This window comes from Cynocephalus volans, chromosome 1, assembly GCF_027409185.1.
Source record: "Cynocephalus volans isolate mCynVol1 chromosome 1, mCynVol1.pri, whole genome shotgun sequence".
Lineage (NCBI taxonomy): Eukaryota > Metazoa > Chordata > Mammalia > Dermoptera > Cynocephalidae > Cynocephalus > Cynocephalus volans.
The window spans coordinates 2,396,489-2,462,979 of NC_084460.1; the positions used below are offsets into that span (position 1 = coordinate 2,396,489).

Here is a 66,491-nt window from a genome sequence, read left to right on the forward strand (position 1 = left end):
CCCTATAGTTTTCTGCTAGCCTCAAATGGCCCCTGCTTTAGTTCAGCGTCTTACCATTTCTCATCCAGAATGTTTCAGAAAGTTTCTCACTGGTCTCCCTGCGTGTAGTTTTGTTCCCCTCAGATTCACTCACCACGTTGTAGGCTGCCAGACTCATTGTTCCGAAACACAAATGAAATCCCTGTGTAGCTCCCTGCTCAGAACTTCCAGGTGTCCCCATAGGCTAAAGGTTATAATCTAAATTCCTTTGTATGTCATACACATCCACTTCTAATCCAACTCCACCCACCCCTTCCCCCTGATTTTCCAATGCTTCACCTCTCCTTTTGCACTGTGGTTCCACTGCAGTTCTTACCGCTCTCCAAGGATTTCATGTTCTGTCATGGCCTGTGCTTCTCCACATGTGCTATCCCCTTTAAAATACTCTCCCCTATATCACACCTTGCCCACTTGGCTGATACTTGTTCCTTCAAAACCCAGCTCAGCTGTCAACCCTTCTGTGAAGCCCAATGTTACCTCCCTGGCCAGTTTAGAGACTGCCCTGCTGGGCTCCCAGCGCCCTATGAACACACCTCGTTAATGGCACAGAGCAGTCATCTCTTTAGCAGCTGTGCCGCCCACTACATGATGAGCCCCTTCAAGTCAATGGCAATGTCTTTTCACCCATGTAGCCCTGAATTTCACATAGCATCTGGTGTATATTAGACACTCAACAAATCATCAGTGAATATTTGAATAAATATTAAGTTTACCTCACTTTGAAAGACCTTTATGGGGTAGAAATAGAAATATAGTATGAATGTGTACACACGTTTTAGAGACGTTTTGGTGCTTTGGGGGCATATAAGTGATGAAAGGAAACACTGGGTACCTACCCTGGGCCAGGTACCTTGCATATGAGGTAGATACCAAACCACATTTCATTCATGTTAAATAAGCTCAGAGAGACCAGGTGACAGCCAGTAAGAGGGTAAACAGAGTTTGGAACCCCCAGACCTATCAGACATGAAGCTGGAGCTCCCACCCCTGTGACCTATCAGAAGAGCCCTGGTATGTGTCACCTTCAGGATGCCCCAGCTGTAAAGAAAAAAAAAAAAAAAAAAGCATTGGAGAACTGGGTACAACTCATTGTCGCTGAGACCTTGAGTCCATCAGCCACTGTTTTTAGGTCTCAGTGTCCTCATCTGTAAAATGAGGGTAACGACTACGGTCTTCCTTCCCTCACAGAGTTGTGAAGTTCGAGCAAGATCACGTGGCTTGCTTGGAAAGGGAGTGGAAGGTGCCTACGTGGTTGCCGTAAAGTTATAGTGAATGGAAGAACTTCCCAAAAAATAGAAGGATACCACTAAAGGAAAAGAACGTGTGCCACGTGGTGATGCCTCTGTACAGGGAGCACGGGGCGGTGGCGGGAACGAGGTGCTGCTGGGTTTGGGTGAGGTAGGTCTGGGGCGTCCTTTGTGAGGCGCGTGGGCTCAGTTCCAGAAGAAGGGAGCCCTGTGTTTCCAGGGACAGAAGGGAAAAGGAGGAAGCGACTGTGGCACAGCTGAGGCAGACCTTGGCGCTGGTGGGACACGGCAGTGTGAAAGGCAGACAGAGCAGATACAAGTTCCTGGAGTGGGAACTGTGGCGTGGGAAATACTTGGCGATGAAGAACACTCCCGTGGTTTGCAGCGCGGTGCCACACCTGTGCTCACGGAGCCAGGAAGGAGAGCGGCAGGAGACACCGCCCTCAGGCCACCAAGGGGGGACGGGAGGACACTGAGAATGCACTGGCTCGGTCATGTCACAGCACCAGCCAAGTGGCGCAGCTGGGCTGTGAACCTCCATGTTCTTCCCATCCTATCACACTAAGGGAAAAATTTATTCTTTCATTCGATGAGTACTTGACAAGCACCTAAAGTGTGCCTGGCATCAGAGATAACTCTGCAAATCACTGACTCTGAAAGTCGCCCGTGAGGAATTCTGGGGGGTGAGAGCCATGTAGGAACTGCCTGAAGTTGTGATAGGAGGTTGGGGTTTAGAAAAGGGACAATAGGAACGACAAAAAAAAGAAAAAAAGAAAAGAAATTACGATAAACATTTACCATATACCGAGCAGATCTATGTGGCCACTTTACATGAGATCAAGGACCACATATGTCATTTTATTAAATTCTGTCAACAATATAAAGAGGCAGGTACAATTCTTCTTTCCGTTTTTACAGATGAGGAAACTGAGGCACAGACAGGGGAAGTAGCTTGACAAAGATGCCGTGCCTGGTGTGGGGCACAGCTTGGCTTCTGACCCAGGGCCTGCGCTCAGCCACAGGCTGTCACCGAAGGCTGGGTCCGTGAAGGGGAGGGCTGCGCAGGGTCAGGGTGCAGAGAACTGCCTCGGGGCACACCCAGCTCCTCCCGACCGTGCGGCAGGAGCATCCTGTCTGTCCCCACCCCCACGCCTCAGCAGCCCTGACCTCCAGCAGGCTGGGGGATGCCTGCCTCCGGAAGCCCCGACATCCTGCACTCTGCCGAACCCACAACGTGTCGGGCCGCCCGTCCCAGCCGCAGCACACAGGCGGCCTGAGCTGACACGCCGGGGCTGAGTGACCGGCCCCTCAGCTAGAAATAGCCCTCTGAGAAGTGTGTGGTGGCTACGTGTCCGCAGGGAGGGGAGGAGGCAGGGCAGGGGAGCCAAGGAGTCCCAGGATCCCGAGATAACACGAGTCCGGATGTGCAGAGTCCCAAACACGGTGCGCTGGCCTGGGTCACAGGCTCCAAAGAGGTGAGTGGGAACCAGGATGTCTGCTCCGCGACGTGGGCTGCGTGACAAGCCCCAGGCACCCTGAGAAGGCGGGCTGGGTCCTGCTGGGCAGCCTTCGAGCACCAGTCAGATCAGGCAGCCTGTGTGGACACACACACACAGAAACACACACACACGCACACGCACGCACGCACGCACGCACATGCACACACATGCACGCACACACATACACACGCACGCACACACACATACACACGCACACACATGCACGCACACACACGCACATGCACGCACACACACGCACATGCACGCACGCACACACACGCACACATGCACATGCACGCACGCACACGCACACATGCACGCACGCACGCACACACGCACACGCACATGCATGCACACACGCACACACATGCACACACGCACACGCACACATGCACGCACGCACGCACACACACGCACACGCACATGCATGCACACACGCACACGCACACGCACACACACACATGCACACACACACACACACACTCACGCACACACACGCACACGCACACACACATGCACGCACGCACACATGCACGCACGCATGCACACATACACACACGCACACGCACGCACACACATGCACACACACACGGCTCCTCTGCCGTCCAGAATTTCTACTGTTCCTTCCTTGGGCAGAATCCCAGCTTTGAAAGCATGACTGTCCTCCCTCTGGGTTTGGCCAAAGAAACAGAGTGGGACAACAGGAGTAGAGAGCAGCCTGGCAGCCCTGAAGGCAGAGTAAGCAAGGGCTCTAGCCAATGCCCGTTCCTCCCCTGCCCAGAAAAGAAATATCCAAAGCTCAGCCTGAAGAGAGCTTGTTCCAGTGCACCAAATCCTCTCCCTCTCCCCTTCATCGCCCTCTGTCCACTATGTTCCCATACTGCGGCTTTGGTCCTAAAGATAAATTCTTGCAAAGAGGGACTTTCACATAAGAGGTAAACATGGTATTTTGACAGAGCTCTGACTTCAGAGTAAGATCTGGATTTGTCTCCCAGTTCTGCTACATACTAGCTGTGTGACCTTGGGCAAGTCACAGATTGATCCTCAGTTTCTTCATCTGAAAGATGAGGATTCTTAATGTCTCAGGGGGTGTTGGGAAGATCAAATAGAATGCATGTGAGGATGCTCTGTAACAAGCACATGTCAGGAAGGTTCTTTGTAGATGTAAGGGATGATGTCTGTCATTATGAGACTTGTGGGGCAAGGTCTAGCCCCAGTCTTAATTACAAATCATCTTGGGCATGTCACTGAAACATCACATGTTATGACACCACCCTGGCCTCCTTCATGGGGCTGTAAGTGGCCCAGAGTATGTCTGAGGAAGCACTTTGCCATTGTGGTAGTTATTTACCTGTAGCTTGTGTGTTGACCTTTGAGCAAGGCTTTCCAACCTTTTCACAGCATGGCTCACATAGAAAATGATAATATTTTTATGGCACATGACACTGGTGCCTCCAGGGGCAATCAACCCAGAGAATCCAGCCACTGTAGGATAAGAGAATCAATGCCTCTAGCCCTGGGGACTTTGAGGACACACAGTTCAAGAAGCTCTACCTTATAATTATAAAAATACAACAACAATAAAAATAATTTTTTTTTTCCTCAGAAAAAAGGGAGATTAGTTGGTGAATAATGGAGCTCTCTCAAGACCTTTGCGATGCTTCAACTCAAGACCCAAGTTCTTAGAAATTTGTAAAGAAGGCAGTAGCTTTTGAATTTTAGCAGCCAGGTTTCCAGGTATGGAGATTCCAGAGCTGAGGGAGTGGTGGAACCACCGTGACGGTGACCGTGACCGCAGGAGCACAGGTGTCAGAGCTGGAGGTGTCCCAAGGAGCGCCTCGGCTAGCTGAATCTCTTTATTCGGCAAAAGACTGAGATGAGATTCCTGAAGACCAAGATGAGCCTCCAGAGGTGGCTTGCAGGAGTCCTGCCTCCAGGGTCTGCACTTTCCACTGCATGCACTGGTAAGGGTAAGATCAGGGTTGGAGACAAAACAATCACGCGAGGAGTGGTTCCAAAGCCTTCAGTGCAGGCACTGAAGGGAGTGGATGTCTCTGAGGTAGGGAGAGTGAAGCCATGGGAAACAAACCTTCTGACCCCTGGCCGGTGCCAGAACTACAGGAGCATGAATGGAGCTGTGTGCAGAGGACTCTTCCTATGCCCATAGGTGACTCCCCTTGTCTCCACAGCAGCCCATATTCCATGTGGCACAAATGAGGTGGGAGATGCCTGTACAAAGCAGATGAAAAGAGTCGCCTCGCTAGTCATGACGCAGGTGCAGACCCTAAGTGGCCTGATTCCCTCCCAGTGAATCTGTTCTGGTGAGTAAATGGATGTGATGTGTTGGGAGGGACTCCGAGCTGAGGGTCAGAAGCCTGATTCAATACTAAGCCCTGCCACTTACTTCACCACGTGACCTCGTGCATATCACCCCGGGGCCTCAGTTTCCTCATTATGAAAGCAACCAGCATGATTTCCATTTCAGGAGTCTCCCAAATTCCAAAGCCTCCGGGTGGGGCTCTGATTTGGAAGGGCACAGCGAGGACGTGGGGCGCGCTGGGTGGAATAACTGTTTGGGGATGTGCCCCTCCAAGCAGACCACCTCTCAGGAACAGTGAGTGACCACCATGAAAGTACTCTGAAAAGGTAGAAGCCCTATTCAAACACAAAATAAAAACATATTTCTCCTGCAGAGTAAACAGTGAGGAAGAGAAAGAAAAGAGAGTCAGGGAGAACCTGGGAGGGAAAATACATGCAGAGCTTGGGGGGAGGATGTGTATGAACAAATTTTACTCTAAAAAACTTAATTCAAAAGCTGCATCCCGCCCCCTACCCCCAAATCTGACCTAAAGCCTTGGCTTTGCTCTGAGTGGACAAACAAGCCTGTTCTTATCACCCAAAGTGAACCTTTTCTGATATGGCTCACACAGCTTGGCCTCCCCGCCCGTGGGCCACGTGTCACCTTATCTCTGCAGAGGTGGAGGCTAGGACTGGTTTCCAGTAAGGAGAAGGGTTAGCGGAAGAGGAGGGGGCGAGGGAAGAGACAGAGGGAAAGGGAGGTGGGGCCGCGGCTACTGACCTGCGCTGGGCTTCTCCTACATCCTTGCTCTCAAGCTCTTCTATGACCTTCAGTTTACCAGGGATCCCCACCCGCACCAGGCATCTGCGGTTTCTCGTTTGCTTTTTTTTTTTTTTTTTACACTTAAACATATTTAATAGAAATATTAAAATAATCATTACATTTCCTCTCATTGCTGTAACCATGAAACAATATGCTTTTTGTAATCAAAGTAGTAATTTTTTTATCATGCACTAAAGGTACTTTTTATTATATTCATAAGTAGAGACTATAATTCACAAGTTTATATAGACTTCGAAAGGCCTAGACTTAAAGAGGTGAAATTTATGTAAATACTATTACAGTTACCTTGTATGCTGCTGGCATACTCGTATTCAGTTTATAAAGTAAAAATAATTTTTTAAAGTCAGCTTTGAAATAGATGCTTTTTCGTTAATACATTCACTAGTTAGGTCTGTTCTTCTACGACAGGAAAAAAGACATTTTTAAAGAACAAACTCAACATGTCAGCAGCAAATTTCAGCTACAACTAAATTGGAAACCAATGTTCTGAGTAACCCAAATACAAAGTCAGTTCCCCAGCTGAGCCTGCAAATTAGAGTGTCAGCCGCAAGGCTTAGGAGAACTTCAGAGGGCACACTGTGCAGTGATTTATGAACAAATATTAAAAATAGAGTTCTCAAATACATGATTTTCTTAAGAACACAATTTTGATCTAGTCAATAAAATACATTCAGAGGCATCAAAGGCAAGTAACACGACCATCTAGGGTTATCCACAAGAACTGTGAACGTGTAGCACTGATGCACAAGGTGGCTTTCTAAAATCCCTTCTGATGAAAAGTTAACGGAAGGACATTATCTGCTGGAAGCACCAGTCTCACATTTAGATACGATGCAGTCACTGTTCTGACAGTTTTTCACTTGGGGAGATGGACAGAATTCTCAAGACACATGGCTTGTGAGCAGAGGTGCCATAGCAAGAGCCTGGAGAGACACCGCGCGATCGTTCCAACTAAGGTGGTGTCACAGCAGCCAGGACTGGGGGGTGGGGGGGGAGACAGAGAGAGAGAGAGAGAGAAAAGAACAGTTCATTTTAAAGCAAATAACTAAATAGTTTAAAGAAAACAACTAAATAAATTGTGTTTCAGCTTAGCCTCATAATCAACTGCGTATTCACTTCATAGTCCCGTAATAAACACATCGACTTTACCAAGAAAACATCTCCCCTTCATATTTTAATTACCAAATTTTCTCAACAATTTATAACCAATAACAATCTGTCTGCGGTTCTGATGTTGCATTTGAGGTTCTTAAACCCCTTTTGGTCCTGGCGAAATAAGCCTCTGGCATGGGCAGCAAAGACAAGAGAGTGGTAGCTGGATTTCGTAATATTACAGAAGTCTTTGGTATTTCGTTTGGAATGTATGATGAGGGTTCTATTAGCATATTTAGATTTACTTTTGAGTAAATCTGTTGGACTGAGACTGATAGTAGAGGAACCTATATATGAAATTCTAAACATACATAATAATAATAATATATAACATTAAATATTAGATGAAAGGAACCTGCCTCTCTGTAGCTTATCCCAAATCCAGCGTGAACATTTTAAACAAGGCACTGGGGGAGAAAGAAATCCACCAGCAGGGAATTTAACACTTCCAGTCACCATCCTCAAGGTGGGGAACTCAATGCAGATGATCCAGTGCAGCAAGTGATCAAGCAAACAAGCTGGGGGCTGGGAGACAAGACAGAGGAACTACCTCCAGAGGGACTCCCAGAGTGCAACAACTGAGAGGATCTTTAGAGGTTATTCCATCCACACATCCCACCCCCCCGTTTACAGCTGGAGAAACAGGTGCAGAGAGAGGCAGCGATGAGCCTAAGGTTGCACACTCAGAGTTAGAAGGGAAGTTGACCCGTGTCACAGGGGTGGGTGAGAGGTTGACCTGTGTCTTATTTTAAAGGAATGAAAGGTAACTAGCTGTGCACAGTGAAATATATATGCTGTTTTAGCACATTTCACTTATCTGATCCTGGAATGAGTCATACCAGGTAGTGACTAAATGCTGACATCTTTTGAGGTAAACACCATTGCTGAGTTTTTCTCTCACTTTTAAGTAGGCTTTATTTTTTAGAGTAATTACGGGTTTACAGAAACACTGAGGAGAATGTGCAGAGCATTCCCATGTACCCCCTCCCCACCCTGCACACAATCTCCACATTAGCATCGTGTATTAGTGCGGTGCATTTGTTGTAACTGGTGAAGCACTATGATGCATTATTATTAACTAAAGTCCACAGTGTACATTAGGGTGCACCCTTCATGTTGTACAGTTCTCTGGGTTTTGACAAATGCAAAGTATCATGTACCCACCATTACAGTATCATACAGAATAGTTCCACTGTCCTAAAAATCCCCCGTGCTTCAGTCCTTGGCTTGTGTGCCTTCCCTCTACTCAGCTCTGGGACAATGCACAAGTGATACCTGCCCACAAATGACAGCATACAGTGTTTCGATGGGACAAGTGCAGCTCCAGCCCCTAACATCTTGCAGAGTTGGGCTCACTGTGCAGAGCATTTGCCAAGTGATGCTCTTCGTTGTGATTATGTCATTGGCTGACTTAATTAGCTCTTGGTTGACTTATCTGCACCTGCTAGTGCTTAGTCCTATGGTTTCCCTGCTCTTGTTTCTACTGTTCTTTCTGCAGCATTCTCACATCAGTTCCTTTTCAGTCACCCTCTGTCAGATCTCCCTTCCAATGTTCTTGAGAATTCTTATACTCAGTACAGCTGTTTATACACTTGAGAACTTTAAAAATCTAAGTAAACAAGCACTCAGCTATGCATATATTTTATTAAATACTCTGGAACATTTGCATTCTTATAAAAGCATTTGTAGTCTATATTAAGTTCAAAATACATGGCAAAGTTTAATGCTACACATTTGGAAATGGAAGCATATTTTCAAAAGGGTTAAGTAAACAGCACTCAGATGTCTATCCTGCTCATCAATAGTCAACACTGACTCTCAGTGTCGATATTTATAAATTAACAAGTATGGTGTTTACAAGGTCACTGGAAGCTTGGGAGTTCACTGGCAGGAGTGGCAGGAGCAAAAACCATTCTCAGCTGAACCGTGGAGAAGTACCTCCATGTTGGATGTGAAGGTGAACCTCTTCCAGGCCTGGATGTCCCGCTCTGCTTGAGTTCCAGGCTCCCTTGTCCACGATGTAGACAAGCCCTCCCATGGGCTTCATTTTGGAAAGGCTGCCATGACAAAAATAATCTGGAAATTAGAACATCGCATCAGGAGGGAAAGAGGGGAAGTGGAGGAGGTGGACTCCATGGGAGGTATCGGCTCTAGACTACGAGGTGAGAAGTTCCTGAAGTGGCAGAGAACTGTGGAGGCCCAGCCACCAGGCCCGCCCTGTGTGGGACCGATACTAGGTACGCATGTGTGTGTACATGTATGAGGGGACTTCAGAAAGGTCACGGAAAAATAGAATTGAAAGATAATATGAATCTTCCCATGAACTTATTAAAGGCCCCTCGTATGTATTTGTTATGTGTGTACATACATATGCATGGGTATATGTGTGTATACATATGAAGTCCTGTGGCATTGGAACCACCCCAAAAATCTCTGAGTTATAGCTTGGGAGGGAGGAAATGAGTCTCCCAGAAGAGCTGATTCCTCTCGAATGGGATAAGACAGAATGGAATGTAACTATTAAAAAGAATGAGGTGGGCCGGCCCGTGGCTCACTCGGGAGAGTGCGGTGCTAATAAAAAGAATGAGGTAGAGATACACATACCAATCTGAAAAGATGTTCAAAATAGACTTTGGCATGGACCAAGTGGGTTTATACTATACATAGCATGCCCTCAATTTTGGCTTTTCAAAGTGCGTGTGTGTGTGTGTGTGTGTGTGTGTGTATCCCAAACCAATAATATTTTACCTGTGATAACATTTTACCCCTAGGGGGTGGAAACCGTAAGAGATGTTCACTTTCTATTTCATACGTTTCTGCTTTGATTTGCTTTTTAATAAATACAGATTTAAAACATAATGCTTTCCTTTAAATTCCTACCGTGCAGAACGTGTATATCAGAAGCCAAGATGCTCTCTGGAAAGTCGTCCCAAACACTTCCCAGTCCAGTTCACAGGACTGTTTTAAGCATCAAAGGAGACTAGATGTGAATGGACATTGTAGGTTGTGAAGCACTGGACCCGTGCAATGTGTATTCTGCCCAGTAAATCATAAGATCCAGGAAAATAAGGACTGTATTTTTTCACTCTTAGGCTTCTGTAAAGATTATCTATCTACAAGGTACAACAGGCTTTTGATGAATAGTTACGTATTGATCAAGTAGATACATTAAAGCAAGAGAGAATCTGTTTGGGGACAAGAAAGCACATTTTAACTGTCAAGACAACAACACACAGGGATGGCATTTTGCATTTTTAGGAAGGTGGTAGTTCTCCCTGGAGAACTTTGAGAGGACCAGGAGCAACCGTTTGTCCTGGGTGGCCAAGCTGAGCATCTGCCTGGACCTGCACTGGCCAAGGCAACCCCTGGAGGAGGCAAGAGGATGGCGGCCCCATGCCTGGAACGGAGATGGAGTCACGAGAAGGGAGGTCCCGCCACCAGCGGGTGGAGCCTGCAGACAGAGCCGCAAAAAAACAAACCTGGGAGCCATCCTGAGACCACCTTCTCTCTTATCCCCTAGTTTTTCTTTCAACTTGATTTCCTCCACATTTTCTCCTCATTGCCAAAGGACAATCAAGCCAATGTTATTTTTTGAGAATTGTTGTCAAGTAAGTCTCTGCATTGAGAGAATATGATCTGGGGGGATAATCCTCAATACCGTCTCAGAGAGGATTCTGAGAGAAAGAAGTCAAGAGATGAAGGAAAGTAATGATCTGGTGGGAACACAGATCCATATAGTCCCCAGTCCCTATTTAGAGCTTTGATTCTATGAGTGTGTGTGCAGGGAATGCACCAGAGGCCTCCACACAGCTCCCAGGGTGAATTCTCCCCAGGCCAGAGCAGGGGCTTCCAGGGCAGGCTGGAGAAAAGCAGGTTTCTACCTCTGCCACGGGACCAGCAGCCACCTGGGAACCAAGGACAGTGACATTCAAAAAGCACAAACCAGCAGCCTCCTCCCTGGGCTTCCTGCTGGCATCTGGTATCTGTGACTCAATTGGCTCCTAATGTCACACTAGTTCCCAGATCCTCTGACCTGTGACAGAGGAATGCCCTCTAGGTGCAAAGAACGGGCACCGACACGCCTCTGCCTGCACTTGCCCTGAAGCTTCAGAGGCGACACCGCACACCAGGCTCAAGGCAAAGACTGCTTCTGGGCAGTGCGCTGATTGAGCATTAAGTACTGAAGTTCCTTAGAAAGGTCCATTTACATATTAACCTGCAGTTAGGCTGGAAATCCTAGAAGGGAGGGGAAATTGAGCAGGCCGCTGAAGGGCCTTGGTCTCTGTGCACTAATTCCAGCATTTGGTTGGGACTCAAAGCCTGTCTATTGAATACGTACTTTAGTATCAGCAATGTTTAATGAGGTGAATTAGAATCTCCTAGGTGGCTTTGAAAAGAAGCACCAATAGTTGGGCTTCGCCCCTGCAGATTCAGCAGGTCTAAGATTTGTCCTGCGGTAGTAACAGCCTTAAAGCTTCTCAGGTGATTCTAACGGGCAGCCAGGTGTGGAGCCCACTGGCAGGAAGTTCAGCCAGGCGCTGGAAGTTTTGCAGTCTCTGCATGCTAATGGGCAAATGCTCATTTCCGTTCTCAATTTTTCCGTATCTCAATGAGAGGAATTACTCTGAGGTTCTTGCACCTTCCTTTACTCCCTCCGAGTAGGAAAGAGCTTCTGCCCCTCTTGCCCTCAGAAATCACCCTCCTTCCCCAGGCTGTACTCCCTGCAGATCCAGCTGCTAAGCATTCAGGGCTTCTTCCTGGACAGAAGTCTTTGGAAGCGGAGTAAATAGGCGCATCGATTTTCTTTCCTAATAAGACAATCTGAAGCGACCAGGGAGGTGTCCTCTCAGTCCCTCCAAGAACTTAGGGAACAACTGTGGATTAATCCCAAGACACCCGCATGCCCTCCCCACTGTGCCTCAGCACGTGCTGGAAACACCCTTCCCTCTCCATCCTGGACAGCTCCCTCAGTTCTGCCCTTCCCTCGAGGCCTCTTTGACCACAGCATCCCCACATCCGCCCTCAGCATTCCTCACTCCTCACACTGTGCCTGCTCCGAACGAAGTTCTCACCTCAGTCGTGTTGAAAGCCCCTGGGGGCAATGGTTATTCCGTTTTTATTCCTGTAACCCTCTCCCTCCCATCTCTCTGGCACAGAGAAGGGCCTCGACAGCTGCTGGCTGCTTCACAGGTACTCTCCATCTTTGCACCATTGCAGCCGGAACAGGAAATGCAGGGTTATCAACTGGCAAATGTTCCTGGGTGATTTGCATTTCCATTCTGAAGGCTAGCTATTTCTTCAATGAGCTAAGATGTGGCACTACATTTAGGAACCATTCTGTGGCCGTTATTAAAGAAGACCATTTTATACAGAAGCATTTAAGTGTCGTACATCTCCCATCCAAGCCTGGAAGGACAAGCACCACACATCCTAGAGGCACACCTGGGTTACCAGAGCAGTGCCGAGGAGCGTGTGGCCTCGTTGCTGTGTGCACTTTCTTACCAACCTCTCGCTCCCGCAGCTTTAGCTCTAACATGCTATGTGAGTTTGTACATCTTGCAAAGTGCTTAGGAGGTCTGGAGTCAGACCTGGATGCAAATCTGACTCCTTCCACACGCTATCTGTCTGTCTTTGGGCAAGTTACCTAAACTGTGCGTATAAGTTTGCTCACTTATATAAAGGAAATAACAACACCTCCTCAAAGGGTTATTCTGAAAAGTAAATGACTCACTACAAGTAAAACACTTAGGACAGTAAGAAAAACAGTAAGTTAACAGGTATGAGTTGTCACAGTCATTCTTATTGGAGTGCAGCCCAGGGAATCAGAAGACCTTGTCCTAGCTCTGCCATTTATTTGCTTTGTGGCTTTGGACATACAAACCCCACAATCTCCACGTATAATATTAAAATATCGATAATGCCTGCTGTGCTTATCTCACAGAGTTGCAGTGAGGTTCAAATGAGCTAAAACAAGTGAAAATACTTCGTAAACTATAAAAACCCATACAAATGTAGGGTACTGAGTGCCATCTCTTTTTGCTGGCACCTGTTTGATTGTACATGCTTTGTGTTCTGGTTACTTATTTTTATCTGCCTCCTCCATTAGGTGTGCTCTCTTTGAGGCAGGAATTACATCTTGCTCTGTCCTGTGTCAGCCCCAATGTCTCTAGCTTGCTGCCTGTACATGGTCTGTACTCAGCAAATAGGAAATTGGAAGAGTAGCCATCTCCTTGTGTGTATGTTTTTCTAGTATGTGTACCAGCAGCTCGGTCCCCCTCAGACTGTATGTGCTAGAACTATGCCCCCAACATCAGATGCAGCTTCCCAGAGGATACACCTGTGAGCAGCATCTGCAGAGCTGGGCACCCATGTGTAGGCACTGTGAGGACACCTGTGCCCCCACTCTACTCTGGGGACCCTTCCTGCACTCTGATCCCCAATGCTCAGCCAGCAACCTTTCCATTCTCATGAGGTCCCTGAGTTAGCCTCCTCACTATTGGAGAGACCGTAATTACCAGTTTAGTTGCCCTGAGCTAGGGAAACTGGGAAATTGAACCTTGGTGTTTTCAGTGACCTCATGACCTTCTTTTCTTCCCATTTTGAAATCTTCCCAAGATGGCAACTTTGGTTTTGTGTCCATGCTCCCAGCTCCCATATCTTTTGTGGGGGCAAGGGGGTCTCAGAGGATGCCATTTGCCTGATGGTGTCATAGATCTCTATACCCTTCAAGATATCCACCTAATGCTGCAAACAGAGAAAGCACTGGATACACACTTACTGATTGGAATTCAAAGGACTGAGCAAACCAAAATGAGCAGACTCGATGGGAGATTAACTGCCCAGGAGTCAGTTGACTGCATGAGCAAAACTGGATTTTTTCAGAACTGCTGGCTGCCTTCACATTTCCTGGTGGAAGTGGGACAGGTCAACAGACAACCCAGAGTCGCAGATAACTTTTGCCCACACATCATTCACTTTTTGGAGCGTTGGCTTGAAATTGAGGGGTGTGTGTGTGTGTGTGTGTGTGTGTGTGTGTGTGTGTGTGTGTGTGTGTGTGTGTGTGTGTGTGTGTGTGTGTGTGTGTGTGTGTGTGTGTGTCTGGAACTGACGTGCCTTCCGTGAGCCTCAGAGTTCTCTGCAGTTTCTTCAGATGGGCTGATTACAACACAGAGGATGTGGACAGTGGAGTTTTTCCTGTTTGATGTCATACTGCTACCCTTTAAAAGTCCGAGGGAGAAAAGAAGGGAATCCAGCCTAGGATCCTCACACCAGCTACTTGCAAGGAAGAGGAGGAGAAAGAGGCAAGTGAGGCAGGACCAGCAGAGTCCCAGAGGGAGTGTCAGGTTTCCAACTCAGCACCAGCCATTCGGAGACCTGCGCGATGTCGGGGGCCCACCTCAGGCTCTTGGTCTGTGCCCTGGGCAGCGTGTGCAGCGTGTGCATCGTCAGAGCTTATCCCAACACCTCCCCGCTGCTCAGCTCCAGCTGGGGTGGCCTGACCCACCTGTACACGGCCACAGCCAGGAACAGCTACCACCTGCAGATCCACAAGGATGGCCACGTGGATGGCACACCCCATCAGACCATCTACAGTGAGTAGGGCTTCAGGTTGGGGAGAAAGGGGAGCACTCCTGTCCTCCACCTTCGGGGGGCTCAGGATGCATTGGGCTAGACCAGAGGGCTAATTCAGCCTCATTGCTTCTTGCCCAGGAACCACTCGGAGTGTGCGTATGTGTGTCTGTGTGTGTGTGTGTTTAAACCTTGGGGGAAGATTCTGCCACTTCCATAATTAGTATTTTCCATAATTACTGGTTTCTCTCAGAACAAATAACTTCTGTCTTAACTAAAACCCCTCTTTCCCTTTTCCCTATCCAAGGATTCAAAAAATGTACAGAAAGAAAGGCAAGAAGTCTAAGAGGACAAGAAGCCAGATAGATCAATAAACGCTGAGTTTTAGCTCATGAACTTTGGACTGGGTTAAATAGGGAGGTTGTAAAGAAGATTCCTGTATCATACCAAGGATTGGAATAGATGAACTCAGGGGCTCTTTCTAACTCTGAGCTTCTAGTATTCTGACCTTATAAAAATTCCCAGGAAAAACATACTAAAGCCAGAGTGTCCAGGTATGTTGTCTTGAGTCTAACCAAGTGCACAGTCCATCCACGTGCTCACCTATCCACACATCCATCCATCCGTCCATCACAGGTTTGCTGGGTGCTTCAGAGGGGCCCAGTATGAGATGATGGTTCTCCTCTGGAGCTGAAAGGTGTCCAGTCAGTAGCCAGCTGAGCAAGTCAGGAGCTCATTGCCAACATGAGAACACTGTACTGTTTTTAAAGATTAGGTTTGGGAAAAGTTGAATCCCAATCCCCAAGTCAATCAACTAGCTATGATTCATACGAGAGCTCCTTTGTGTGCACCTACATAAGGGATAATGCGGAGAGAGGGGGGACGGGCATTGAAGAAGATAGGGTCTTCTATGTTAGGAGAATGTGTAAAAATTACTCTACAGATAAGAAAAAATGCAAACCGATGGAGATGAAATTAAGGCATGAAAGAGGAATCACAGTCTCTATTTAACTGAAAACTTCTTACAGGAATTATGAGTCCCCCTTTATTGCTGTAATAATTCATCAGTTATTTTGCTCTGGCCTTGCTGTGTGCAAGATATTCATTCTGCTAGGAATCAAAGATCCTCAGACGTGATAGTAAGATACGTGCACGTGGAAATCTAACGGTTGAAACCTCAAGTGCTCAGTGGGTGTGCATAGGAGGTAAAAGGAGGGAGAAAATTTCTCTCCAAATACCAGACAGGTTCCAGAACTCAAGTGAGGTGGTAGGACTCAGAAGTCAGCATCTTGGAAGCCAAGTTTGTGTCTCATGGCAAAAATCTGAAATAAACTTGGATGGAGCCACAGTGCTGCTCATTTTATTCAGTGCATGCTTACCGGGACCTACAGTGTGTCTCGCATTATACAAAGCTCAGTGACTGGAAAGGAAGGCACAGCTCTTCAAAGGCCTCATAGTCTGTCATCCCTGCTCATCTCCTAGCTCATTATCAGACTCTTAGGAAATACATTTTTGCACCCCTCAATTTCTACTGCAAGATTATATGTGATTTAAAATGTGGGATAGGGATGTGGGTAATTATTTAGATTCCTATAGATTGAAAGGGCTGCATATAAGTAGAATATGCTTATAAAACTTGTCGAGAATCACGGAATCCCTTTGCTGAAAGGAAATTCCCAAAGACGTGCCTTCCTGGACAAGAAATTGTGTCGAACAGTCCAGGCTGGTGGTCATGGGAAATGAGCGTAAGTTGCTGAAACTCTCGAGCTGGTGGCCCAAATGCAGAGCTTTTCCCGCAAATGCCCACTGGCGTCAACATGGGGGACACACTGAGCTCCAGCTGCACCAAATGAAAGTGACTGAGAGGAAGTGAAATGAATTGAACTGACTTCAGGCTTTTTTTTTTTTTTTTTTTTTTTTGAAATAGAAATAGGATTTTGTTTTGTCAGATATAGGCACTAGCTAAGCATTGTGTCTTTGGAAAGATAAACACTAACCCGGGGAGGGGAGCTCAGGGTCAGGGTGTTGGGAAGGAGACCTATTTTTCCTAGTTTATATAACCTTTTGCATTGTTCAACTAGTTGTCATGTGTATTACAAAAAAAAAAGGAAAAAAAGTATACTTTAAGATAAAAAGTTACCAAAAATGAAAGGGTAAACACTGATGCTTGCAGATAGGTCGCACTACTAATTAACAGTCTGGTGAAGGACTGCAATGTGAAGCAAGCTTTTACACTGATAGAAAAGTGTGAGGGTTTTTTTTTTTTCCCTAATTAACTATACATTTCTAGTGAAATCTGGTTCATTTGATTCTTTTGCTTTAGTAGATTTTTGATCAAGAGTTGAGTCCTCAACGTATCTTTGGGTCATCGGTCTTGACAAAATGAAATTATCTGCCTAGAGGTTTTGCAGCCTTGAGACTCCCAACCGCTGGGGTCGGTCAGGCAGCCCCTTTAGTGTCCATATCACCTGCTCTAACGTGAACAAGGCTGTCCTCTCACTCCCCACTACCCTCATTTTGTGCAAACAGCAGAAAAGAGAAGCTTATCACCCCGGTTAATACCACATCCTAGACCTTGATATTCTCCCTCCCTCCACCTTCCCCACTGGAACTTTACAAACTGGAAGCCCAATGACTCTTGGGCTCTTTGACCCTTCATACTATCTTTCTTTTGAGGAGCTGGAGCACCTAGAATCTATCATCTTATGTCTTATTTATTATTTACTAGCCAGGAGAACAGAAGAGAAAAGATCATTTTTCTTTTTTAGCAGAGGTTGAGGCAAAGTTATCATGTGAAATTTACTTGCTTTCACAAAATGCTTTACAGCAGATGAAAACATTATCTCATTACATCCTCAAGATGACCAAATGAGGTAAATGTTTCTACTATCCACAGTTTACATATGAAAACACAAAGATCAAAGAACTGAAATAACTGACTCAAGGTCACACAGGTAGTAAATGACCTAGCAGACACCTTGACCCCAAATCCCATGCATCATGACCCCTCCATCACTGAAGGAAAAGTCCGTTAAGCCTGCCTGGCTCCAACAGGTGCAGCAGGAAGCTCCAGCAGCCAGAGTGATTTGTTCCTTCCTTCTGCCAAATTCTCCCCCTGAATCTATGCAGACTGAGAAAACATGCCTTCTGAAACTGCAAAGGGAAGGAAATCTGCCTCTTACATATTCTAAACTTCTAGACTGGCTTGTGCTGGTTTGACTCGAGTCCGGGCACCCTCCACAGCGGCTGCTCACTGTCCCCCACAGGCTGTCTTCTTCCAGAACTGGCCCCGGAGACCAGGAGCGCATGTCCACACGTGCTGCCCACACTGACCCCACGCGTGGGCTTGGCACGCATGGCAGGTCAGCACATAGCCCACGATGCCTTCCATTTGCGCATCATTGTCTAGTAGCTTTTACAACCATCATCCCATTTGGTTCTCATCATAACCCTGTGATGAAGCCAGGACAGCTATTATTGTCCTCATTTCACAGTTGAGGACACCTGGGCTAGCGCACTGACTTGCCCAAGGCTACAAGGTTAGTAAGTGGCAGAATTGGGACCAGAATCCAAGTTCCCTAGTCCCTGGTTCCTGCCTCTTCCCTGGTCTCCTCGGGGCGGGCACTCCAACTCGGTGTCCTCATGGCCTGCAGCACCTTAGACTCGATTTTGTCTTCTCATATTTGCAAAGATTTCCATAGGAGCCAGAAGCTGCAGGGAAGCAGGAAGATGTCACTGACCTGAGCCTGAATCCTGCCTTAGTTTCCTTATCACTTAAATTGAGCTGCTGCTGCTGCTACTATGTACAATATGACAGCTGTTTTTCAGAATTCAAAATATGCAAAGTAGTTAGAGTATAACCACTCAAAAACAGCTACTAAACGTAATTTTTTCCCCAATTAGACTGAAAAGTCATCAGGACAGAAACTATTTCTTATACATTCCTTATGCTTCTCTCAAAGTTTACCACAAAATTAACCATACATTTGAAACACACGGACTCCATTTGGAGGAATTTAAGTATCCTCTACACCTCCCATACCCCAACCCACTTTCTAGAAGCTTCCCTCAAGGGTTAATCCTCAGCCAAACTTTGAAACAAACTAATGCTTTGGCCTTCCTCCGCTCTCTTCTTCCTGGGCCTGCCTCCATCCTCATTCCTCCGCCTCACATCATTATGATCTGTACTCAGCTAGCGTCTAATTATTGCCTGCCTACTCTTCTCAGAGGTCTTTATACTGAGCCTACATGGATAGGAGAGAAGACCTGCTTCTAAATCACCCCATGGGATTCCATCACTTGCTAGGCACACATGTTGGGCCTTGACAACGCCCCAAGCTACATTTGCAGAGGGGGGTTAGAACTCCTGCCTGGGCCAGCTCCCTGCAGGCTGGGAGGGCAAAGGAGATGCATGTGGAAATTCCATGGTGGGCAAGCGTAAGTAGCCCCAAAGACCTAAAGAAATGATATTTCACAGAAAATGTCAGGTAATTATGAACAGCACCTGGGGCAGAAGTCTCTGAATTATCACTCATATCACACTACTGTATGGTTTAATTGTACCCTTGCCACAAAAGCAGAAATCACACTTAAACTGTTATCATTTAAAGTGTAGGTGATAACAGTTTAAGTGTGATTTCTGTTTTGTATGAATGGGTTTCAGGCCCTTGTCGGAGACAAGTTTTTGAGAGAGGACATTGAAAGACCATGAGGGACTCTGCACCTGGAAGGGGCACCACCAAGTGACAAACAATCGAACCTGAGAAGAGCCCGAAAAGAAAATCTCATCCACCCCTGGCGTCTACTCACCATGAACAGATACACCCTCTGCTCCTAAGTAGCTCACCCTAGGGAAGGCACAGATATGTAAACTTAGAGCAAGGAGAGAGGACACATGCTGTGGTAGAGGTGCAGGCCTTGTGCTGAGGGAGCTGAGAAGGAAGGACAATCAATTCTGATTTGGGAGACAAGGAAAGTCTTCACAGAGAGAGTGGCATCTGAGCTTGAACTTGAGGGATGAGTGACTTCAGTACACAGAGAAGGGAGAGAGAGAGATCAACTCTAACACAGCTCTGGATACATAATGAGTGTTGACTGCTGTATCAGACTACTACACAGATATCTAGATAGAGAACCAGACTATCGGACAAGCTGGATCTTTGAAAAACATCTTGGTATAGATTTAAAAATCACAAAAGCAGAAGGCTTGGAAGAATAATGTGATCACCAGCACAAACATTAAAATGTATTAGCAAGGCAAAGAGAAAAATAAACACAGTCCAGGCAGAGAGAAAACCATGTGTACAGCACAGGGGAAAGAATGCCTGGAGTTCGGAGTACCCCGTACGGGCAAGACGGTGAAGCAAGAGGCGAATGAGTGTGAGTGCTGGGGGCCGGCAGAAATGAGGTTGGACGAGGAGAAAGAGAGGGTTGTGTGATGTCGTCACCACCCTTAGAATCAATCCAGGGAAGCTTCATGAAGGTGTGTTTTCAAGAAGTGCTGGAACGTGGGAATTGCATGTGCGGTCTTTTATCCACATGGTTTTGTCCATAGGTGCCCTGATGATCAGATCAGAGGATGCTGGCTTCGTGGTGATAACAGGTGTGATGAGCAGGAGATACCTCTGTATGGATTTCAGAGGCAACATTTTTGGATCGGTGAGTTTCTTTTGTGTTGGTCACCATTCACAAACAATTATCTAATTTTCTAGCTTAAAGATTTCATCGGCAGCATACTTGGGGACCTGTTTTCACAGAGGACTTTGCTCAGTCTAAGTATTAAATGCTCAGGATTTCATAGCTGGGGTTTGAACCTAGGCAGTTTGGTTCTAGAACCTGGGATCCTGGCCTCCAGTCTGTAGCGTCCATCGGTACCCATTTTTGTACCTAGCACAGCTCCTTGTAAGTAGTCGTAAGTCCTCGAGTCATGTGAATTCATGCTGTAAAGTACATTAGAAAGGGTGAAAAAGCCATTGGTGTCATCTTGGTTCTGTCACTGGCTGTGACCTTGGGCAAGTCCCCTCACCTCTCCAAATTTCAGTTTCTTCAGTGGATCTCCCTCCAGTTAAAGATCCCTAATTAATGACCTCTGCCTCAATTGTGATAGCTGGTCATTCAGATCGGTAAGCAATCGGTTTCCCAAACTAAAGGCTGCCAAAACATTGCAGAGGATGTTGAGATCGTGGAATAGAAGGACCACTTATCCCCGGAGTCTCTTACTGGCAGACATACCCACTAGGATCAGGGACTTCCTGTTTTGTTTGCTGCTGGTCCCAGCACCTACAGCAGTATCTGGCTAGAGTAGATAAATACCTGTTGAACAAATACAGACATATTTGTTATGGTAACTAATGATAGTTAACTCCATATCTATCAACCGTGACAGGCAGCTAACTAACTACATGAATATCTGGTGAGCACGTCTAGGCACACAGGTGGACCGTCTTGATCTGTAAAATACTTTGTGGAGTTTCAGGATGAAATGAAGCAATCCGCAAAGGCCTTAGCAGGCACTCCATAAAGCCCAGTACTGGTGACCGAGTGAGGCCTCGAAGCCAGCTCATCCGTTATCGAGGCTCGTGTCCCTAATCCCCAGACTATTCCACCTCGGGGAGGTCAGCGCCCTCATTTAGGTCTGACCCTGCAAGCTCCAGCCCACCCTTTTCTCCAGGTACAGAGAAAAGCCCAAGCCAACTTCCAGCCAGGTAGAGAGGGAGGCAGGGCGCCAGGCGCCTCGGGCTCCGTCCGTGCCGTGGGGAGTGCGCTCAGGGCGCGGGCAGGGTCCCCGCCCGGGGCGAGGGTCGCGGGAGCGGCGGCCGCCCGCGTGCCCGCCTCACGGTGTCGCGCCCCGCAGCTCTCCTTCAGCCCCGACGGCTGCCGCTTCCGACAGCGCACGCTGGAAAACGGCTTCGACGTGTACCAGTCGCCGCAGCACCTCTTCCTGGTCAGCCTGGGCCGCGCCAAGAGGGCCTTCGTGCCCGGCGTGAACCCGCCGCCCTACTCCCAGTTCCTGTCGCGGAGGAACGAGGTCCCGCTGCTGCGCTTCCACACGCCCGCGCCGCGGCGCCACACCCGCAGCGCCGACGACGAGCTGCAGCGCGACCCGCTGAGCGTGCTGAAGCCCCGGCCGCGCATGACCCCGGCCCCCGCGTCCTGCTCGCAGGAGCTCCCGAGCGCCGAGGACGACGGCCTGGCGGCCAGCGACCCTCTGGGAGTGGTCAGGGGCCACCGGGTGAACACGCACGCGGGGCGCACGGGCGCCGAGAGGTGCCGCCCCTTCCCCAGGTTTATCTAGGGACACGCCAGAGCGTTCCTTCTTATCCAGTCTCTCGGCAAACGAAACCGTTTCTAGGGACCAGGCCCCTCTCCACTCCAAGGAGGGGAAAGTGGGGGCGACGTGCGGAATTAGCTGCTTCCGTCCGTCCCCCTCCCCAGCAGGCCCCTCGGGAATCGACCTTTGAGGCCGAGCGACAGGGTTGCCGCCCCCGCTGCCCCACATACACCAGCTTTCCGAATAAGAACCCCAGCAGGTAAACTAGGAACGCCCACTTCATTAAGGGGGAGAAGGGATCCCCGTCCCATATGTCTCTTCCCTATGCATCGCCCCTTGATCAATTTAGCATTAAGAAAACACAATGGCTTAGTGACTTCGCCACTTGGAAGGTGTGGGGAAGGGGCGATACCGGCAGCTTCTCCACCGCTGTGTGCTTGCTTATGTCACGGGCTGGATCCTGCTGGCATCCGAGTACACAAACCTACACATGAACAGCTGCACTGGGCAAGTTGAAAACACTAACTTCGAGCCTCTCTTCTTCCTTGGGCATCTCTGGGGAAGAGCTGTCAAAGATTGGTGGTAGGCTGGCCAAAACGACTAGAACGCTCGAGGAACGGACGCAGATGTCTTGCTGGAAAGCTCGGCCTCCCCACAGTGGGGTACTCTTTGATCACCCTCCCTGCATGCTGCCAGACCCAGAGGGCCCCGAATGACCTCCGCTCCGTTCCCGAGTGGCTCATGATACGTACCCTTGCCTCTTGGCCCCATCTTTGGCTTTAGTTTATTTGGCCTGAGGAACAGCTCTAGTCTCAGCCCATGAAAATCTGTCCTGCCAGGATTTGCTCTTCAAAATGGAATTCAAACTCTCCTAAGAGGCATTAATTAAGCCTCTGCTTCCAGGTTGAGTAGTAATCCATTCCGGATAAATTACAAAAATGTACCTGTGGATGGGCCTTGAGACACTGGGACTGCCCTGGGTTAGGTTTTCTGTGGACTGAAAAATTGTGTCCTTTTCTTGAAGGGAAGTGTCATCAGGACTCAGGGGGAAAAGAAGTCCCATAGCCATCGGAGCAAGTTCTGGGAGTTGGGAAAAGACAGCACTGTCAGGCTCTTGGCCATGACCTCTTTAGCACTCTGCAGCCGTGGCTACAGGATTAGTTAAGACACATTTGGGTCTCAATCCCCTTGGAAAGTCTTGGGGGATTAATGAAGACAGGTTCTGGTCCCAGGGGCCCCAATGCTATCCCAAGGAAAACAAAGCCTCATGTAGGAACAGCGAGGACTGCCAGACAGGTGGGACTGACAGATGCTCAGCCCTCATCCTGGTCTAACCCCATAACTTAGATTCTTTCTACAAGGGTGTCCCATTTTCCTACCTCGATTTAATGGCCACCTAAAGAGCAGAATATTAACAAGCAAAGTAGATTCAAACAGCTTCCTCCCACTGTTTTTAACTGCCACCATGTACCCCACCTTAGAAATGTATCCATTCTTGTCACTTAACAGAGAAACATTGGACAGCTGTTTTTACCTGATGGTTTTAAGCTAAATTTGAAGGACCACTTCCTATTCTGAAACACTAAAACTATGTGTAGTAGTATATATAGCCTGTTCATGGCAAGTACTTTAATAGTTTTCATTTCCTGTTGGGGATATTATTCTGCATAATAGCTATTGGAAGCTTCCCAAAACTGATAAGTAGATGGAAATCCCACAAGGACTTTGGCAGAAAACAGGTTGAAATCTCACAAACTCAACACCACCATCAGGGATTTTCTTTTTGACAGAGCCAATGTAGCCCCCACAATTTCTTATGTCCTTAGCATGTGGCAATATTTATTTATTTATTTGGAAGATTTTGCTTATCACTCTATATTTATAAATATTTATAAAAGTGTAACCTCACCTTTTTCCTTTCTTCTGTTTAAAAGAAAAATAAAATTTATCTCAGCTTCTGTTAGCTTCTTCTCTCTGCATTACTACATAAAAGCACATTGGTATGTGAGAATAAAAGGGGTTATGGGACAGGAGATTTGGAAAAATCCAGGGAAGGTAAAATTGACAAAGGACATCAGAATTTTAAAATATTCAAAGATCTTTTCCATTCATAAGCAGACTCAACAATTTGGATTAATCTAGACAGAATTATTGAAAACAAAGACATTTTATCAGTATTGGATTTCTGATCACACTAGCCTTAAAGCGTTTCCCTTAAAGACAGAAATTTTTGTTTTGTTTAAAAAATACACACTGAAACAACATCAATATCTCAGTAAACCAGATGCTATGTACTTAACATATACACAGTGCTAATGCCCTGTGAAATTTGACAGCAGGATACCAAGATAATGAATCTATATACCTTCCCTTTCTGAGGTTGGTGTTCCCAGAATTCCTTCTTTAATCTCCATCAGAACTGGCTACCAGAACACAGGAAGCAAAGATGCTTATTATACATTTACATCTCTCTGTATTCAAATTCACATTAGCTCAAGCCTTTAGCTGGTTTCTCATTACCTGAATTTAGCCATTAGCTTCTCCCTTTCAACAATGTAAAATAACTTAGCATAGTGTTCATCATTTTGATTGGTGTTCAGACTACCTTCTGACAAAGTATACGAAGGGAATTTTCTTCTGATTATGTCCCTTTTAAGAGTCTGAGTACCAAAGTTCTCTACCTTTGGGTAAGGGATAGCCATCAGGATAGGTACAGGAGCATAGGTCAAAATGCTTTCTCTGATATGCAAAACAGACTTATCAGAGACAGGCTATTATTGTTTCAAAAGTGCTCTCCAGTCTTTTTTTATTTTTGGAAACAAACAGCTTGGCCTCTGCTTATAAGTTTCACCCCTCCATAGTATTTCAGAAATAAAAGGTTAGAAGAGGTGATTCTTAATTTTGTTTCTGGCCCACAGAACTTGAAAACCCATAGAAAGGGGCAGTACCAAAATAATATTTGGGAATAAACAGGCTTCATTCCCTTACAGAAGGAAAATTGGAGGAAAGAAGACATGCTGTGGATATTTTCCTTCCACCGACTGGGAGAGTTTCTTTATTCTTTCATAAACGTTCTCTCTGACTAAAGAAAGGAAAACTAAAGCTTTTATAACAAAACCATTGCAGTGCAGTGAGGATGGGAAAGGGTAAAGAAAGAAAAATGTGAAAATTATATCTGAAATGAAAATTTTACTGAATGCACTTAACAGATTAGAGATAAGAAAGGGTCATTTAAGATAAAGAAAGTTGATATAAATTATCTCATCTGAAGAACAGAGAAAAAATAAGTTTTAAAAAATGAACCGATCCTTGGTGATCTGTGAGACTTTATCAAGCTGCCCAACATATGTGTAAGATGAGTCCCAAAAGAAAAAAAGCAGAAAAAGTTAGGGAATAAGAAATATTTGAAGATGTACTGACTCAGCTAACATTATATCTTAAAAAATACTAAAATTCTAGTCTTAAATTAGAAACAGGCAAGAATGTTTTCTTTCACTAGTTCTATTTAATTGTACTGGAGGTCCTGGGCAGTTCCCTAAGGGAAAAAACAAATGGCATACAAACTTAAAGACGTCTCTATTTTGAGGTGACATACTGTCTATGTAGAAAGCCCTAATGAACCTACAAAGCAACTATCAGAACTAAACTAAAACTAATATGTAAATTTGGCAAGATTAATATATATGTTAAGTGTTACCTACCAGCAACAAACAATTAGTAAAATTTTAAGTAAAAATGTAAGAATTCCATTTATAACAAGGGCAGAAACAAAATATTTGGGAACAAAAACATACAATAATTAAGGACAAATTTAACGAAATACATAAACGTCACAAAATGTTACTGAGAGAAGTTAAAGTTATAAATAAATGGAGAGATACACTATGCTCCTGATTTGGAAGACTCAATATTGTTAAGATGTCAATTATCCCACAATCATAGTCTCGGCAGGTTTTTTCTATAGAAACGAACAATTTTAAAATACACGTGGAATAAGAGAATCTAACTGTATTACAAATGTATGAAACAACCTCATAGGGGTAGTTGGGTGAAAGGTACTGACCTAAGTAATTTTGGAAATGAATAGAGTCTGCAAGACTAAAGGCAAAAAGAACTGCACATAAGCACTATACTCTAGTTGACAAAGAGACAGCCACATACAGAAATATTCGCAGGTATGTGAATATACATGAGAAATATATCGGGAGGGGGGGAGGGAGAAGGGAGGGAGGTTTTGGTGATGGGGAGCATTAATCAGCTACAATGTATATCGACAAAATAAAATTTAAAATAAATAAATAAATAAATAAATAAATAAATAAATAAATAAATCCAAAAAATAAAAAATAAAAAATAAAAAAAAAAAAAAAAAAATAAAGAAATATATCCACATGTATTTCCTTGCTTTGTCAGCTGAGAGCGCCTAAAGGAAACAATACCCCAATAGTAACAAGCACACCTAGTGCCCAGATCTTGGTTTTTGTTTGTTTGTTTTTTGTTTTTGTGACCATTAAGGGGATCGTAATCCTTGGCTTGGTGTTGCCCGCACCACGCTCAGCCAGTGAGTGCACCGGCCATCCCTATATAGGATCCGAACCCACAGCCTCAGTGCTCCCAGTGCCACACTCTCCCAAGTGAGCCACAGGGTCAGCCCCAGATCTTGGTTTTTAATACCATTCTCTAATAAAAGGAACCATGGCTTCTTGGAGAAATGGCTGATTCTAGGACTGGGACATAAAAAAGCAAGATGAGCCTGGAGTGTCTGGTACTGACAGAAAATAAGGAAGTGCTAAAAAAAAAAAAAATAGCAAAAAAACAATCCATGTTGATGGGCTATGTCAAAGGGTCACAAGAGCCAATTGAAAGAGCTTCCAATAGCTAAAGCTGGAACAATTTAAGCAACAACAAAACAAGTACTATGGGATATAACCCAAGGTATAAAATAAGTATTCACGAGTCCACACTGATATAAATGTTTGAACATACAGATAAGTAGGGGAATAAGAAAAAAATCTCTTTTATTATTTTTTTGTTGTTGGCAGCTGGCTGGTGTGGGGATCTGAACCCATGACACTGGTGTTATAAGTCTGTGCTCTAACCAAAAAAAAAAAACAAATCTTCACAGAATTCCAAATAACTTATATAGATACTCCATCTGCAAAAAGAAGCATAAATCCTTACTCCTCTGTGAGTGCACAGAGACTTCCTTCCAAAGAGTACAGTACAGAAAGGATAAAAAAAGAGTAACTTCACAGCAGAGAAAACTTACAAACACTACCTTAGCCAGGTCATTAAGGTCAACATCAACAACCAAACGAAATAAGTCAGATATATAGTAGTTACCCTTGATACGTTGTCATGAAAATAACACTACTTCCGTAGTCTTCCTTCCAAAAACCCATAACCCCAGGGTACTCATGAGAAAAATATCAGACAAATTCCAGTAGAGAGGCATCCTACAAAATGACCAGTACTTCCCAAACTGCCAACATCATAAAACAAAAACAAAAACAAAACAAAACAAATAAGGAATGTCTGATAAACTGTTACAACCAAGAGGAGCCTAAGGAGACAGGACGACTAAACGTAATGTGGTGTCCTGGATAGGATTCTAAAATAGAAAAATGACATTAGGCAAAAACCAAGGAAATGTGAATAAACTACAGACTTTGGTTAATAATGTATCAATACTGGTTCATTAATTGTAACAAATGCATCCTACCAATGTAAAATGTTAATAGATGAAACTGGATGCAGGGGTATGAGAACTGTTTGTATTATAATCTCAATTTTTCTATAAATCTAAAATTTGTTCTAAAAAACGTCTTTTTAAAAAAAATTTATGGGCCGAGCCCGTGGCTTACTCAGGAGAGTATGGCGCTGGGAGCGCCGCACTCCCGCCGCACGTTCGGATCCTATATAGGACTGGCCGGTGCACTCACTGGCTGAGTGCCGGTCACGAAAACGACAAAAAAAAAAAAAAAAAAAAAAAATTTATGTGGGAATACAAAGAAACTGCAATTAACAAAAACTTGAAAAAGAACAAGTATATAGGTGACATATACTTAATTACAAGGTTTGCTATAAACGTACAGTAATCAGGATAGCGTGATATTTGCATATGGATAAACAGATAAATGGAACAAAATAAGGAGTCCAAAAAAGACCAAAACTTACACGGTAAATTTATTTTTGACAAAAGAGGCAAAGCAATTCAGGGAAAAGGAAAGCCTTTTCAACAAATGGTGGAATTGAATATCTAGGTGAATAACTCACACCACACACAAAAATTAATTCCAGACAGGCCAGGACCTAAACATAAAAGTTAAAAATTATAAATATTCTAGAAGAAAACAAAATTTCTCCATGACCAGGCAAAGATTTCTTAGAAAGATACAGAAAGAAATAACCATAAAACACAATGGTAAATCAGTCTTATGAAAGTAAAGACAATTTTATTTTTTAAAAAAAGGTGAGATAAAATTGTATAGTACAGACTGGAATAAAAGTTTATATAATTATAAAGATATACATGAGCGCACACACACACACACACAGTTCCATATACCCACTGTACTCCTTTCTGTTCCCCATATGGACTTTGGGTGATTATGACATGTTAATGTAGGTTCATCAGTTGTAACAAATGTACCATTGTTGATATGCATGTGTTGGGGCAGGGGGTATATACCTGGAATTCTATGTCCTCTGCTTCACCCACATGAAAAAAACCCATAAAAACATAAAATTGAATTCCTACCTTATACTACAAAAAATAAATTCCAAATAACTTAAAGATTTGACATTCAAAAATCCTCTAAAACTGTAAGAAAAAAGATTACTGTATGACCTCATGGTACAGAAGGCTTTTAATGACACACACACACCCAACCAAAAAAAAGAATAAAGGACAAGATATACTGGTTTGACTTAAAAATTGAAAACATATAAAAAATGTATCATAAGCAGATCTCAAAGACAGGTAACAAACTGGAAGATATATGCAATGTATATAACAGGAGGACTAGTATCCAAAATAGGCAAATTACTCCTGCAACTCACTAATAAAATGCCAAACAGCCCAACAGAATCAGGCAAAGAATATATACCAGTGATTCACCAGTGAAGACATCGGAACTCCCAATACACATATATGAAAAAAGTGCCCAGACTCATTAACAGTTACAGAAAAGCTTATTAAAATAATATTTTTCACCCATCACATTAGCAGAAATTAGTATCAAGTATTGAAAAGTAGGTGGAAAATGGGAACTCTGAATACGGCTAGTGGGAATGAAAAACAGTAGAGCCATTTCAAAGAGCCATGTGGCTCTTCTAAAACCCAGAGATGCATATCTTTTGACAGAGTACAAGGAATGATGAAAACCTGTTCCCTGTAGCACTGTTTCTGTAGGAAAATACCAAACACACCTAAATGCCCATTAATAAACAAAATGTGCTATATTTATTCAATAAAATCGTGGTTATAATTAATTAGATTTGCATTATCAGCAGCCCAAGACATAAAAACTAAAAGAATAGAGACAGCCTGACGATATTTGTGTACATTTTTAAGGCAAAAACCAATGCCATTCCCTTACAGACACTAGATGAAAATGGAAAGAACAGATGAACATACACAGACGCGCTGCAGTGGTTGCCTCCGCAGGGGACCTACGCTTCAAGAGCTGGTTAAAGGAAACTCTACTTACATCTTAATGTTTTATTTCTTTAAAAAAAAGAAGAAAGCTTACTCTGGTCAGAGAGAATGTAGATATTTATTATCTGTAGTTTTCAGGTATATTTTCAAGTTTTCATTTACAGTATTCTTCCTCTGATGCTCAAAACATGCCCTCTTCCACCAATGACAGAGAGACTGGTGAGGTGGGACACACAGATCAATATCATACTGAACTTATACATGATTTAAATGATGTTCAAAGTAAATTTTGACTACACTGAATCTAGCCTTAACTGACGACATCAGTATTAATACCCACAGCATTCATCAACATGGTGACATCAGATACATTCTTCATTTAGATACGGACTTTTGAAGGACCAATCTAATTTCAAAACTTAATTAAAATCTCTTCTCCAGTGTCACCTGGCAGAAAGAAGACACGACTTCATCACCACTTTCCACAAGCTGTGAGTGAGAACCACAGAGCACCGCTGCGGAAACTTGCTGCCGAGAATGACATTTTGAAGGTTTTGCTGGCTGGACGATGTGTTCCTGGAAACCCACTCCTAGATCTTTCTTGAAGATTTGAAAAGGATTAGTTTAGGGCCATGGGTACACAGAAGGTCACCCCATCTCTGATCTTTGTAATTGCCGCTGCTACAATAGGCTCTTTCCAATTGGGCTACAACACTAGAGTCATCAATGCTCCTGAGAATATCATTAAAAACTTCCTGAATCACACTATGAAAGAGAGGTCAAAGGACTCTCCCCTCTGAGGTGCTGCTCACAGACCTCTGGTCGGTGCCCGTGGCCTATTCTCTGTTAGTGGTATGACTCGCTCCTTTTCTGTTCAATTCTTCATCAACCGCTTTGGCAGGCACAATTCAATACTTATTGTCAACCTAGTGGTCATCATAGGTGGCAGCCTTATGGGATTCTGTGAATTAGCTATGCTGACCCTGGGCTGCATCTTCTGTGGACTCTGCACAGGTTTTGTGCCCATGTACAACAGAGAGATATCGCCTACTGCCCTACGGGGTGCCTTTGGTACTCTCAATCAGCTGGGCATCATCATTGGAATTCTGGTGGCCCGGATCTTTGGTCTGGAAGTCATTTTGGGGTCTGAAACTGTACTTCTGGCTGTACTTTGGGTTTTACCACCATTCCAGCTGTCCTACAAAGTACAGCCCTATGCCACCATTGGTGCGGCTGTATCTTCTCTGTAGTTTCTCTGTTTCTGGTGGAAAGGGCAGGAAGAACTCTACATATGACAGGGCTTGGAGGGATGGCTTTTTGTCCCGTCCTCATGACTGTTTCTTTGTTATTAAGGAACAAATATAATGGGATGAGCTATATCTGCATTGCAGCTATCTTGATCTTGGTGGCTTTCTTTGAAGTTGGAACAGGCCCCACTCCCTGGTTTATTGTGGCTGAACTCTTCAGCCAGGGACCCCACCCAGCTGCAATGGCAGCAGCTGGTTGTTCCAACTGGACCTCCAACTTCTTGGTTGGACCGCTCTTCCCCTCGCCTATATTCTTTAGGAGCCTATGTTGTCATCGTCTTCACCGGCTTCCTCGTTATTTTCTTGGTCTTCACCTTCTTCAAAGTCCCAGAGACCCGTGGCAGGACTTTTGAGGACATTACACAGGGCTTTAAAGGGCAGGCGCAGGGGTCCAATAGATCTGGAAAAGGCCACATTATGGAGATAAACAGCATCCAGCCTTTTGAGGAATCCACCACTGATTTCTAAGTCATGCCTCCTTCCATCTGCTTCCCAACATGGAAAAGCAACTTCTCCCTACATGAGGGAGAGACCTGGACTGCTTCTGAATGCTGCTAGTTGAGTCCTTTCTCATTCCACACACTCCACGAGCACTCAGATTAACCCAATGCTGGGACTGGATTTTCACTGGTTTTTAAAATATTTCATATCTCGGACATTCTCTTCTGCTTAGGAGAGACCAAGTGAACCTACCTCTATTTCAAGAGGGATTGGCCACTTGGCATGTGACAACTTTTTTTTTTTCCTTTTCTGTTGGACTCTTCGTCAACCTTAAGATTCTAATATTGCCTCATTAGGTTCTAATAATCTCTAAATCTCTAAGTCAACTTTTTTTTTTTTTTGGCTTTACTAGCTTCCATTCACTTGCCTTTTTCAAGGTATCTTTTTAGAAAAGGCTGTTCTTTTATCCTTTGCTCAGAGATTCCTTCTTTAATGTTTTTTAATCAAATGATATCTTGCAATCCTAATCTGCACCTATCTACATTCAGGCCCTGTGGAATTAAAAATTCCAACAGTTGATTTCTACGTAAAATAAAAATTTGTGTCATTTTACTTTACATCAACTTATAGTAGTAAGAATTTTTCATTTAAAGGGTCTTTTAAATATAATGCAGTCACTATAAATATGCAATGGGAATTAGTCTCTCTTCTAAGCACTGGATGAGATAGTAAAAAACATATAGTATCTTACCAAGAGCTGATTAAATAGGCTAGATTTTTTAGAAATTAAAGAAAAATATCAACATTAAAAAAAGGGAAAGAAACATAATCACAAGGTTATTAATCTCCCAACTTGCAATATGTAGTTCCTTCATCCTTTTACAACCTAGAGATTAACTGAGCAAAGTAGTAAAATTTCTCCGAAAAACGCCAACTCTACTCAGACAAAATAATTCTAAACAGTTTTCCATTAACGTTTTATGCGGCTATGATTTCACTGGAGCTTTATAATCTGTTTTTTTAACTGTTTCTAAATCAGCATTAGCAGACGACAGAAATAAATAAAGCCAAAGGCACTCCCTCAGAGGCTCGAAATTGTTAGATTTCGATATAGATTTAAACTTAGTGAGTTTCAGTCACTCCATGTAGATGATCCTGTAGGTTCATACAAATACACTGAATTTTTGGTAAAACTTCGCTTCCTTCCTCGAAGTTTATGATAAAGAGACTAATCCCTGTGTTGGGACTAACTGACATAAGTTCGGATTTGCTCAGAGTTGCTGGTAAGGAACACTTAAGGTCAGTCAGAAAATAACCAAACAGGCTTTTCATGTAAGCACCATGACTCACAACTAAGACACTGGCTACTAATCCTGGAGTACCGCTGTCTGAATTAAATTCAGAGCCACAGTTTTTTCCTAAAGGAAATATTTCTGCCAAAGAAGTCTCTAGACATTTGCTTGGAGCTCCTTGAGAAAACTGTTCTTTTAGACCTACTTCTTTCAGGATTCGTTGACAAAGAAATTCAAAAAAATCTTTTCCACGCATTTTCACCTACAAGAAAAGAAATAAAAGGTGAAATAAAGTAACATTAATGACTTCCTTAAAACATAAACATAAAACAGAAATGAGTGGAGTTTTTTCTAATATGTTAACATTAACTGCACAAGGAGATGAATCTCAGTCTATACTTCTATTTGTTCCATCAGCAGTTCCAGACATGAGTGACTACCACAATATTTCTGGAACTATGAAATCACACTGGGGACAAAGATGAGGAAGACACAATTCCTACTTCCTGACTTAAAGCACTCATAGTCTAGTTAGAGAAATCTACAAGTAAACAGAAACCCATAAAATAGTGCTAACAGGAAACTATATGTATCTGGCTGGCACTTCAGTTCAGTTGGAACAACAATAAATGTTTCCTAAAGTAATATAAAGTCTTTACGCAAAAATTGTGAAAATAAAGAATGGGGGGAAAAATCACCAATAATACATTTCAAAGCAGAACACTCCAGAGAAACACAAGCACAGGGATGGTGTCATTAACAGAGCTGAAGAGGCACAGAGGCGTGAAGTTATTTTGCTCTGAGTGACTTACTCATCACCCTCCTCGAACAGCACCACTCTTGCTTTACTGACTACTACTACCATTGCTCACACTACTGCTTCACATGCAGAGACTTTTTTTCAAGTACCACCTAATAACACATTTCCTTAAATCCATTATTGGCAATGACCACCACGTTAACAGTGAATGAGAAACACAGGATAACTTAAAAAGGAGAAACATCATGCAGCTGTTTTATGAACGAAGCAACTTTCAAACTGCTTAAAAGTCAGAAATATCTAATTTACAAATGAGTCAGATTTCAGCCATCCTGACACTGGCAAGTTCACCAACACGGCAACTTGTACCAATGCTACATACCTGGTCTAATGTCTCTCCTCCTGGTGGTGTAAAGACAGGAATTTCTTCCCCAGCTGCTTTGGCCATTGCCCTTAGCTCACTTAGAGGCTTGCCTTCTGCAACCCCATATTTCTGCAATGGTCCAATAGATAAAAATGCCTCAAATGAATTTGCAATACAACAATTAAGTACGTGTTTATGGGAAATTTGGAGCAATCACACCAGGAATAAGCTTTGTTTCCTTCACTTTATTGTACCTCCTATGAACTGATAATGGAAATGTACTCAGTAGAAGGCCATGAACCCTAGAAAACACAGTTGAAGTCTTGATTTGTACACTATGCCTGAGTGGGTTGTATGGAACAACTTACTCAAGCTAACTTAAGTAGATGACGGGGACTTATTGGATAAATGTAGGGATCGGCACAGATTCCAGGGCTACATACTAATATGTGCAAGGCACCAAGTCAGCTGCCTCACATCCACACACATATTATCTCACTTGATCCTAATAACAGCATTATGAAAGAAGAATTTTGACATATCTCTATATTTATGAGCAAGAAAGCTGAGTATCAAGAGGGGTTAAGCAACCAGCCTACATTTTCACAGCCAATAATTAGAAGAGTTAAAATTCAAACCTAGATCTGTGTGACTTCAAAGCTCATTAGCTTTCTAGATTCATTAAGACTGAAGCCGAGCAAAGGCTATAAGGTACAAAAAAAATACAAATGGCCAGGAAACATGGGTATCTACTTCATTAATAATCAGTAATGTGGAAATTTAAATACCACTAAGCCATTAAATAGGTCAAAGAGATTAATAACATCAAGTGTTGTTGTGAAAAAGCGAACTTGCCCCTCGATCATTCACGGGAATACACATTGGCACAGCTTTCCCGGAAGGCTACGTAAGAATACGTATAAAAGCCTTTTTAAAAAGTGCACACTCAGCAGTGTCCATTTCTAGAAATGATAGAATTAATCACAGAGATGTTTATTTTAACATTATTTACATCAGTGGAAAATGTAGTCACAACCTAGATGTCCATCAGTAGTAGCAGGGTTACATAAATTCTGCATACTCATATACTGGAATAATACAGTCATTAATCAGGAGATCGTATTGATGTGCATTTGTGGTTACTGAAAAACAGTGATTACAAAATAAATGGGAAAAACTGGCTTAAAAGCAATAGATAAAGTAGGACACCATTTAGAAAAACATGTACCCAAACAGCTAGATAGATAAAGACAGACAAACATGAAAAAAAGGAACACTCCTACCAAAATGTTCACAATATTTACCTATGGCTGGTAGAAATTTTAACTGTATTTTTTTCCCAAATTATTCTCACTTTTTAATTCCCTACAATGAAAATGGATTGTTTGCATAACAAAGTATTTAAAGAGACAAATGGTTTGCACTGAAGATGCCAAAAGATTCTCACACCATCATCAGATAAAGTCCAGTATTATTTTTGTAAGACCATAAACATATTTTGCTATAAAGTCAGCCACTCTTCCAATCTTAAAGTCCAAATTCTTCTAACCTCAATTATATCTGGGGCAATCTCCATTATAAACAGGGCCATTAAAAATCATCACTCGCTTTGTTTCTACAAGAATGGAAACATTCATTCATGAAATATTCTGCGTGCTACTATAAAACACATTAGGCAACAAGACCACAGTGGTGACGAAGCCAAGGAGTGACACACAGCTCCCCACCCTCGATGAGATCACAACTAACTCCAGTGAAGAAGTGCCATGATGGGAGGAAATAAAGGACACAGATACACGGAGGAGAGATGTCTAACCTGGACTTGGGGATCACAGAAGGCCAAACCCTGAGAGGTGAGCAGAAGTTGGCCAGGTTTGGGGAGGAGATGTTCCGGGCAGAGTGGTGAATAGATTCAGAAGTTCAGGAAGGAAAGAGACCTGGGTGTTTGGGCAACTCAGAGAAGATCCATGGGAGGCTTATGATCAGGGGTCCACAGCATAGACTTTAGGGCCAGGTGGCCTCCATTTGAATCCTAGCTCTGCCACTTGCTAGCTATGTGATCTTGGAAATGGACTTGGCCTCTGTGTGCCTCGGTTTCTGCATATGTAAATGGGGATTAGAAAATCTTTACAACATCGGGTTGTTGTGAAGATGGGAAAACCTGTGGTGCTTGGCCGAGTGCCTGCCCACAGCAAGTGCCACGCAGATGCTCACTAAAGTTACCGAGGTGGGAGCGCTAAGCACAGGGGAAGCAGGAGGGCAGGCTGAGGCAACAGATTAGGTCACACAGCACCTTGGGAGCCAGGTTGAGTTGCAACCACTTCTTGAAGGTAAAAGAGAACTACTGAACTGTTTTATACAGGGGCGTAGCAGCCACATTTTCAAATGATTACTCTGGCTGCACTGTGGAGACTGGTTTGGAAAAAAGGGTCCAAGACAGAACACAAGAGACTCGCAGGTACGGTGACTGAGGTGAAGGATGGCGCTAAACTGCAACAGGACAGCAGCAGTGGATTTGCAGAGAAATGAACAGATTCAGGAACTATTTGGAGGTAGAAATGACAAGACACTGATAGGTTGACATCGTGAAAGACAGAGAAGAGGTGAAAATGAATGGTGTGAGCAACTGGGTAAAGCAGGAGCAGGTGAGAGAAAAGGGCAGGTGACCCACTGAGTTGTATGGACGTGGCTATGGAGCACACACAAAGAAATAACAGGAGAGAGTTTAATATGCAAGTGTGCAGTTCAGATAAGAGATCTCAGCTAAAAATATGTACTTGGAAATCATCAGGCTATTAACAAAAAATCACAGGAGAAGATGAAACTACTCAGGAAAAGAGCAGAGTGGGAAAAGATGGCCTAGCCCAATGAGGACACTTTTGCTGTTATGAGATGGCAGGCCCTGTTCAGTGTTCCACTGCATGGAGAACAGTTTTGCTTAATGATATTTGAGCACCAGTTCTCAGGCAAAGAGTGAGCCTTTCCAAGCAGCATTTATGCTGGAGCTTTCACATATATTCTGAACTATGACAGAGAACACATGCAAGTTATGAAAAGCAATTCTTTAAAAATGCCCTAGCCATTTTGTTACATTTCTACCTGGGTATAAAAGAAATCACAGAGCTGGCAGGGACAGTAATGAGCTTATAGGTTAGTAATATAGAGCAGAATAAAAATATTGCTCCAGGAGAAGACTTGGATTCAAATCCCAGATTTGAAATTGCTATATGGCTTTAGCTAAATCACAGCTTCAGGAAGATTCATTTCTATTATATAAAATGGGCATAAGAAAATCTACTCATACTTAAAATTGGGAGTAGGATGGGAGGGAAGAACTTTTTCACTTTAAACTATTTTGTACTACATTAAGTCTTCTTTTATAATTTAAGATGCTTATCTCCTATGATTTCAAAAATTAAACAAGATACTATATGAGTATGTAACCGTGACTTCCCTGTAGTATATTCTTGACATGTAGCTGATTCCAAATCCCTAGCAGAAATGCATTTAATTTTTAGCCACGTGATAAAATGAGGTGATTTACTGATAACTTATGGTAAAGAACAACATGTAAATAAGTTGCTTACCCTTTCTCGAAGTCTTGAATCATAATTTACTGTCATATCTTTGCAAAATTTGCTTTTCTCCAAAATCCCATGCATGGTCTGAAAATTAAAGACAACAGTTTCTTTTCTTATAAAAATAATCACCATTTTGGCTGAAAGGTCAAAATAGTGCATGTCATCTTAGTGAACAAAAAAGAACTAGAAACAATTTTCCTTTGCAAGAATTTTCCCTCTCTTATACTGCTTATCTTTTTGTCTCTTCATGCCAGATTTTGATCTTTTCTCCCAACCTATCTCACAGTTCAGAGGTCAGCAAACTATACCCCACAGGCTAAATCCAGACTATCACCTGCTTTTGTACTTATTTACTTTGTTTTATTATTTACTTTGTTGTTTTATTAGAGCAGCCACGCCATTCATTTATGTATTGTCTATGGCTGCTCTTTTACACAAGAGCAGAGTTGAACAGTTGTGAGAGACCATATAGACCATAAAATCTAACATATATATCATCTCATTCTTTACAGAAAAGGTTTGCTAACCTCTGTTCTAGTTCCTTAATTCTCCATTCAAGTGGGTCTAAATTGCTATTAAACCCATTCAATAAGACTTAATTTTAATTATACTTTCAGTTTTAGAATTTGCATTTGATTCTTGTTTATAGTTTGTTTACAGTTCTCTGCTGAAATTCTTGATGTAGTCTTTCACCTACGCATAAAATGGTTATTTTAAAGCCTATGTCTGATAACTGCAGTTATCAGAAAACTCTGTGGCTACTTCTGCTGTCTAATTTTTGCTCAGTTTTGCTCATGTCTCCTCTCATTGTATGTCTGGTTATTTTTGATTGATGAGACACTGTATTTACAAAACTGCAGGTGCCTAGTTTTTTAACCCTTTTCCCCTACAAATTAGACATTATCATTATTACTGTTTTATATAGTGTTAATATTTCTTTACATTTACCTGTACCCTTACCAACTTCTTTGCTCACCATTCTTTTCTGAAATTCAGGTCTTCCTTTTGGAATTATTTTCCTTCTCTTTAAAAATTACTTTAGAGCCTGTTTGTCTGAAATGTCTTCATTTCACCTGTACTCTAGAAAATTTTGCTGAGTATAAAACTCTAGGTTAATCCTTATTATCTCTCAGCACATTAAAGAAATCATTATTGATACTGACAAATATTGGTCTTTAGTGGATGTTTTTCCACCTTATTCTTTGTAATCTTACAATTTTGCTATGATGGATGTAGATGTGGATTTCTTTTCTTTCTTTATCCTGATTGGGATTTGTTACGCTTCCTGATCTGAGAATTTGGGTCTTTCAGCAATTCTGTAACACTATCAACTACGACCTCTTTGAATATTGCCTCTTCCTCGTTCTCTGTTATCTCCTTTTGAAAGACATTAGAATTTCTTATCATGCTCTTCATGTCTTTTTAAACTCTCGGATTTTAAATGTCACACAATGCTATATCTAGGTTACTATCTTATATTTATCTATAAGTTAACAATCACTTCAGCTATGTGTAATCTATAATTTAGTATACCCACTGAGGTTTTTGCTTTTTAATTTTTTCCACATTCTTAAATCAACTTTACTGATATAATTTACAAAAATAAAATGTACCTATCTTAAATACACAGTTCACTGAGTTTTGGTAAATGTATACATCCATTTAAGTACCACCAAAATCAAGATATAGAAAAATTCCATCACTCCAAAACATTCCTTTGTGCCCATGCCAATAAATCCCTCTTGTCCCTGGCCCCAGGCAACCACTGATCCACTTAAAACTGCAGATTAGTCTTTTCTAGAGTTTCATACAAATGGAATCATACAGTCATACAGTATGTACTCGTGTCTGGCTTCTTTTACTTAGCATAATGTTTTTGAGACTCTTCTATGTCGATGCATGTATCAGCAATTCAGTCTCTAGTGCTGAGTTGTTACACTGTATGAATACATCATAGTTCAGTTACCCATCCACCTACTGATGAACACATGTGTTGTTTCTACTCTTTGTCTGTTACAAATAAAGCTGCAAGTAAACAGCTGTGTACAAGTCTTTGTGTGGACATATGTTCTTATTTCTCTTGCATACATTTCTGGGACTGAAACTGCGGGATGATACAGTAAGTGTATATTAAACTGTCAAACTATTTTCCAAAGGAGTTGGTTCACTTTGCATTCTCATCAACACTGTGTGACTTCTAGCTGCTCCACATCCTTTTATATCTTTAATTTTAACTCACTATGGCTTTAATTTGCATTTCTGTGCTGATCAGTGATGCTGAGCATCCTTTCATCTGTCTATTGGCCTTCCCTGCACCCGCTTTTGTAAAGTACCTGGTTAAATTCAAATCTTTTTCCCATTTTAACATGGAGCGTTTGTCTAATTACTGAGTTAGAAGAATTTATACACAAATGTACACACACTTTGTCAGGTACACAGACACACGACTTATATTTCATACATATGATACACTTATTTATAATTTTCTCCCAATCTGTGGCTTGTCTTTTCATTTTCTTTAAGGTGTCCTTCAAAGAACAGAATTTTTAATTTGAATAAAATCCAATTTATCAAATTTTTCTTTCATGGTTCATCTTTTGCCCTAAGAAATCTGTAGCCAACCAAAGATTTTTCTCGAAACAGTGTTTTCTCATAGATATGTTATAGATTTTGCTTCCAGATTTGTTCTATAATCAATTTCAAGTTTCTTTTTTGTACGATGTGAGGTAAGAACCAAAGTTAACATTTGCCCACATGGCTATTCTATTGTTTCTTCTTCATTTCTTGAAAAGACTACCCTTTCTGCAATGAATTACCTTAGCACCTTTGTCAAAACTCAATTGCCCAAAAATACAAACAAAGTAACAATTGACTATATAACTGTGGGTCGACTTTTGGTCCTTCCCTTTTACTTAAGAAAAAATTCTTTATTTCACCTTAATCTTTTTGAAGTATTTTCACTGGGTATAGATTTGGAAATTTTCAGCCATCATTTCTTCAAAATATTCTTTTTAATCTCCATAGACACTCCCCACAGCCACTTCCCCATTTTCCTTTTGGGAATCTACATGTATATTAGATTGCTTCATACTGTCTCATATTTCACTGAGACTCTGTTTGTTTTTGCTATTTTAGCCTTTTTCTTTCCATAGTTAATTTTGGAATGTTCTATTGCTGCCTTCACGTTCACTGACTTCCTCTTCTATAGCATCTAATCTGTTAATCCCATCTTGTGAATTTTCAGTTCAGAATATTGTATTTTTCATCTCTAGATCAATTTGATTATTTAAAAAAAATTTTTTTTTTGCAACTTCTATTTCCAGCATTATTTTCCTCTAAGGCTAGTTCAGCCTCACTATTAAGGTGTGGGAGGGCTGGTCAGTCAGCTCAGTTGGTTAGAGTATGGTGCTGATAACATCAAGGTCCAGGATTCAATCCCTGTACCAGCCAGCTGCCAAAAGAAAAAAGAAGTGTGACCCTTCTGGAATCTCTACTATATACCCTATGTATTCAGCATAATCTCTCCACTTTGGCTGGTGGGAACTCACATGATTCCCTACCCCGTGTGAGCTCTAGGAATTGTTCCACTTATGGATTCCCAGTAACTGTTCTCTCCCCTGAACTTGTGTTTTGCCTCTTGCAGTTTCGCCCTATGTGTGTGCAGATTAACAGTCTACCAAAGACTTAAGGGGATCCCTACACTATTTCTGGAGTTCTTCCTCTGTCCAGTTCTCTCTTCCCGTACTCTGCCCCACAAGTTTCAGTAATGTTAACCTCTCCAAATTTGAAGCTTCGTCTCCTCAACTCAGAGACCACTGACTTCTGTATGGCTTCTCCTACCAGATCCTGGAAACTGCCTCATCCCTGGGCTCCCCTTGCTTGTCCCACTTCATTCAGGCAACACAGGACTGCACTGCCCAAAGTCCAAAGTCTGAAAACAGTTGTTTCACATTTTTTATTGTTTCCTAGTTGTTTATTGGGGGACGTGAAATTCCAACCCTATTTTTCCCTTACGGTTGGTCACAAAAGTCTTCTTCCACTGCGTTTTTAGAAGTTGATTTGGTTCTGTTTAAATATCTGTGGTCATTTTCATGGTAATCTGTTCCCTACAAATATTTTTAACATGTCTTTTATTTCTTTGTAGTAAAATAGCAGTTTTAACTGTATCTGACTACTTTAATATCTGATGTCTTTGTGGGTTAATTAAATTCACCTGTCTGTTGTTTCTGTTGGCTCTTTCTCATGACATCATTGTCTTTGTATTCTTATTACACATTTTTTCCTAAGCTACTCTAATTTTAAAAATTCAAAAAAAAAAAGTACAAATAAAATGAAAAGAAAAAGTTCTGTCAGGGGGGTTGGGGTGATGTCTGTGTGTGATTTAAATCCCTACAGACTCTAGCAGATGATTGTTTTAAGCTTACACAGTGTTGAGACTTCTGACCCATGAGCCTAGACCTTGACTCTGAACTTACCTGCTGTGTCCTAATAAGATCACTGGAGAAGGCATGAGTAAACTTTACATTATTCAGAAATACACCAGTAGCTGCTGCTTGTTTAACTCCAGTTTCTGAAAGAGGTTCATCTACTCCTTGTCCTGTAATATTAAGAGGAACAGTAACATTTAAATATATATATAAGGGATTCAAATTAAATCACATGTATGAGAATCTAAACTGTGTTCATCTATATTTTAATGAAAGATTCCCTTGAGTACCTTTCCACATAACTTTTCAGAGCTAACAGCAAGTAAAATTAAGCTATAATTTTATAAAGGCCCGGGTACTCAAATGCTTTCCAAAAGAATGTTACCTAATGAGAATTAGGTGATGATGAGAATACAACTGTCTTAGCTTTTCTTCCTTTTGTGTTTACTCATCTCGTCATTGTTATGTTTTATAATTGTAAGCTCTGACCTCACAGGTGCTGGGTCAGGATCATCACCTAAAACATTTTCCCTCTCTAACTCCATTGTCCAAATGCTCACTACTGTAATGGTATTACTTTTCTTCTTTCATCCCTCCCCGTCCCTCCCTTTTTCTTTTCGTTTTTATTTAAAAAATGCTTTGGAACCCCTATTTCCAGAGGAAAGGCTGATTAGAAACTCTGAAGGGCCTTCCTACCACAAAGGAACCAAATGGTGTGTGTGCTGCATTGCTACTGGGCTCACAGGATATAAGGAAAACCTCCAAGGGGCACAGCAAAGCAATCAAAAATCTCTGAGCTGAAATGTGAATAATGACGAGAAAAATGGAGGGCCGGCCCGTGGCTCACTTGGGAGAGTGTGGTGCTGACAATACCAAGGCCACAGGTTCGGATCCCATATAGGGATGGCTGGTTCGCTCACTGGGTGAGCGTGGTGCTGACAACACCAAGTCAAGGGTTAAGATCCCCTTGCCAGTCATCTTTAAAAAAAAAAAAAAAAAATGGAGTCACCGTGATATCAAAACAAGTGGCGGGAATGGTGTAGGAGGCTTGTTACAGGGACAACAAGGTGGCAGAACTAAACAATATTCTTGGAAGCTAGGGATCTTGTAAGGAGGTCAATGTAGTCTCAGGCCAGTGGTAAAATCAAATGCAGATCCTCTTCAGAGAAAGTAATCCTCAATAAAGGCTAACAAGTGTTCCACTAATCTAGGACAAATAATAGTTCAGTCAGAGATTAACCACATGAGAAAATAATCCATCAAGAATGAAAGTCAGGAGAAACAACAAATAACAGATTTAGAACCATTAAGACTTCAGACATTGAAATCAGCAAATACAGACTATACAATAACTATGAATAAAACATAAAGACGGAATAACAAAAATAAGTGATTAACAGGAAGCATCAAAAACCAGACAGCTTTCTAAAAAAACCAAATAGATCTTCTAATAATGTTTTTCTTTGTACGGGGATCTGAACCCATGACCTTAGTGTTATAAGGCTGTGCTCTAACCAACTGAACTAACCAGCCAGCCTAGAACTGTGGAGGGGGAAAATCCCTCCATGGATAAAGATTTAGTTGAAGGGAGGCTTAATGAACTCAAAGACAGGGCCAAAGATATCATCCAGAACGTAGCACATACAGGGAGACGGAACATATCTCAGATACATTAGAGATATGAAGGAAAGAATGAGAATCCCTAACATGCATTGTTTTAGTTTGGGCTACTATAACAAAGTCCCACAGGCTGGGTGGCTGACAAAGAACATTTATTTCTAAGAGTTCTGGAGGCTGGAAGTTAGAGGTCGGGGTGCCATCGTGGTTGGGTTCTGGTAAGGGCCTTCTTCAAGGCTGCAGACTGCTGACTTCTCCTTGTAGTCTCACACAGCAGAAAAAGGGCAAGAGCACTCTCTGGGATTCCTTTTATAAGTGCTATTCACGAGGCCTGCACCTTCATTACCTGATCACCACCCAAAGACCTCACCTCCTAATACCATCACATTGTGGGTTAGTATTTCAACATATGAACTTTAGGAAGACACACACACTCCACACTCAGTCCATAAAATGCAACTATAATTGGAACTCCAGAAGGAGAAAAGAGAAAATGGAGGCCAGAAAGATGAAGAGATAATGGCTGAGAATTTTCCAGAAATGAGGGAAGACATAAATCTACAGATAAAGAAAACACAATGTACCTTAAGCAGGACTAATTTTTAAAAATTTAAAAATCCCTCCTAGATATACTAAGGGAAACTGAGGAATAAATACCAAAATCAAAGAGAAGATTTTAAAAGCAGTAACAAAGACAGATTATCTACCATTTGACAGACAGACACTTTTTTTTTTTTTAAAGAGACAGGGTCTTGCTATGTTGCCCAGGCTAGAGTGCAGTGGCTGTTCACGAGGGCGCAATCCCACTACTGATCAGTACCGGAGTTTTGACCTGCTCTGTTTCTGTCCTGGGCAGGTTCACCCCTCCTTAGGCAACCTGGTGGTCTCCTGCTCTGGAGGTCACAGTATTGATGCTAAACTTAGTACAGAAACCCTGAAAGGCGTAGTGCACTACAGCCCAGAACTCCTGCGCTCAAGCGATCCTCCACTCTCAGTCTCCCCAGTAGCTGGGACTACAGGTGCAGCTACAGCGCCCAGCAGGCAGAGAATTCCTAACAGGTACAGTGAAGCCAAAAAACAGCAGAATAACACCTTCCAAGCACTGAGAGAACTGTCGGTCTAGAATTGTGTACTGAATGAAACTATCTTTACCATCAGCATATCTACATATGCTAGAGGCCTTTTCAAAGAATATACTTCAGGAATGAAGATCTGAGATAAGAAATGATGAGCAGAGAATCTCATAAATATAAATGTAAATCTGAACAAACACTTTCTAAATAACAAATGCAGATAATAATGTCTATGTCAAGTGGTTAAAAAAAGAACAGGAGTAAGATACTAGACAACAGTAACAAAGTTCTTTGTATTTTTCAGAAGAAGGGATATTAATATTATACTTCATTAGGTACTGAGTGAATGTTTGTATCCCCCCAATATTCATATGTTGAAATCCTAACCCTCAGTGTGATGGTACTAGGAGGTAGGGACTTTGGGAGGTGATTAGATCATAGGGTAGAGCCTTCATGAATGAGATTAATGCCCATATAAGAAGAGATACAGCTCTTGCTCTCTGCCATGTAAGGATCCAACCAGAAGACAGCTGTCTGCACACCAGGAAGCGGGCCCTCACCAGACACCAATCTGCTGGCATCATCATCTTAGACTTAACAGAACTGTCAGAAATAAACGTGTACTGTTTAAGCCACCCAGTCTATGGTAATTTGTTACAGCAGCCCAAACTGACAAAGACAGGTATGAATGGTAAAAATATAAAGGCAATCATTAAAAGAATAGAAATGGTATATCATTTCAGTCAGAGCCACTAGAAAAGGTAAGAGGGGATTGAACAAGGAAAAAAAGAAAAACAAGCACTTAAGAAGTAAAAGCAAGTAAGAAGAAAAAGAAGACTAGAAAAAGAATGGGGAAAACAACAACAAAGGAAAAAAGTCCCAATACAGCACTAACCAGAATAAAGATAAACAAACTACTACTGCCGGTTAAAAGACAGACTGTACTTGCTTAAAAAGAAGTTACAGACTACTGAGATAACACTTAGAACATAAGCACACAGAAAGGTTGAAAGAAATAGTATGGAAAAATATACACTAGGCAGATTCCAACCCCCAAATAGCCAGGGTACTATATTACTACCAGAAAAGAAGGACTTTATGAAAGAGGTCTTAGCAAGGATTGTGCGAAGTCTATAAATAATCAAAGATCCAATTCCCTCAGAAGATGTAACAATTTAAAATTTTTATGTGCCTAACAAAATATCCTCTATCTATATAAAAGCAAATCATATAAACAGAAAACTCATAGAATTTCAAGTATTAAAGGATAAACTAGCCATCACAGTAGTAAATCCAACATACCTCACTCAGAAATTGGTATTAAGGCCATGCAGGCAAATTAGTAAATTTACAAAATTAGTATAGACGATTTGAAAAACAAAATCAAGAAGATTAATTATTTGATATGTAAATCCAATTCCAACAATTAGAAAATATAGATATCTTCAAACATACAATGGAAGAAGTATAAAAACTAACCATGTTAACCAGTTTCAAAGAAGGATTATCAAATAAACCATAAAGTCAGAACACAAAGCAATTAAAAGTTAATCACAAAAGATAAAGAACTAAAACAAAAAGTCCAGTCATCTGGAAATTTTATAAAGAATTTTAAATAACTCATGGGCCAATGAAAAAATGATAATGGAAATTTAAACTATTTGGTGCTGAATGCTTATGAAATCACAACATATGAAAACTGTACGTATGCCAACAAAAAATGGCACTTAGAAATATATAATCCTTGAATGTTTTTTTTAAAAGCTATAACTTAAAGAACTAACCATTCAACGTACAAACTCAGGGGGGAAAAAACACAAAACAAACCAAAAAACCAGCAGGAACACAAAAACTTTTGTTCACATTCCATGTTCCCCTGTCAGCTTCTAATGAAATAAGACAACTGAGAAGTGCAAAGGACAGGGTAGTCAGGGACTTAAATCCACAGGATAATCTGGGTGGGGCACATGTCATTTGAAAACAAAGGTTCTTTGAACCATCAGACCAGTTTAGTCTCCAGAAAAGAGTCAGACACACTGGGTTTGAAAATCAGTTTCTGCAAACCCAGAAGTTCCTTACCAAAAAATTAAAACTAAATGCTTTTATAATCACAGCACAGGAATAGCAGGTCTGGCTGAAAGTTCACTCAAGGTATATATATATATTTTTAAAAGATGACCGGTAAGGGGATCTCAACCCTTGGCTTGGTGTTGTCAGCACCACACTCAGCCAGTGAGCACACCGGCCATCCCTATATAGGATCCGAACCCGTGGCCTTGGTGTTATCAGCACTGCACTCTCCTGAGTGAGCCACAGGCCAGCCCACCCAAGATATTCTCAAACAGCCAGACTAGCTGGATCACAGCACAATTAAAAGATCAGAGTCCAAACTAACAGAATGAGGGAAGAAAAACCTCTTCAGAGTAAAGTAACAAACACATGTTCTTGTTTTAAACCTCTTCTTTGTTACTACTAAAATTAAAATAACTATCCTAGCAGAAAAATACCATTAACACCAGTCAGTAAACTTCATGTTTCCAAATATGATATCATTTTAAATCCAGACATTTACATTTTAATACACCTAGACCTAACATAACTCTCTAATAGCTGACTGGGCAACTCTGAAGCTTCACATAAGGAACAACGTGGAGAACTGTTCTTTACATCCAGTTTAATTAAGAGATTAACTCCTCTAGGTTACCAGCTACTCTGGTCATATTTCTGTGGCTATGATCCTTTAATTCTATAATCCCAATTCACAACACAGCGCTGACCCCAGTCCACTCTACACCACCAAATCTGATTAACTCACCTATCAACTAACACTAAAGGAGAGAGCTGAAATAACAGATTATACCAACCTTGAATTATTTTCTCCTTGTTAAATCTTGTTTCTCCACTAAAATAGAAAGGGGGGGGAAATTTTATTACCAAATTATGTTATTTTTGAGGAGAAAAAATCAGTGATAATATCCATTAAGATAACATATAAATCTTGTAACATACTTCATAGTCTAATCTGTAAAAATGCAATTCAGTCTAAACCAATATTTGCAATTGTTTAATGATGAGCTAAGAATTTCAAACTGCCCCAAATTAAAATGTATAGATCAAGAATCAATCTTAAGTGAATTACGGGTGGGAAATCCTATACAAAATTTATATGTATACACTATTTTTGTTAAATAATCTTGTTAAAATAATTATTGATCAAAACTACTTTCACAGGTAGTGGACCAAAACGTGAAAGTTAGCCCTCTTACTGGTGGACTGACTGAGCAAGTGAAAGGGAATCCGAACACAAGGCAGAGACGAGCACAAGCCTTCAGAATCCCCTGCCTTCTCCTCCTTCCGGCACCTCCTTAAGCAGTTACGTTCTGCAGTACCAGAAACTATCTTGCAGACTAAGTGCATGTTGAACTGAGGTTTGGGTAGCATACTTTCAGGAATTAAAAAGCCAAAACAAACCGAAATGATCTTGAAGCAATCCGAAAGGTAAACTGGAAACATTGCCATACAGTAACTGCAGCAACTGAGGCTGCCGAAGGAAGAGGGCGGGGGAAGGTACATGGGCAAGACTGGATGACAGGGCAGACCTACAATAAAAGCAACCATCAAAAAACATGAAAAGTAGAATCAAAAAGAATTCAGTTGAAACTTTTTTGAGCTTTAATTAAATGTTTACTGACCCATGCCTAGGGATATATACCTAAGTACGAGAATTGCTGGACCACAGGGTATGCAGATATTTACTAGACAACGCCAACCCTGGAGTGTGGTGTACCGTCCTCACCAACACTCAATAATGAAGGGTTTTCAATCTGTGCCAGTCTGCTACATGAACAGATCATCTCATTTTTATTTTAATTTATATTCCCTGATTACTATGGAGGAGAACCATTCCTTTGTTTTTCAATGAAGCACTAGTTCCAAATAATAATAATCATAATCATAATCATAGAAATCCCACAAGGGATTGATTCACCCAGATCCAGGAAAAAACTCCATTAGACCTTAAAGTCGGAATTACAAACTTGGATGTCTGCACCTGGAATCTTGCCCCTTGTTTACAAAACCAGTTTTTTGCTAACCTCTACCTACAGCGATGGTTCTCTCAAACTTGAGCGAGCATCAGAATCACCCGTGGACCTATTACAACACAGATTGCTGGACTTGGCTAGTGTGTTCTCATCCTTTAAGACCCAACACAAGTGGCACTCTTTTATGCACTCTTCCCTCCCTGACACCACTCCCCATTTACCTACTCCATTCAAATACTCCAACTCTGTGCTCCCATTTTACCTGGCACTACCGGCGTAAGTCATTATCTGTGTGCTGACTGACTTTTCAGTTGTGTGTCTATACTGGCTCCAGTTCCTTAAAGGCACAACCACAGATCATATTACCTTACCATGCCCAGTGCCTGGAGAAGATCCAGGGGAATAAGAGAACTCTGGTAAATGTACCCTGCCTGTGGAGGGTGCTATGGATTGAATGTTCCCCTAAAACTTACTGAAGCTTCACCCTCACTGTAACAGTGTGAAGAGGGTGGGAAATCTAATTATGGTATTTGAAGGGTGGTGCCTTTAGCGGGTGAGTAGACTATGAGGACTGTGCCTTTGTGAATGGACTGATCTATTCATGGAGTAATGGACATGGTTCTGATGGCGTTATTAGGAGTGCAAATCAGAAAGTTAGCTCTCTCTTGCTCAACCTTTTCTCACCATCTGACACCCTGCATCCCTATAGAGAGTCACCATCAAGAAGGCAGCCTTTAACAGATGTGTTCCCTGGACCTTGAACTTCCCAGCCTCGAAAACTGTAAGAAATAAATTGTTTCTTTATAAATTACCCAGTTTCAGGCATTCTATTATAAGCAACAGAAACTAATACAGAGGGTAATCTGGAAATATCTACCTGAAATAACAAATCTGTTTATCCTTTCATCCAGTAACTTTATTACTGGGAATATCTCACAAAAGCCAAAGAAGCACTCTCACCTTATACATTTTAAAATCAAGGGTAAGAAGAAATTTAATAATTAGCCACCCAAAAAATCACACAAGATCCACCAAGAGGTTCAGGTCTTTACAAAATATGCAAATTCAGCAGATGATTACTTTTTGTACACTTGCTGAAAAGATTAGCTCAGGATTTTATTTAATCCCAAAAGCTTACTTGATGAAAGATTCAGATTAAAATAAAAGAGTATACTGTCAAAATGTGGGTCTATCAAAAATGAAATCCCAGTAATCTGATAGTTTTGTAAAGGTGCTGCCTCACCACCTAAAGATTTTCAGCAAATAAATAAATAAAGATTTTCCGCAAAAAGAGAAAAATCGCTGTGATACTAGTATTATTAACAAACACTGGCATTCACTTTTAGCTTCTATCAGGCATTTTTGCCTTCAAATCACTTTATAAATATTACAGAGTAGGAATCCAAATATAGAAGTTTTCCCAAAAACATACATAAATATTTAGTTTTACAGCTTTTGTCCACTTTACTGAGAGGTTCATGTAAATCCTGAAGCAAATGTCCTAAAGTTAGTTTTGGGGAGTGGAAAAGGAATGTAGATGGCTAAAATAGTTTTACTATTTTCCTCAACCAAAGTTTGGCTTGTGACAGCAGCAGAGAAGGTGGAGGGAGCTGAAAGGTCAGAGAAATATATTTTTAAGGAGTCAGGAACAATTGTACTCATTTTCAAAATCTGCAGTTGTGACCCATTTCCAAACAGAATATTCGACTCTGCAGGAATCCAAACACTTGTGCCAAGAACTTGAGTCTCACGACCAGCCATTTATAGGTTCTAGAAATATGCACATGTTGTAGGTATTCACACTATTCTTCACTTAAAAGATATTTCGTTAGTCTGGATTTACATTCCACAGCATTTCTTTAGAAATATAGAAAGCTTTATTTTCCTATTATATCCTTTTTATGGAATTCACATCAACAGACAATACTCAGTATGCCACAAAAGAAAGACAAATCATGGGAAATTAGTATACATTTGGGGCAGATTTTCAAAACAGATATGCTTTAGTATACATGGAAATATAAAGCTTCATCTCATAGTCATGAATACAGCTTATTCCTAATTCCTTTATACCAATTAATCATTATTTCACAGATACTTTCACTAAATGGTTTGAGAGAAAAAAAAATTTGATCCCCAACTGATAATATTTTGTTTACATATAGATTAGTTCTAGTTGCAAAGCCTGTCCCCAGTTAATCAACTCCATACCCAGAAAACAAGTATCACAGTAACATAAGAATTACAGGTGTCTTTTATAAAGTATTAAATTTCAGATGATCTAATACAATTTTGCTTGCTTTATCAATGTCCAGAACAATGATTAGAATTCAACCAAAACTAAGTAACTCTTGATAGAGGAAGAATAAGAAAAATAAGTTTTGCTATCAACTTTACTAATTCATCATTTTTGAGTCATTAAAAGTACATTGGATTTATTTTGTGAAAAAGCTTCAGTTTTAAGAGTTGGAAGTGAAATGGAAGTGAAATGGTTGGTTTCACAGGTGACTGATAGTGAAGACCTACAAATTAAATTTCAAGGAACCAGGGCCTTGGATTGTGTAGGTGATGGTAACACCAACCTACATATATTGGAGTTTTCATCAATGCTGTGCTGTTAAGATCATGAGAAGTTACCGTTTAATAATAATGACAGTCTAAGGTTTGAAATCAGGCATTCTGGTACTTCCTCTTCAAAGTATGATGAACAAAAATAAACACACATACAGTAACAGCACAAGATTCATAAAGGATTTGGCTAAACTTAAAGAGATTGCTTTAAAGTTTTCTTGCATTATCTGAAGAGATACACTTCAATAAAAGTGTCCAACTTTTCAAAAAGTCATTATATTTAACTATGGTGATTATCAATGAAATTTGAAATCGTTTCTTTTCCCGAAAGAATCACCAGTTGTTAGCTTTGAGAACTCTGAAGGTGAGAAGACAGATGGTCCAGGCAGAAAAGCAGCTAACCACAGCCCTATGGATTATTTGAACACTTTCACTCCATTTTCCTACATACGAGTATAAAACAGAATAAAATAAACTATTCTTATCACTCTGCACAATTATATTAGAAGACTAAAAGTAGCCTCTAAAATGGCTGGTTATCACATAATCTGCAAATATTAGGTTTTAACACAATAAAATAGGAGGCAGAAGACAATAGTAAATTGCTTTGGTTCCAATCCTACCTCCTCAACTTGCCATGTGACTTTAAGCAAGTTACACAGCCTCTCTTCTGTTTCCTCACCCGCAAATTGAAAATATCAGTCAGATTTTAACAGTGCCTGGCACATAATAATTTATTAAGACTTATTTTTCAAATGATTCCTATGAGGGCCTCCCCAATCAAGCCCCTTTTAAGCAGCAAGAAGGGACTAAAACCCACATTCATAAAACGATTGTCCATCAACAATTTAAATAGGAATTATTTTATTTTCAAGAGGTGCCTTAATCCAGATTCCCTACAACTTCTGAGTATTAATTATGTGTCTGACATTGTGCTGACCGGGTCAGGCATCCAGAAAGCACTCTAACAATGGAAGAAAGGGCAATCAGATCCTTAGTTCCCGTTCTGCTACCTATTACCTGTATGACTTTAAGTAGGTCAAGAATGCTCCCAAGGCATTCTATAAAATGGAGAGGGGTGGGGGAAAAGAGATAGAGAGGAACTAGACTTCTAATTTAGCCGTTAAAATCCTGTGAATCCTAAAAGGACAACTCCAGATGATCTCCAAGATTATCTTCCTATAAAGATAGCATAGGACAGAAAAGACAGCAGTGAAAGTCGACTAGATAAGATTAAATCCTATTAGTATTCACAAGGGTGAGCTCCGTGAATGCTGAAATGGTATCTTATCTGCACAACCCAGTCCACTGGCACACAATATCTACTCAAAATGCTGATTGATAAACTATGCGTACATATTTGAGAACCAACTGCATTTTCATTGCAGCTGTCCTTAAAGAAACAGAAGTTAATTAATTCTCAGATATATTCCCTCTGTTGTGCTACACACACTTTACCTTTTTCCCCATTCAGTTCTCGCAATAACCCACTGAGATAGGCACTGTCATTACCCCCAGTTTGTATATCAGGAAACTGAAGGGGTAAAGCTTTAGATGATCAGCTAAGGCCCAGGCCGCATGGCTCCTAGCTGGAGTCCGGATTCTAACCCAGGTTTATATTGCTTGAAAAATCTGTGCTTTTAACCACCCTGAATTTCACTTCCCATTACCACGCGGCAAACGTGTTGAGAAGAAAAACGATAGGAGGCACAAAGGCATATCAGCATTCAGCTCCATGTCATCTGCTACAATAATAAAAATATTAAGTCGGGGTGAGGCGGTCTGCTGAGAAGAGGATCGAGGCCCTTTTTCTCTCCCAGAACTGTAACCTGTGGGGTGACGAAATAAATCTCAAATATATGCCTGTGGGACTGACTGCCCCGGGAAGTGAAGACGAAACGGGGAGAGGGGACAGCGGAAGGCGCCCAAGACCAAAATTATGAGCTGTGGACAAGCAACTCTGCACACTCTTTGGAGCCCACTGGGGAGCAAAAACGGTGCGCAAAGAGGTGGCGGGGAACCCGATCGTTCACTCCCCTAGACCCCTCTTTGCTCGTGAGTAGCACGGGACTGATGACCCGCCTTCCCCACTCGGGGTCACTGGCATAAGAGGAGGGATCGAAATCTGAGAACCCACACGAAAGCGCCTTGGAAACTGTCCCTCGACGCCGACCCTCGAGGCTGAGCAAGCGGGCTCGAGAAGGGATGAAGACCAGTCAGTGTTCCCCTCACCGACCCCCAAACACACTCCATCAGTACAGCGAAACAGCAATACTTACTGCCGGACAATGGTCAGGGCGAAGCGCGCCATCTTCACGGGCCCGGCGGGAGGCGAAGCAGCGGCAACAACCGGCGTCCCGTGCTCTGCGCCACGCCGCGCCTGCCCCGCCCGGCCGGGTCATCTCACCCACACCACTTCCGCCCACCCGGCCGGCCGGCTCCGCTGCCATAGGCCGAGGCGGCCTCGTACGTCATCCCCGGAAGGCCAATCAGGACGGAGGGAGGCCGACGGGTCAGAGGAGACTGGTGAGCGCCGGGCCCGCGCAGGGCCGTGGCGCTTGCGCCCGTGCGCGCGGGCCTGTGACTGGCGCGCGGCAGGTGCGAGCGGCCCCGCCCTCGGAGTGCCGGGCAGGAGTCTTGCCTGGGCAAGCTCGCAGCTCGCGGGCAGGCACAGGGTAGATAAGGAAGGCTGCGCTCTGGTTTTTGGTTGATGTGATTTGCGGCTGGAAGGCAGCCGGTCGTCTTAGAGGCGGCCAGTGATGAATCCTTACGAGCGTGCAGCGCCAGACAGATTGCGTCCTTGGAGATTTAGCTGGGTAATTCCTAACACTGGGGAAGAGGCGTCAGCAAGGTCTGTGGATTGAGACCCACCCAGTTACAGCCCAACTCCACCCCGACAAACAGTCGCTCCTTGATCAAAGTTTAGTCAGGCTCTTTTGAGCCTTTTTCTAGACTAGGTATCCTTGGCCTGCTGAGCCCCGTTTTACAGACTCCTGCTAAGCCAGTCTATCAGGAGTCTCCTCGCCCTTAATGTTCAATCAAGCTTCTTTTCCAACATCCTTGATATCCAGTCAAGTTCCCCTTCCCCCTCACCCTTGGTCCCCTACCAAGTTCCTCTTAGTAATTTTCCATCTTCTCCCTTACCCCTCGCTATAAATCTCCACTGGTCCCTGTTGTATTTGAAGTTAGATTTAATCTCTCTCTTGCAGTAGTCTTGATCCCTATCATAATGGTCTTGAATAAAGTCTTCCTTGCCATTTTTATCAAGCGCCTGGGGAATAATTTTTCTTTAACAGCCTAAAGAGAGTTACTTAACTTCTCTAACTCTCAATTATATGATAGGTAAACTGGGATAACAGTACCTGCCATGACACAGTTAAAAATAATGTTAGCCAGGTAATGTTATCTTTCATGCATTTTTACCTAGATTCTCATATTTGATATGCATTGGTTATCTTGAGTTTCTAATTATATACGGGAAGACAGGTTTAGAGAAGTTGAGAGATGCATGGAACTCTTAGATTGATAAGCACATATTTCAAAACAGTTTTACATGTATTATCACATCTGCCCTTTAGAACAATTCTGAAGTAATCAGGGTAGGCTGTCTTATCTTAAGAGATGAGAAATCTGGCCTAGTGAGAACCAAGCAATTTGTCTAGGCTTGCACATCTGGTCAGTGGTGACACAGGACTAGTTCAGTGGTTCTCAAAACTACCTGCACATTGGAACCATCTAGAGACTTTCTGAATGCTAGGCTGCACCCCAGAAAAATTAAACCTGAACCTCTGAGTGTAAGTCCCTAGACATTTTTTAATCCCCAGCTATTTCCAATGGCGCAGCTAGTTTTGAGAGTTAGAAGTTTAAAGCGGTGCTTCTCAAACTTGAATTTGCACACAAATCACTCAGGGATCTTGTTAAAATGCACATTCCAGATTTACAGGTCTGGAGTGGGGGCCAAATCTAGCATTTCTAACAGCTCCCAAACAAACAGGAGGCATTTTCAGGATAAAGGTGAATTCAGAGGGTCCTAACAGTGGGGCCCAGATCAGCATGGGGGTACATTTTCTGGACACAGTAGGTATTCCATACACACTCCATATATGTTCTGAGTGCCTAAATGAATGAATCAGTACAAAAGATTCTGGAAATTTGAACTGAAAAATGAGATTAATTAGATAGTTATCTGTGAGGGCTGAAGCAGAAAGAAAGCATAGAGAGAAATCACAAGATAGAGTTAGGGCTATTAGTGGGCATGTAGACCAAAGTTATGAAGAAACACAAACCATAGTAATACAATCTTGTGAACAGATTTACAGAGGAGAGGGTAAAAACAAGCCAAGGTAATGGAAGAACCAAGTAGACACACAGAGAGACTACCTGGTTGCTAGTACCTCCAGCTACCATAGTACCAGATGCCTTGTAGGTTCTATAATAACTTTCTCTTTAAGGTGGTCTAAGTACATTTCTAAAGCATAAATAAAAACAGCTTTCCATTGTGTTTCATTTTAATACAATAACTCTGCAAGGCATGAGTTACTATTTCCATTTTACAAATGAAGAATTAAGGCGCATGAAGGCTAACTTCCCATCTCTCAAGATCTCAGAACTGAGTTTGACATCAGGTAAAGATGCTGCAGGTGGTATAAGAACAATAAAATGCGGGGTAAGTAGGGGCTCTGTTTTATTATTTTCCTTGCTCCTAACAAAATGTTTGGAACATAATAAGGACTCGATTATTATCTTTCAAGTGAATGAATGAGGAATATCTGTTATGATCCATTTGTCAAATGAATCATACATCTAAGAAAAGTTGATATAATGAAAGAGGATTATTGTTTTGGGAGAAATTTAGAAAATTATAAAGCACTCACCAATATTAATTTTTAAAATTAATTTTTAAAACCATAACACAAAAACTCATGAGACATACTAAAAATATATAGCAAGAAGTCAAAATACACTGCTAGATAAAACCACTCAATCACAAAGGAAGACAATAAGATTGGAAAAGAAGAAAAAAGGATCAACAAAGTAACCAGGAAAAAAAGGAACAAAATGGCAGTAACAAGTCCTTATATTAATTCTAAATGTAAACAGATAAAATTCCCCAATAAAAAACCCAAAGTGACTCAGTGGATTATAAAAAAATAACCAACAATGTGCTGCCTACAAGAAACTCACTTCACCTAGAGAGACACACACTTTCTGGAAGTGATGGGATGGAAAAAGACAGTTCATGGATATGGAAACCAAAACAGAGCGGGAATAGCTATACTTATATCAGACAAAATAGACTTCAAGCCAAGGAAAGTAAAAAAAGATAAGTAAGGTCATTATATAATGATAAAGGGATCAATACAACAAGAGGATATAACAATTCTTAATATATACATAACCAACTCTGGAGCACCCAGTTATATAAAGCAATTACTATTAGACCTAACAAAAGAAATAGACTCCAACACAATAATAGTAGTGGACTTTAACACCCCACTTTCAGCAAAGGACAGATCATCCAGGCAAAAAATTAACCAGGAAACATCAGAAATAATCTCTACTCCATGCCTATTGGACCTAAAGGACATATGCAGAACATTTCATTCAACAGCTGTAGAATACACATTCTTCTTAGCAGCACATGGAACATTCTCTAGAAAAGACCATATGTTAGGTCACAAAACAAGACTCAACAAATTTTTAAAAAATTAAAATCATATCAACTACCTTGTCTGACCACAATGGAATAAAACTAGAAATTAACAACAAAAGGGACATGAGAAACTATACAAATACATGGAAATTAAATAATATGCTCCTAAACAACAAATGAGTCAGAAAAGAAATCAAAAGGAAATTTTAAAATTCCTGGAGACAACTGAAAATGAAAATACAATATACCAGAACCTATCAGATACAGTGAAAGCAGTTCTAAGAGGGAAGTTTATAGCAATAAATGTCTACATCAAAAAAGAAGAAAAACTTCAGATAAACAAACTAAATTTATACCTCAAGAAGGTGAAAAAACAGAAACAAACCAAACCTAAAATCAGTAGAAGGAGAGAAATAACAAAGATCAGAGCAGAAATTAATTAGAGATTTAAAAAACAATACAAAAGATGGGTGAAACAAAGAGTTGCTTTTTTCAAAAACATAAAGAAAATTGATAAACCTTTACCTAGACTAATGAAGAAAAAAAGAAGACTCAAATAAATAAAATCAAAAATGGAAAAGGGAATATTACAACTGATACTACAGAAATGCAAAGAATCATGAGACTGCTATGAACAGCTATATGTGAACAAACTGGAAAACCTAGAAGAAATGGTTAAATTCGTGGACACTTACAACTTACCAAGGTTGAATTATGAAGAAGCAGAGAAAACATAAGAGGACCAATACCAAGTAATGAGATTGAAGCAGTAATAAAAAGTGTCCCAACAAAGAAAACTCCAAAACCAGGTGGCTTTGCTGTGAATTCTAGCAAATATTTAAAGAAGTATTATTACCAATTCTTCTCAAATTCTTCCAAAAAATTGAAGAGGAGGGAATATTACCACAGTCATTCTATAAAGTCAACATTAAACTTATAACAAAACCAGAAAAAGGCACAACTAAAAAAGAAAACTACAGACCAATATCCTAAGAAACACATAGGTAGAGATCTTACATAAAATACAATACTATCAAACAGAATCCAACAACACATTAAAAAGATCATTCAACATGATCAAGTGAGATTCATCCCAGGAATGCAAGGATGGTTCAAGATACACAAATCAATAAATGTGATACACCACATCAACAGAATGAAGAAAAAAAAATCATATGATCATTTCAATAGATACAGAAAAGGCATTTGATAATATCCAACACTGCTTCATGATAAAAACACTCAACAAATTAGGTATAAGAGGAATGTACCACAACACCATAAAGGCCATATATGACAAGCCTACAGCTAATATCATACTGAATAGACACAAAATGGAGGCTTTTCCTCTGGAGATCTGAAACAAGACAAGAATGCCCACTTTCTCCACTCTTATTCAACATACTACTGGAAGTTCTAGCCAGTGCAATAAGGCAGTAAAAGCAATAAAAGGCAAATTGGAAAGGAGGACGTCAAACTATCTTTATTTGCAAATGACATGATCACATACATAGAAAATGCTGAAGACTCCAAAAAATTATTAGAACTAATAAATGAATTCAGTATAGTGGCAGGATGCAAAATCAACACACACAAAAAATCAATAGCCTTCTTATACGCCAATAATGAAATAGCTGAGGAAGAAATTAAGAAAGTTATCCCATTCACAATAGCTACCAAAAAAAAAAGGAATATCTAGTAGTAAATTTAACTGAGGAGGTGAAAGACCTCTACAATGAAAATTATAAAACACTTGTGAAAAGAATTGAAGAGGACACAAATAAATGGAAAGATATCCCATGTTCTTGTGTTGGAAGCATTAACATCATCACAATGTCCTTATTACCCAAAGCAATCTACACATTCAACACAATCCCTATCAAAATATCAATGGAATGCTTCACAGAAATGGAAAAAATGATCTTAAAATATGTATGGAACCACAAAAGACCTGTATAAATAAAGCAACCTTGAACAAAAAGAACAAAGTTGGAGACATCACACTTCCTGACTTCAAAATATACTATGAAGCTATAGTAACCAAAACAACCCAGTACCGACATAAAAATAGACAAATTGACCAATCGAACAAAATAGAGAGCCCAGAAATAAGCCCACACACTTACAGCAACTGATTTCCACAAAGTTGCCAAGAATATATAGTGGGGGAAAAAAGAAGCCTCGTCAATAAATGGTACAGGGAAAACTGGATATCCACATGCAAAAGATTGAAACTAGACCCCTATCTCTCGTCATACACAAAAATCAGTTCAAAATGGATTAAAGACCTACATATAAGACCTGACACTATGAAACTACTAGAAGAAAACAGAAGAAATGCTACATGAAATGGGAGTCGGCAGCACTTTTTTGAGCAAGACTAAAGCAAAAATACACAGGTGGGTCTACATCAAACTGAAGATCTTCTGCATATCAAGGGACACTATCAACCAAGTGGAGAGACAACCTACAGAATGGGAGAAAGTGTTTTAAAACTACACATCAGACAAGGGACTAATATCCAGAGTATATAAGGAACTCAAACAACTCAATAGCAAAAAACCCAAATAACCTATTTTAAAAAATGGGCAAAGGACCTGGACAGTTCTCAAATGAAGACATACAAATGGCCAACAAACACATGTAAAAAAATATGCTCAAAATCACTACTCATCAGGTACATGCAAATTAAAACCACAATGAGATATCATCTCACCCTGGTTAGAATGGTTATTATCAACAAGACAAAAAATCAATGCTGGTGAGGATGTGGAGAAAATATTGTTGGTAGGAATGTAAATTGGTACAGCCATTGTGGAAAACAGTATGGAGGTTTCTCAGAGAAGTAAAAATAGATCGACCTTACAACCTAGACATCCCACTACTGGGTATATACCCAAAAGAAATGAAATCAATATATCAAAACACACCTGTACTGTCACGTTTATCACAATACTATTCACGATAGCCAAGAGATGGAATCAACCTAAATGCCCACCAATGGATGAATGGATTAAAAAACTGTAGTATATGCACACAGTGGAGTACTATTCAGCTATAAAAATAGATGATATCCTATCATTTGTAGCCACATGGATGAAACTGGAAACTATCACACTGAGTGAAGTAAATCAGGCACAGAAAGACAAATACCTCATGATCTCGCTCATATGCAGAATCTGAAAAAAAAAAAAAACTGATTCTCTTAGAAGTAGTGAGTAGAATAATGGTTACAAGAGGCCAGCAGGGGAGGGGGTGGGGTGAAGGAGAAGTGGTGGACTAATGGGTACAAAACTAAGCTATGTACCCTCAGTGAATCATTGTGTAGTATATGCATGTATATGCATGTTGAAACAGCACACTGTACCCCACAAATATATACAAGTAAATGTCAAAATAAAATAAAAATAAATTATCCAAGAAAAAAAAAAGCCAATGTCTTCATATACTTTGAGAACCAGGGGGGAAAAAACAGGTATAGAAATGAGGCATCTTTGAAAGAATGGACATTATCATGCATTATTTACTCAACTGTTTAGGGATTGCCCTTCAGATTACGAAATAAACAGGGAGTTCACTTAAACTTTAGTTTAGAGAGAAGCTAGAAATAGCTACTGATATACTTTTGTTGATAACCTATCAAATCACAATGCCTTTTTTATGAAAAATGGTGCTTTGTTGAGGCACATCGTGTGATGGAATTCTGCATTAGTCAGTATAGGCCAAGTTATGCTGAAGTAACAAATTATCCCTGGGATTTCCCTGGTTTGAACACATAAATGTTTATTTTATTTCTCTTTCATGCTCCATGTCTGACATGGATCAGGAATGGGCTTTGTGCCTCATAGTTATGCAGGCATTGGAGTTGACAGACACGTTGACTCACATGAATTCATGATCACTGAGGCAGGAGATGAGAGTCACTAAGGGTCTTGAACCAGTTCTTTGATGTTTTCTCCATTTGTTGTCCAGAGCTACTCCCACGGCCTTACCTAACTCGAAGGTGATGGAGAATGTGGGGAGCACATGAATGTTTAGTGAGCAGACAATGCCATAAATACTGTGCATGTCAGAGTATCTCCAGATTCTGCCCTAGGCCCTCCTTTCCCCTCAACCATGCAGCCCCCTAGATGATCTTGCCCAGGGTATAGATCTTACTTATATCCCCAGCCTGCACCTTTCCCTTGAGCTCTTCAACCATTTATCCAGTTACCTCTCAACATTACCACTTGGATAAACATCTCAAACTGAATTTGTCCACACAGAATCTTTGATTTTTGGAAACTTGGAGCTGTCAAAGCACCTCAGCCACCAATCTTTGCTGCTCCTGTGCCCCATGGCCAGGGCCACGCTGAGCTGTCGGGAGCCCTGTCCAAGGGGCAGCCCAGGCCTTCCTCAGTGTGAGGTGCGGGGCCTCCTGTGGGCACCCCTGGCAGAAGGAGGGTGTGCAGGAGGGATGTGTTTTGATTGTGGTTGCCACAGCTGGCCCTGACATCATGAACAAAGACATGGAATCCCACATCTGGCACAACTACCCCTGGAGCAAGTTGTCGGCCCATGCAAGACAGAGTCTTGGAAATTTACAGAGACTATGAAAAGCAGGCTGTCCTGTACAGTATCTGCAATCAGTTAAGATATAGAAATAACTTAGTTAAACATGCCAAGAGTGATAAACACAAATACTATGAGGATCTACTGAAGTACAGTAGGGATCATATCATGCTGTACACTTACCATTTGTTAGATATCATAGTGAAGGGCCTGAGGATAACACCGTTTTCATATTACACTGAGATTATGGAGGACATTACGAACAGTGAGAAAAGTTATGATTCACTGCCCAATTTTACTGCTGCTGACTGTCTAAGGCTTCTTGGCATGGGAAGAAACCAGTATGTTGATCTTATGAATCAGTGTAGATCATCAAAAAATTTTTTTCAGAGGGAAAACAGCCCGTGATCTTCTACCAGCAAAGCCAGTGGAAATTGCCATAGAGGCGTACTACATGGTGCAAGCTGGATATATTACAAAAGATGATGCCAAGATATGCTGTTTGCCTGAGAAATGTGCTATTGATAAGATCATTTCAGGCCCTCAGCTCTCTAGATCACTACATTACAATGTAGCACATAGTTTATATAACAAAAGATTTATTTACCTGGATGTACCAATATCTCTGATGACAGTTGTATAGCAGTTCCTCCTCTTGAAGGTTTTGTGATGAACTGAGTACAAGGTGATTATTTTGAAACTCTACTCTGTATTTGTTTCAACAGAGGAGCATGCTCATGTTGCAGAGCTTGCAAATGTCCTTGAGATAGATTTATCCCTGGTTAAGAATGCTGTTTCAATGTACCGCCAATTGAGCTTTGCTCATAAGAAGGGACAAGTAATGAAATTGGATCAACTTCATTCATCATGAAAGAATGTTCCATCTGTAAACAGATTAAAGAGTACTTTAGATCCACAGAAGATGCTCTTATCATGGGATGGCAGAGAAAGTAGTAGGAGTCCTGTGCAAGAAGCTTCTTCAGCTACTGACACTGATAGAAATAGTGAAGACGATCCAGCTGACACAGCCAGAATAAGCACTTTGAATCTGTCTACAGGAAATACAAAGCATACTGCATTCCTATTTAACTCAACTCTTGCTGCCTTTTCAATGATGGCAAATCTTTCACCAAACTTGAAAAGTCATGCAGTCACAATGTTTGAAGTAGGCAAATTCTCAGATGAGCCTCTGAAGAGTTTTCTTATAGAACTAGAAAATGTTTTCCTCTGGATCTCTTATGCTGTGAAAGCCTTCTTGGTTTAGACCCTGCAACTTGCAGCCAAGTTCTAAACAAGAATCACACGCTGCTTCTTTCAAGGCTCCTCTCACCATTGAAATCTGGCCTGTCAGCAGCTGCATCCCTCAGCATATTGAACCAGCTATCTCAGAAGTCAGTTTTGTCTCATTTAAACTGTACATTTACCATATCACTGGGCAAGGACCACCATCTCTTACTGTCCAAAGGTACAAGTCTCCGAAAACTGCCAGATATATTCCAGGGTTATGATCATTCACTAACAACATCTTGGGGTCATGATCCTGGGGTAGTTCCTACATCAAATGTGCTCACAATGTTGAACACCTTCTGTGGTTTTAATTCAGGGACATGGTTTGCATGGAATAGTAAAAGCTGTTCATATACCATTTCCATTTGATGAAACAGAACTCTGGGGAGAGTTTACTTGTGTCAATGTGGGTGTGCATGATGCATTGCAAATATTAAGGAACGAAGTGGACTTGCAGCATTTCTGTGGATATGTCACTATGTTGAATGCTTCTAGCCAACTTGCAAACAGAAAACTCAGTGATGCTTCTGATGAGACAGGAGAACCTGACTTAGCTTCTGGGTCGATGTAAATGGGAGTACAGAGTCATTTGAAATGGTCTTTGAGGAAGTTTAACAGCCTGAACAGAAGTGACTCCATTTTTTTAAACCTTTGAATTTAAAAACTTGTCTCTCCTGTAACCCAAACCACATAGCCTGCAGCTTTGCTTTGATTATAAATGGTGTAATCAAAGTACTGCAAATGGAGATTAGCAGTAAGAATGGAGTGGTCACCCTCCTCACTTCTTATTGCTAATCTCCATTTGCAGTACTTTGATTGCACCATTTGTTGCTCGCACTTTCTGCCTTTCTTCTTTCTTAATGTTAGCTTTATAATGTCAGCCACTAAGAAGCATCCTGTGCTGCAGTGTAATTGTTGCTTAATTGATATGAAAAGCTTGGGGAACATGTTCATGTTTTCTGAAGTTTTGCTCATTATTGCACATCTTATAGCAACAAAGTGCTTTTTAGCAGCCAGTATTGTATTTTTTTACCTTGAGACAACCTGCATTTGTTTTATAAAAGTGAGGGTATACTTTATAGACTTTATGATGACTGTTATGGTTATAAGCAGTCGCTAAAAATATTGTGGTGGCAAATTTATGTTACTTTATCAAACATAAATCTTGTTTAATTTTATATTTTGTTACCTATACCTTAGGGGATCAAGGAAGGAGATGGAACTCTTCCTCTGAAAAGGCTTCTTGGCACTTAAAGTAGTAAAACCATAAAAGAATAAATATCCAGTATTGAGAGAAGATACAATGGGTTATTAAGAATTTCTGTGGGTGTATGTAAATTACGTTTATCAGTTGAATATTGTTGAAGGTATGTAAATCAGCATAGTTATGTACATCTTAACCTTGATTTACAAGGTCTTAACTCAGACTATGATTCTTCATTCACATCTCATGAGAAGCTTTGGAAAACATTCTATTTTTAAATCGTATTTGTACTCAAAAACAAATCTTTGATTTTTTACCTCCAGTGACTGCTCCTCTTCAGATCTTTTTTATCTCAGTAAATGGCAATACGATGTACCCAGTTGCTCATGTAATCCTTGATTCTTCACCTTAGCATAACACTCCCTATTGAGTTCATCAAAGATTTAATTACAGTCTTCACTGAAGATGAGTCAAGTGTAAAAATGCCTCATCTTCTTGGAATGCGGGATAGGGGAGGAGAGTATGGGTCGGAGTCAGTTCCCCAGGTATTTAAATACTTTCAACAAGAGCATTAAGTGTGAAATTAATTATATTGTGACCAAATGCTAGCCTGTTGGTTAGTCAGAGTCAGTGAAATTTATATATTCTTTTTGTTTGTCATTTGTAAAGTTGAAAGGTTTTTTTTTTTTCCTTAGGAGTTATTCTGATGCTAAGACTAACATAGTTATGGACTTAAATCTCCAGGACATCAAACATTTTTAAAGGTATATATACATCCTTGAAATTTATGGAGACTTTCTCTGTGGGCTAGTCCATAGTCATCTTGTATAAATGTTTTGTGTATGCTTGTGAAGAATGTGGTTTCACTCATTATTGGATGCAGAGTTCTATATATATCTGAAACAAGCTTATTTATTGTGTTGTTCAAATATTCCATAATAAAGAAATAAATAATAAAATCTATCTATCCAAAACCTTTTTTTAAAAGCTTCCATGGGTTCTATTGCCAAACTATGCACTGAATCCACCAGTTCTCCTTGTGACCTTCCTACATCCTAGGCTAAGCCGCCACACCTCTTGTCTGGATGACTGTGGTGACCTATTAACATAGCTCTGCTGCCTGCACTCATACTTAGCCATCAAAGTGATGGCTTTATAGTCATATGTCACTCCCTTGAGAGAAATTCTCCAATAGATTTTCATTGCAAGTAGAATAAAGTCCAAACTCCTACAAGGCCTTTGTGACTTGGCCCCACCCTAAGTCTCCAGTCTCTTTCTCTCTTCACGCCTCCTCTTCACCAAAATCCAGCCATAATGGTTTCTCTCTATTCCTAGACCACATCATGCTCATTTAGATAAAAATATAAGTCTTAAATATAAGTCTTATCTCAGTCTTTGTATTTTCTGTTTCTTCTGTTTGCTCATATCATATCTACCTGAAATATCTTTCTGAAGATATTTTCATGGTTGTCTCTTTCTCACCCTTCAGGTATCAACTAAAGAGTCATATCCTCAGGGGCCTTCCTTCAAGCAAAATAGCCTGCCCAGCCACTATTCATCATCCTATTTTACAGCATTTATATCTGAAATTATGTTATTTATTTACTCTTCCTACAGGTTCATTGCCTGTCTCTCTCCACTACAGTATAAGTTCCTTGAGGATAGGAACTATCTCATTCTCTTCCATGTCTTTAGTGCCTAGAATAGTACCAGATACATTGTAGGAGCCCAATCAATATTTGTTATCATTAGAAATCAAGTTCATAAATAATATTTAATTATATAGCATTCCTCTGATACATGATTCAATTTTAAAAAAGGTAGGACAGGAAACTATCTATTTACTGTTAGACTGGCTTTTGAGGGAAAAAAAATGCATAATTTAAAAAAAAAAAAAAACAACAAAAGACCCCAAATAGCCAAAACAACCCTGAAGAAAATAATATAAAGCTGGATGCATAACACTCCCTGACTTCAAACTACACTGCAAAGCTATGGTAACCAAAACAGCATGGTACTGGCACAAAAACAGACACTCAGATCAATGGAACAGAATAGAGAATCCAGAAATCAACCTACATACTTACAACCAACTGATCTTTGAAAAAAGCAACGAGTACTTACATTGGGGAAAAGACTCCTTCTTCAATAAAGGGGGTTGGGAAAACTGGACATCCATATGCAGGAAAATGAAACTGAACCTATACCTCTCACCATATACAAAAATCAACTCAAAATGGATTAAAGACTTAAATATAAGACCTGAAACTACAAAACTTCCCAAAGAAAACATAGGGGATGCACTTCAGGATATAAGACTGGGCAAAGACTTCATGAATATGACCCCAAAAGTACAGGCAACAAAAGAAAAAATAAATAAATCAGATTATATTGAACTAAAAAGCTTCTGCACAGCAAAAGAAACAATTAACAGAGCAAAAAGACAACCTAAAGAATGGGAGAAGATATTTGCAAACTATGCATCTGTCAAAGCAATTAATATTCGAATATGCAAGGAACTGAAATGGGAAAAGATATTTGCTACTATGCATCTGTCAAAGCAATTAATATTCGAATATGCAAGGAACTGAAATCAACAGTAAAAAAACAAGTAACCCTATTAAACAATAGGCAAAGGAGCTGAATAGACATTTCTCATATGAAGACATACAAATGGTCAACAGACACATGAAAAAATACTCAACATCACTAAGCATCAGGGAATTGCAAATCAAAACACTG

The 66,491-nt window shown here is 41.2% G+C and overlaps 2 protein-coding genes and 2 pseudogenes across 2 annotated transcripts; 3 read left to right on the top strand and 1 right to left on the bottom strand.

Moving 5' to 3' along the window:
• Positions 1-14,460: 14,460 nt before the first annotated feature.
• On the top strand, positions 14,461-21,942 carry FGF23 (fibroblast growth factor 23). The gene is made up of 3 exons (XM_063087851.1): positions 14,461-14,671; positions 20,203-20,306; positions 21,502-21,942. Exons 1-3 carry the CDS (start codon positions 14,461-14,463, stop codon positions 21,940-21,942), a joined length of 756 nt encoding a protein of 251 aa, XP_062943921.1.
• Positions 21,943-29,677: 7,735 nt separating this feature from the next.
• On the bottom strand, positions 29,678-53,452 carry TIGAR (TP53 induced glycolysis regulatory phosphatase). The gene is made up of 6 exons (XM_063107513.1): positions 53,334-53,452; positions 47,305-47,342; positions 41,799-41,920; positions 37,330-37,407; positions 33,761-33,871; positions 29,678-32,880 (listed from the first exon to the last, which is right to left on the bottom strand). Exons 1-6 carry the CDS (start codon positions 53,363-53,365, stop codon positions 32,449-32,451), a joined length of 813 nt encoding a protein of 270 aa, XP_062963583.1. The 5' UTR covers positions 53,366-53,452; the 3' UTR covers positions 29,678-32,448.
• On the top strand, positions 30,211-31,353 carry LOC134391168 (solute carrier family 2, facilitated glucose transporter member 3-like; annotated as a pseudogene).
• A 7,751-nt stretch (positions 53,453-61,203) lies between the features above and the next one.
• Positions 61,204-63,160, top strand: LOC134391210 (protein FAM91A1-like; annotated as a pseudogene).
• The last annotated feature ends 3,331 nt before the right edge of the window (positions 63,161-66,491 follow it).

Excerpts from the sequence above, each read along its gene's own strand:
- FGF23 (XM_063087851.1), top strand. The coding sequence starts at position 14,461 with ATGTCGGGGGCCCACCTCAGGCTCTTGGTCTGTGCCCTGGGCAGCGTG. Across the intron at positions 14,672-20,202 it reads ACCCCATCAGACCATCTACA|GTGCCCTGATGATCAGATCA; the intron begins GTGAGTAGGGCT and ends TTTTGTCCATAG. Across the intron at positions 20,307-21,501 it reads GAGGCAACATTTTTGGATCG|CTCTCCTTCAGCCCCGACGG; the intron begins GTGAGTTTCTTT and ends CGCGCCCCGCAG.
- TIGAR (XM_063107513.1), bottom strand. The coding sequence starts at position 53,365 with ATGGCGCGCTTCGCCCTGACCATTGTCCGGCA. Across the intron at positions 47,343-53,333 it reads GCCCTGACCATTGTCCGGCA|TGGAGAAACAAGATTTAACA; the intron begins GTAAGTATTGCT and ends TTTCTATTTTAG. Across the intron at positions 32,881-33,760 it reads GAGGAGAGACATTAGACCAG|GTGAAAATGCGTGGAAAAGA; the intron begins GTATGTAGCATT and ends CTTTTCTTGTAG.